Source organism: Primulina eburnea, chromosome 3, assembly GCF_022965805.1.
Source record: "Primulina eburnea isolate SZY01 chromosome 3, ASM2296580v1, whole genome shotgun sequence".
NCBI classification, from domain to species: domain Eukaryota; kingdom Viridiplantae; phylum Streptophyta; class Magnoliopsida; order Lamiales; family Gesneriaceae; genus Primulina; species Primulina eburnea.
The window spans coordinates 9,136,123-9,208,211 of record NC_133103.1 but is presented as its reverse complement, the minus strand read 5'-3'; the positions used below and the strand labels follow the sequence as shown (position 1 = coordinate 9,208,211).

The 72,089-nt window shown below is 32.8% G+C and overlaps 5 protein-coding genes, 1 long non-coding RNA gene and 1 pseudogene across 20 annotated transcripts in view; 3 read left to right on the top strand and 4 right to left on the bottom strand.

Moving 5' to 3' along the window:
- The window catches only part of LOC140826099 (BTB/POZ domain-containing protein FBL11), a 20,680-nt gene extending 11,236 nt beyond the window's left edge, over window positions 1-9,444 (top strand). For 4 of the 8 annotated variants that reach the window (XM_073188224.1, XM_073188231.1, XM_073188230.1 and 1 more), the window contains 11 exons: window positions 1,779-1,848; window positions 2,409-2,961; window positions 3,428-3,694; window positions 4,195-4,340; window positions 4,675-5,025; window positions 6,888-7,131; window positions 7,325-7,380; window positions 7,510-7,590; window positions 8,302-8,346; window positions 8,435-8,503; window positions 8,619-9,035. In XM_073188224.1, coding sequence (XP_073044325.1) covers window positions 1,779-1,848; window positions 2,409-2,961; window positions 3,428-3,694; window positions 4,195-4,340; window positions 4,675-5,025; window positions 6,888-7,131; window positions 7,325-7,380; window positions 7,510-7,590; window positions 8,302-8,346; window positions 8,435-8,503; window positions 8,619-8,792 — 2,056 coding nt within the window. In that variant the 3' untranslated portion in view covers window positions 8,793-9,035. Of the gene's footprint in view, window positions 1-1,778; window positions 1,849-2,408; window positions 2,962-3,427; window positions 3,695-4,194; window positions 4,341-4,674; window positions 5,026-6,887; window positions 7,132-7,324; window positions 7,381-7,509; window positions 7,591-8,301; window positions 8,347-8,434; window positions 8,504-8,618 lie in introns of all 8 variants that reach the window. The other 4 variants (XM_073188225.1, XM_073188229.1, XM_073188226.1 and 1 more) reach the window with 4 other exon arrangements.
- Window positions 9,445-12,195: 2,751 nt separating this feature from the next.
- LOC140828177 (uncharacterized) lies at window positions 12,196-17,837 on the bottom strand. The gene is made up of 3 exons (XR_012117140.1): window positions 17,545-17,837; window positions 12,395-12,631; window positions 12,196-12,296 (listed from the first exon to the last, which is right to left on the bottom strand). It is a non-coding gene; the product is annotated as an uncharacterized lncRNA (long non-coding RNA).
- Window positions 17,838-21,319: 3,482 nt separating this feature from the next.
- Window positions 21,320-25,922, bottom strand: LOC140826098 (uncharacterized). Of its 4 annotated transcripts, none has more exons than XR_012116786.1 (3): window positions 25,614-25,922; window positions 22,091-23,718; window positions 21,320-21,671 (listed from the first exon to the last, which is right to left on the bottom strand). XR_012116786.1 is itself a non-coding variant. In XM_073188222.1 (3 exons), exons 1-3 carry the CDS (start codon window positions 25,789-25,791, stop codon window positions 21,631-21,633), a joined length of 696 nt encoding a protein of 231 aa, XP_073044323.1. In that variant the 5' UTR covers window positions 25,792-25,909; the 3' UTR covers window positions 21,326-21,630. The 4 variants fall into 4 exon arrangements, 1 of the variants encoding a protein (XP_073044323.1); XR_012116788.1 differs by having other exon boundaries at window positions 25,721-25,922; XR_012116787.1 differs by having other exon boundaries at window positions 21,326-21,671; window positions 22,091-22,674; window positions 25,614-25,908.
- Window positions 25,923-30,401: 4,479 nt separating this feature from the next.
- Window positions 30,402-44,430, top strand: LOC140826096 (1,4-alpha-glucan-branching enzyme 2-2, chloroplastic/amyloplastic-like). 5 transcript variants are annotated; one of them, XR_012116784.1, is made up of 23 exons: window positions 30,404-30,815; window positions 31,332-31,483; window positions 32,488-32,783; window positions 33,028-33,126; window positions 33,895-33,937; window positions 34,442-34,501; window positions 34,859-34,939; window positions 35,247-35,363; window positions 35,552-35,635; window positions 36,425-36,546; window positions 36,680-36,799; window positions 38,637-38,766; window positions 38,872-38,982; window positions 39,632-39,760; window positions 40,573-40,676; window positions 40,879-41,017; window positions 41,734-41,881; window positions 41,996-42,096; window positions 42,969-43,046; window positions 43,146-43,301; window positions 43,388-43,462; window positions 43,601-43,807; window positions 44,146-44,430. XR_012116784.1 is itself a non-coding variant. In XM_073188220.1 (22 exons), exons 1-22 carry the CDS (start codon window positions 30,680-30,682, stop codon window positions 43,706-43,708), a joined length of 2,559 nt encoding a protein of 852 aa, XP_073044321.1. In that variant the 5' UTR covers window positions 30,402-30,679; the 3' UTR covers window positions 43,709-44,034. The 5 variants fall into 5 exon arrangements, 2 of the variants coding, with proteins under 2 accessions (XP_073044321.1, XP_073044319.1); XR_012116783.1 differs by having other exon boundaries at window positions 44,128-44,430; XR_012116785.1 differs by having other exon boundaries at window positions 44,050-44,430.
- A 106-nt stretch (window positions 44,431-44,536) lies between these two features.
- Window positions 44,537-47,343, bottom strand: LOC140826097 (growth-regulating factor 3). Its single transcript, XM_073188221.1, has 4 exons — window positions 47,032-47,343; window positions 46,607-46,804; window positions 45,959-46,319; window positions 44,537-45,145 (listed from the first exon to the last, which is right to left on the bottom strand). The coding sequence occupies exons 1-4, from the start codon at window positions 47,207-47,209 to the stop codon at window positions 44,728-44,730; spliced, it is 1,155 nt and encodes a 384-aa protein (XP_073044322.1). The 5' UTR covers window positions 47,210-47,343; the 3' UTR covers window positions 44,537-44,727.
- Window positions 47,344-59,171: 11,828 nt separating this feature from the next.
- Window positions 59,172-60,995, top strand: LOC140826095 (uncharacterized; annotated as a pseudogene).
- Window positions 60,996-68,209: 7,214 nt separating this feature from the next.
- Window positions 68,210-69,371, bottom strand: LOC140828176 (ethylene-responsive transcription factor ERF024-like). Its single transcript, XM_073191161.1, has one exon. The coding sequence runs from the start codon at window positions 69,018-69,020 to the stop codon at window positions 68,385-68,387; it is 636 nt and encodes a 211-aa protein (XP_073047262.1). The 5' UTR covers window positions 69,021-69,371; the 3' UTR covers window positions 68,210-68,384.
- Between the last annotated feature and the right edge of the window lie 2,718 nt (window positions 69,372-72,089).

Below are 72,089 nucleotides of genomic sequence, written 5' to 3'. Positions count from 1 at the left end.
GGAAGTTTCGGCCATTGCTTAGTGGAGGGAAGGGAGAATGATTTTTTTTTTTTAATTGCATGTCTTGGTGTTGCAAAAAGCAAAAGTGAAAAGTAGCATGCCATGCCATTATTTTATTCAAAAGTAATCTCCAACCCTTCACCTCCCATGCATGCATACTATATAGTTTTTAATCAAATTAAAAACTTTGGACTAAATTTAAATATCTCAAACACATTTGAGACTATTTAAACATTACTTGAATTTACTCAAGTCCCACTAGTTTAAATAATTATTTTAATTGAGCTCTACAAGACTCAATATTATTTAATTAATCCAACACTTGAATTAATTTAATTATTTGGACTCTACTAGGTCCACTAGTGTCTAATTAATTCAACACTTGAATTAATTTAATTTAGTCCATAATAATGTTTATGAAAATCACAATTTTCAAAAAACATTAGTCACTTGGCCAAATTTTAATCTAGGAACACTTCCATAAATTAAAATTTATATTTCTCTCATAGAAGTCAAACTTCTATTTTTCTTTACACTTATAAACACATTTATAAGCCGTTCAACACTTTGAACTATTTTCTCCTTTATAGAAGTCATACTTCTAATTTTCCTTACGCTTATAAACTCCTTTATAAGCCGTTCAACACATTGAACTATTTTACTTCTCATCGGGATTTACAAAGCTAGTACTTGTGTGGCCCTCAATGGTTCATTGATACAACTAGCCGTGGGTTCACATCTCCATGTGATTCGGACTAAACATGTCCTTATACGAGCATACCCCAATTGCTCCATTCTTATTTATCAACACCTTGATAATAAGAACGTCAGAACTCAAGTCTGATAGTACCCAACCAATCATGTTAAACGCCTAGCAGCATCGCTTACATGATTCCCTAGGTATCAAATGATAGTGCCTGCAAGAACCATTCAATTATGGTTAGCGTACAGTACGGTCCCTTCAACTCATATATCCCGATCGATTCGACAACCATTGGTTTATCGAGAGTTGTCAATGAATCGATACTATGTGTCATGTTGTAGTTGCATCGATGGTGCAATCTATGAAACACCTTTCATAATTACAACCATACTCTGGCCAGAGATTTTAACCTACATACACATGATAACACATAGGATATCCATACCCGAAGGTAAGCGGTGAATCCCCGACTACAATGCATCGACTCCTATGTGTTTCGACAGAACACCCAACCTTGCCACCTGATGACCCCATGAGAGTCGGTAAACAAGTCAAAGTGTAATTCTAGCACATAGAGTCTCAATGTTGTCCCGGGTCATAAGGACTAATTCTGTACAACCATAAACCAGGACTTTTCCACTCGATAAGTGAGAACCACTTGGAAAGTCCTTTTATGGAGGGTTGTTCAGTGCACTCTACAAGGAGCACCTATCTGCATGTTCGGACATCACAATGTCCCCTACCAATGAAACATGGTACTCACATCGCAGATACTAGTCTCTAACTCGAGCGGCCTATATCCTTCTTAGTGGCGGCTGAATCGACTAGGAACCGTTTAGAATATACAGTATTACAAATATGAGTTTCATGATACTCATCATATGAGCATCTCATATTCTTTCTACTATTTGTATATTCAAGGGCTTTATCTATGCAGCTAGCATGGGTATACAGATAAAGATTTGCCAAAGTAATAATTTCAAATATTATTAAAATAAAGACTGCTTATACATAGAGTTTCATTGTGAACACTCGGCCAACACTTGGCTCGACGGGCACCTACTCTAACAAATACAAGGTTGAAAGAAATATTCAAACAAGGTGACTGGAGTCACTTTAAAGTTCGTCTGACAAAATTTACACAGGTTTTTTTACATTTTGCTTTGTTCTTGTGTACTCAGCATTTTGTAGTCTTGATTCCTTAATTTTTTCCTATTAAGTTATCAAAATTTGAGTTAGTCTCGATATTTTTCTCAGTGATTTGGTTTTAGTTGTCAATTTCTTTTAAGTGATATAGAGCTGTCAGTGTAATCATGACTGTAAGAACTATGACCTTTTTTATTATAAGATAAGTTATTAAAATTAGAGTTGTTGATAGGCCAGACTGTGTGGTTGCAAAGATCAACTTGCTGAAAGAATATCCATCTTTCTTTTTTCTCATATATCCATATAATAGTTCAAACCGAGACTGTTGGTTCACTCATTGGTTTTGACATGCGAGCGTCATGGATTATTTTGTGCATTTTGTTTGTGTATGTCAAGAATCTCTTTAAAACCTCTCGATAGCTGGTCTGTCAATTATTATGTTTATTGGAAGATTATCTTGCCAAGAGTCAATCTCAATGTTAATTCCTCTTAAATTGTGCTTTATGTGTATAGTCTGCTGCAATTATTAAATACTTACTTTTCCCATGCAATTCTACAGAAAGTGGATCTTTCTGGTTGCCCACAGATTACACCGGGATTATTCCTGCTTTCCATTCTTCCTTCTGGCAGTGCAGATTCGATGTTCAGAAAAATCATTGAGAAGTCTCCCATGAATTTTGCAAATGTTGGTTTGGACGGTTCTCTGATTTCACAGGCAACGGAACAGATGTTGAGTTTTGAGGCGGTGCAAGAAGTGGACATTTCAAACTGTCCATCACTTACTCTTGGATCGGCCTTTGAATATTTTTGCAAGTCATTTCCATCTTTAAGAACATTGAAGGCAGCTTATTTTTTGAACTTCAAGACCCCAAAGTTGTGTCATTTCCTGCGAAAATTCCCTCTACTCACCAGTATTGACCTAACTCTGGACATTAGTCCTGTTATACCTGCCCGAGTATCTATTGTGTCTTCCTCACAGATTCCAACACCACAAAAATCAATGCCGTTAGACGGATATGATTATCATTCTGCTGCCTCATTGTCTTTCTTGTCCTGGCCATTTCTGTCAAATATAACTAAACTCACTTTGGACGGTCGAACGGACATAAATGGTAAGTTTCTCTCTCTCCATCTATCCCAGAGACATTATTAAATTTACTCAATAAATTTAAATAGTAAAAGAAGTGCTTTAAAAAGTCCATTGAATGGGTATCTGTTTATTGCCTGTATTGGCTAGAAATTCTGGTAACAGAATCTGGATGTAGGGTCTGAATTACCATATTTGAATAGCACACAGTAATTACAAATTTATTGAGTTATTTGTAAAAATAGTGTGGTATTTCTAAATGAGACCATTCTAAGTTACTAGTTTCGACTAAATTTTTCTTTGAAAATACTAAACAACTGTATCCATCATTTCAAGCCTAAGAAAAGAAAAATTATTTATTAAAAATTTATAGTGATATAAGAAAATGGTTCACCAGTTTAACAATTTATTTTTGCTTGATTTTCTAGGTGTAAATAACTTTTACTTGGCAAACCTTTAATTGTTGAATTATCATTTCATTGTTTGAGCAGATTCTGATCTCTATAACATATCAGAAGTCTGTGAATCCTTGAATATTGTTAACATGAGAGGGTGCACATCTGTTACGGATTGTGGTTTGTCAGTGATGATTCTGAAATGCAAAAAGCTACATTCTATGGTGGCTTGTGATACTTCTTTTGGGAATAACTCCGCTCTAGCTCTTTGCTCCAGTATCTCCAGTAAAACTCAACAAAGTGAAAAATATTCTCAGTCGATGCCTCGTAAGCTTCAAACTCTACACATTGGTGGCTGTAATGGTATGTGATGGTTTACATTTCAACTCTTCGTCCTAATCACTTTAACATTCACTGGATAAGTGATACTATTCTTTCTCCCTCGCATATGTTACATAGCAATGTGGGATGATATTCTTCTATAAAGTCGTGTCCAAATAAAGTGTCTTATTCTATGAATTTGCTATTGCTCTTCACCCATTTGCATGGCATAACACAAAATCAGGAGAGATTTCAAGAAATGACAATGCAACTCGAGGATGAATTATCCTTTACCTGGTTAGTTCTAAATGTTTAGTTTGATGAGAAGTTAAACTTCATAAGCATAACAATTTAGATATTAAATGTTTTTATCAACTCTGGTATCAAGAGACTAACACCACAGTCAACATAGAGAAAGAAATCCTCCATTTCATCTTACACATTGTTGAACTCTGGAAGAGACATTGGTACAAATATGTTTATACATGAAAGCACGGCATAAATTTCCTCAACAGTTCTCCTTTATTCAATCTTTTTGCCAGGGATAGATGGAACGATTCTATCCGAGCTTATGTTTGGAGCAGGTCATTTAAGAAGTCTCTGCCTCAGGGAAATTCAACTTGTCGATGATGCCCTTTACAGGTTTCAGGGATCCTCCTTGCAGATGCTTGATGTTTCAGAAACCAAGGTGTGAAGGATGTCATAAAGTAGCATTACTCTTTTCTCTTATATGATAAATCTCTTTTCGCCACTCATATTGTTTCATGGGATTTAGATGAGTTGTGGTAGTTGTTTTAGGAATTTGGACGAATAAGACACTTTGCATTTGTTAATTTCCTTGATTAGCTTCGACTTGTCAAACAGAAACTAAATGACTTCTCTAAAGCTTCTCTAAGTAAAACAACTAACTAAAATTATCTGCAATATGTACTTTATTAACTATCCACTTTTTAATATAAAACTTGAGTTGAACTCAAGAGCATCCCCATCTAATCTTTAACTTTGTGCTTTAACTATTCCAGGTTTCTTGCAATGCTTTGTCTCATGTTATTTGCCGAAATCTTGATCTAAAATTTTTGAAAACAAGAGGCTGCACACAACTTGTACAAGAGCAAATTGGAACCGAAGAGACAAAATTGTGTATGTCATCATTTACTCCAAAGGAGTTGTTCTCAGACCTTGGCAAGTCCTGCCAATTGGAGGAGATTGAACTTGGATGGGGATTTTCGTTTCTGTCATTTGGAGCCCTAAAACCAGCAATCAGGACTTTACGAACTCTAACTATTGGTTTAGGTGCATCCTTGGGTCTTGAAGGCTTGAAGCTCATACCCGCCACCTGTCCATTGCTTGAGATGGTGGTTCTTTATTTTCAGGTAATTGAAAATTTTTTAATTACAAATTCACAAGTTTGACTAAATAGCACGAATTAACTGCAGACATATGGTGTCAAGTTTTTATGTAGTGATGGACAAAAAGGGTTGTCGTTCTAGTGGACTAACTAAATAAAAACTTGATGGAGAAAAGGGTTGTCGTTCTACCAGACTAACTAGCAAGTGCCAAATAAAGTTATTTAAACTATATTTAATATATGATATTGGATTTAATAATTTAAATAAAATAAAAATAACTCAAATTCTAAACTAAACAACTGTAGATCGCAAGGGCAAAGTCGATGGGTAATTATTATCAATATTTCGGTTCACTTATTGTAATCTCTTATAATTCTTTTATTATTTTCTATTGAATTTTCATTTTTTCTGTGGTGACGGGTTTCTTGATTTATTTGATATAGTCTCTCAAACTATATCAGATTAAATATTAATTCGTAACAATTAAATCTCTTTTAGAAGTTTTATTAGTATTTTAAGTACCTTAGAATTGTTGGTATTTCAAGGGCATTGGGACTAGTATTTTAGTTATATTAGAATTATTGATATCCTACTTGGTCTAGAATTAGAATTAGTACTGTATATGAGTCTATTACTTGTATTCAAACATAAAATTCAACGTTAATAATATTCCAGTTTTATATTGTTCTCTCAGTTGAGCTGAGTTTAATGGTTCCGTTAGAAACACTTCTTCCGCTGCACCAAACATGCACTCTGAAATTTCAGGAATTCAATCAAATAACAATTAAATCATAGATTTAAAACAAAGGATCATATAATCTTGATAAAATAATTAGTTTATAATATGAATAAATTGGATCTGCAACCTTAGAAAACAATTTCAACTCAAATATAAGATGAGTAGGAATTAGGAACAAGAAACAAATCTGAATTTGTTCCGTCGTTGACCTATTGCTTTTCCCTTTGTTTTCTTCCCCGTTTCCTTCCACCTTGAATTTCTCGGGACCTTCTGTTTTTTTCCCCTGAAAATAGCCGTCTTTTCTCCTTCTCTTCGGTTCTCTTGCTTGCTGTCTTTTTATAACAAAAAATATTGTTCCTCCGTTCTTTTCCTTGCTTGAAAGAGCACAACATGTTAAATTCCTTCTCAGCAAAGTTCAACCTTCATCCATTGCTGCTACATCTTTCTTTTCAGTCACCATCTTTTCTCATAACCTATTCATGCTTTGTCTTCTTTTAAAGTTCTTTCTTTTTGTTGACCAAATTTGCACCACACGGTCCAACCAGAAAGAGTCGTGTCTCATTTTCTTTTAAACTATCCAACCATGCACGCAACATTGACATGGGTGCCGTCTTACTTTTGTGTTTTTTCTTGTTTCTTTCTTGAATTTTGGGGCTGCAGACTTCCTTTGATACTTATAAATTATATATGTGGTCTTGAGATCTCGTTTTTGAAGGTCATCTCATTAACTTATATCAGTTGTAGTTGTGATAACTTAGGAGTAAATATAGAGCTTAGAAGTTGAGTTTGTCTTCAAATGTCTTATTTTGTATCCCAATTGACAGTTGACTCACAAAAGATTTATTGAATGATTTGATGGGGTGGAAAGGCTTTTATAGTAGCTATATGAAGTCTAACTTCTCTTATAATTCTTCTTTTCTTGAGAGCCAAAAACAACTTTTAGTAAAGTGGCCATCAGTAGAAATCGTTGCGCGACTTTTATCCTTCTGTATTGCTGCAATATTCGAATTCTGTTATAAAAGCCATTGTATTTTTGCGCTTACCATTAGTCCATACATCTATTTTTTCGAATCCTGTTTCTTTTCATTGTTATAACTTCTACAAGCCAGTAATTTCCATTAAATATATTCTTACTTCTTGTTCATAGGTGATATCAGATTCTGCAATAACCAAACTTATAAAAACACTTCCGCACTTGAGATCCTTGTCTTTGTGCTATTGTTTTGGTGGCATATCCTCATTAAGCTTCAGATTCAAGATGCCAAATTTAATGAAGTTGAAACTTGAAAGAGTAACACCATGGATGACCAATGAAGATTTGATGATTATGGCTGATAATTGTACAAATTTAAATACTCTTTCATTGAAAGGATGCACATTGCTTAATTCAGGTGAATGTCTTGTCTAAAAATCTTAATAAGCATGGATTAGCTCAATGTTTGTAAATGCAAAATTTTCTTTGAGTTTTTTTTCTTACTCTATTTGCTTATTATTGTGTGAGAGGTGGCTCAGAAGCAAAAAGTTATATTCATTGCCACATAATAAAATGAAAGTTTGTTCCTTGCTTTGCCTTATCTTTCCCAGAATCACAAAATATTATTTCAAGAAGTTGGCCCGGGTTGACATCTCTACATCTTGAGGTGTGTTGCCAACATTCTCTGGGTTCCTTTCATTACTATGTGTGGGCAGATCTTTGTAGTTCTTTTGCATAGTAGGCTGCTTTAGTTATTTTCACATCATTGGCACTTTGTCATGTCCACTGCTTTCAGGAATGTGGAGAAATTACAGCCGATGGTATCAAACCCCTTTTCAACTGTTGTGCTCTTGAAGATCTTGTGCTACGTCACACTGTGAGCGCTGCCAATCCTTTCTTTTGCAGTTTGCTAGGGTTTTTCTCAAATAATGTATTGCCAGCATTATTCTGTTTTGATGCATGATATTAAGATGGTACATGTCACGGGAATATCTTATTTTTTAAAAATCGAAATATGATATCCAGTCTCAATTTGGTATTTGCATCACCTGAGTTGCAAGAGATTCTATTGATAACATACCAAGTTGATATTTCAACTTGTGTTGGGATTCCACGTAGGGAGCAAAACAATCACGCATTTTCAGTCCCTATTGGCTTGAAGATTAGGCCTCCTGCCACCATTTAATTGTTGATTTCTCTTTTGTGCCAAACTTATTTAACCCACTATAATTTTCCGATTACTATTTTGCATTTAGATTCGTACACAACTGCAAAAGACAATGTGGGGCGCCTTTTTCAAGGATGAGATTGTTTGTTCTACAATGATATAAAGGTCCCTGGTGGTGTATTTCTTAGATGAGTCACTCAGTAATTAGTGTTTGATTCAAAATTAAAAATAGCCATAAAACAAGTACCCACTGTGTAATTGTGTTGCATGTTTTAGCAGGGAGCCCATCTGTGAGTTTTGTTCACATTAGGCATGATGTTTTTGATTCTTAATATATGGGCAATTGCGATATCCTTCAATTCAGCCTCACAAGCTTATTTGCTTGTTTTAAACAATCTCTGATGTTCATCGAAACTATAGGGCCCTGGAATTCCTAGAAACTTCATAATTGATGCTGCTTCCAAGGTACGCATAGCTATTCTGGTGATTGTTGCTTAGTAGACATTGAACAGTCTCAATGCGTACCAAAATTGTGCCTCTATTACGACTGCAGTTGCCAATGCTTCGTAAAATATCACTTGACATATGTGATGCTACCGATGGCGATTATGACCTTCCAAGTGTAAGTTGGACTGGATCATCAATTTCTCATATCCCCTCCCCAGCCCATTTTCCCACTCATAATTGAAGCCTGCCACCTTTTGCAAGCTATCATGTCTTACACGTGCATGATTCAGTTTCACGACAGATATTTCCTCGGTATTGTTAAAATCGCAAGATGCAAGCTTAAAAGATGCACTTTAGATCTTCACAACTTGGAGGCTCAAAGAATTCCCGTGCATATGGAGACGTTGGCCCTCGTGTGGAACAGCGAAACACTTACAAGAACTGTGGTGAAGGAAAGATTATAGCGTTCAAACAAGAAGCCAAGTCTTTGATGTGGTATAAATCATTTCTGTTTATTTTTTAACAAAACATAAATCATTTCTGTTTATTTTTTTAACAAAACAGACTAGCACACAGCAACATGTATAATATCCACTGGAGACTATATTTATTTTCTTCTATGTAAAAATTTAGAATTCATTTTACTTGATCGGGTGATTGGTATCGATTTGCTTGCATGGCAGTGGAGATTAGGCGATGCACTACGGGATTGGATTTGAAGTTCTTGAAATATTCAAAACTTAAGTGAAGGTTGGACTCAAAGTGGCCTATGATTGATTGGCTGGATCATTGTATTTTCTCACTGAAATATAGAGTTGACAGAAAGGTTGAGATCAGTCGGACTAGTCTGCCCCACCACATAAAATAGATGGGTGAGGTTGCATTTTCTCAGACCCATCAAAATGACGGTCCAACCCATCTAGCATGACTCAAAACTGGCTAGCATGGCAGGCTAACTTGTCCTGCCACATAAAACTCCTTCTCCACCTTGTATAAAAAAAAGACCTGCTACTCCTTAAAACTTTGAAACCTTCAACTTCATAAGCTTCTCTTTCAATATTTATGTTGTTTTCGCACAATTGAAGCAACGATGGATGATAATTTTAGATCGTTTGGGATTTATATATGTATTTCTGTGTTATCAACCATCGTATGTGGGTATTGTTGTCTAGATCAATCTCATCCAGATAGAAAGACATGTATTGTGTTCTCTTTTCCAGCCCTTTTAGTAAGTGAGGTATTGTTTTTCTATGGAGTAAGTCTCTTGTGAGACGGTCTCATTTATCCGTGAAACGGGTTAATCTTACCGATATTTATAATAAAAAGTAAAATTTTTAGAATAAAAAGTAATATTTTTCATGGATGATCCAAATAAAAGATATGTCTCACAAAATACGACGTGTGAGATCGTCTCACACAAGTTTTGTCTCACAAAATATAACATATGAGATCGTTTCACGTAAATTTTTGTCTTTTTCACGAAAGATTCTCTGTGCCCATCCTTCAGAAAATTCTGTTACTTTGAAATCAACTCTCTATACTATTGTACTTCTTTTACGATAGCCCAAGTTACCTAATTTTGGATGACGCTTCAAACTCTTAATTGTAAAGATTAATTATTAGACCGGGAAGGACATGTATTATTGGGTCCAGCTTTGCGAATATGTTTTACGCCTCTACTAACGATAAAAAAGTAACTTCAGTATTTAAATCATACAACTGCACAAACAAATATTTTAATATATTCAATTATTACACCTAATCAGACATTAAGTTATTTATGATTCTTTATCTTATTATTGCAAATGAATCTATGATATTAGTAAGAATATATTTGTTTGGTACAGTTTATAAATTGACAAAAAGTTGTGTTAGACGGTTTCACGAGTCATATTTTGTGAGACGGATCTCTTATTTGGGTCATCTATGGAAAAATATTATTTTTTATGCTAAAAATATTACTTTTTATTATGAATATCGATAGGGTTGACTCGTCTTACATATAAATATTCGTGAAACCGTATGACAAGAAATCTACTCTTATAAATTATAAGCTCTCAAATTTTGTTTGATATTTTTTTAATAAATAAAAAAAAGATCTTACAAGCAATCAAAATAGATTTTTGACACCCTACTTGATATCTTATAAGTCGACTCAAATTTTTTTTAAAAAAATGTCTTATTTACTTTTCTAAAATATCATTGTATTATTTTCTTAAATTACCACTAAGTCCTCCAAAATTTTTTGATAGATTTTTAACTTAACAAATTTACTTGAAAAAAGTAAATATACTATTATATATTTATTTTTCCAAAAATATCCATTTTTATAAATTATAAATATTAAATTCTTTTATCTTTTAAATATGGATTTAACATTTATATAAAATTTAAAACTATTTTCACACACACGGATATAAATACTTACGATATCTTCATAATATTATATAATTTTGGTGATCTTAACAATAAAAAAATCTTATAATAATAAATATGTCAATATCTTTAAGTTGTTTAAAATAAGTTCATCTAAATATATTAACAATTTATTTTCATAATAAGATTATTAGATCAATAAAACAATTTATGCCAAACACCTATACTCCTCTTTATTCTGTTGTTCTAGAAAGGCCCTCCTCCACCCAAGAAAAAGAAAATTATGTTTTTGCCGCGTCAGTTTCGGCTTCATCGTCTGTTTAAGCGTATGTTTCAAATTCAGTCTCTTCGGATGCGTCTTCTTACGCTCACGAAATCAAAACTTCATTTCTTCTATACTCGGATCAACATCGTTACTTAGGACAAGATAAGATCCAGACGGGCTTACTAATTTTTCAACATATAAGAATAGCCTGCGGCTTTGTGCGGCCATGTTAAATTGAAACACAAATCAATTATTTTAAACTGTGATAATGTGTTGTACATATAGTATGCGCCATTTTTTTGGCTGTCTTTTTTGCTGAAAAACAGTCATTAGTATATAAATTAAATTAAATAACTAAAATAATAAAAATAAACAACTGAATATTTTGGGCGCCCCCTTAATTAAAGACGGACACAACGAACATTTTGCAAATCCGTTGTTAGTCGTTAATTGTAAAATGTTCCTTATTGTAATGAGCAACAGACTTGTAAAATGTTGTTGTCGTAAAATAGCAACCGAATTTGCGAATTGGATGTTAATTAAGGCGCCAAAAAATTCTGTTATTTTTCTTTAATGACGGATTTGCAAAATCGGTCGCTAATCAATTAACAATAAAAGAGTCGCATTTAATTTTTGGATGCCAAAAACAATAAGTATACACAAGTAAGTCTGGCAATGTCTCATAAAAAAAATCAATACTTTCTACTAAACTGATTACATAAGTAAGTCTGACAATGTCTCATAAAAAGAATATTTTTCATGGATGATCCAAATAAAAAAATTGTCTCACAAAACTCTTAAGACCGTTTTACACGAGTTTTTGGGATCACAGGATGGTGATACCGAGCATATTACAAAATGTAACTGGAAATCAAACCGGTATAGACCATTCTTTACTGCACTGTAGTGGTATTAACTTCAGCATATTGTTTTTATCATAACATGCATATCAAGGCCCTTGAGTTGCTGTATGTGGGTGGTGGTTGGATTGAAGTAGCTATATATATTCTCAAGGCATGGCAATGCATTTGAGAAAGCCTGAATGACAAGACATATTGGGTCCAAATGGGATGAAAAATATGATCCATCGGAGGCTATCAGAGACAAGTCCATGCCACACTAAAATGCGTCAGCAGGTTTGTTAAAACGGGAATAAGTTTTTTATTTTATATGGAGAGCTTTGTGAAGGATCGTTTGGTGATTTGTAATTGTAATTGGAAGTCGAACAATATGGAAGAAAGATGAAGAATTGGATGGACCGATGTCAAAGAAGTGGTTGGCCTCACCAGCTAAACCACCCCACGTTTCTGTCTCTTCATCCTGGAAACTGTTTCAATGAAAAAAGTTACTCTCTTCATTTGACTGGAATCTCAATCTAAAATCAATCAAGAACAAAGAACAACAAAAAGGAAAAGGAGATTATACCCAAACTTTAGCATGGCGACGTCCCATGCCGGATTTGTTTGGTTACCTAAAACAAAATCATTTTTTTTAGAAAAATTACACATAAAATTTATTTTACTTGTGCGGCAGGTTATTCTGCCAGCCTCCACATCCACCACAGCGGCAGCAGCACTGCGGCAACCATTCCCCGGAGAACAGCGTCTCTTTTCTGCCGGAAAGGCAGAATGGCCGCTGGAAACGCCGCTTTTCTTGCTCTCTCTGTTGCAATTAAACATAAATTGTTGTTGGTGTGAGTTTCTAACCACAGAATGATATATTTATAGGAAGCAAATAGGGTTCACGAGTCTGTGACAAGATTTATAATTTGGATAATCTAATTATCTCCTTTTTCGATAGGATCAACAAAATAAGATATAATATTACCCATATATTGCTATTATTTAATTAAAAAATCTTATGGAATATTATTCAACTCTTGGTATATTGTGTAAACATTCCATGTATTTGTAATTATATATTTTCGATTGTTTTTCAATGAATGAATTTGTTTTTTCCACAATTAAGAACACAGTTGTCTATGTTTGAATAGAGGTAAATTCAAAATCATTAAAATTAAATTTATTCAAACAAATTAAATGAATTTAGAATCATGAATTTTGTATATCATAATTTTGAATTAATTTATCAATCCAAACACAATCTTTTAATAATGATGATGTGAATTGATGATGATGATTTTAAAATATCCCATAGACTATAATGTATCTTAAAATTTTATTCATGTTATTGAGGTCATTAACTAGAATAATTATTATATAGAATAAAACCAACAACAACAAAAAAACAAAAACATTTTCTAAAAATTAAAACATACATATCAATAGCAAATCTAATATTTTTTCATTTCTAACAATTGCAATCTATATATTCTTTTTATTTCATGATCGTGTTGGTATTTAATTCCATTTTCCTTTTATTTATTGGTCAAATTTAATTCAATTTTTTCTTGTCATTCATCTTGTAAAAAGGTCTTCTGGCTCATGGGATGAGATAAGCAAGCATTGACAAAGTACGGATGACAAGCTATCATTTACAAATGGAAATATTGTAAGATGAACCAGATGATAAAAAAAATTGAAGATTCATAAATATAAAATTTGAATCAAACTGATTCTAATCTAAAAATACAAACCAACTGAATAAAAAAAATTCAAATTTGGGTTTAAAAAAATGAAATTACCTTTAATCAAAAAAAGGATGAGGTATGGCAGCAATGTGTGCAGCGGCAGATCTGTAATATAAACAAAAATAAATACACAAAATAGACAGAAAAATAAAAAAATAACAGTAGTTGATGGAGGTGGCGGAGAGTTGGGGGGACGACGACGAGTGTGGATGGTGGTGCGGATGACGGCGACGAACACGTGAAATTGAGATTTCTAGGTCTTGAGCGAGAGGATGTTAAAAGAGACATCACGCTTATATATCAGTCTCAAATTATAGACCGGCCAAATGGTAATTTCAGGTTCTAATTAGCGACCGGTGTTTGAAAATTGGTCGCAAAATATAAAATATATAATTTTTTAAAATGAGTAAATGGTTTAAGATATAATTTAATAACTTCGGTTTCAAATAATTATAGACCGGTTTTTTATCGGTCTAGACCGATAAATGAATAACATATTGATTTATGACTATAATCTTGTGTAGAACTTGATTCAATTATGAGACAAAACAATTATGAATAATCAATTAATGTCTTTTTCTCTGCACCAAGCGATTTATACTATAAAATAATTTATGTGATTTATAATATAAACTAAACCAAAATATTGATGGATTTATACACATTCCTCTCTCTTTTTTTTGTGTTTTTTGTCCGAATGAAATTGACTCATCAATGGAAAAAAAATTTGTTTATAATTCTAAATCGAATATGTCATACTTTAAAATCGACCAACTCATATATAAATACGAACAGTTAACAACAAATACTAGGCATATATATTATAACAGTGTGGTGCGTAAGGGTTTTAGTATTTGTCCCAACGGGTTGGCTGATATATTGATTTTATTATATTCTTGTAGAAAATTAACTTTTAGAAAAGTTACACTGTAAAATTTATTTTCTGCATAGTTGAAGAAATTGCATCATCATTGGCGGCGGCAATGTTGCATACGTTAATATATACCCCAGCTTTACATATACAAATGACCACAAATAATTCATCCATCTTCGGCGTCCCATATCAAATTCATTGAAAAAGGTTGAAAAGTTCCGTCGAATTCTGCCACCATTGAGAAGCTTCTGCGAAACTTTGGTTTGGCTGTAAACTTCAATTTTTGCATGGAAAGTATAATCGATCTCTTCCCCGGATTCCTTGTTTTACGTGCCAAGCAAACGAATTATTAGAAATCATATTATAACAATTGGAAAGTGAACATGATCTATTGCAATACAAGATTGACACAAATTCATTGATGAGACTCATGGTGCCTCATGCATGGTTTATTGGTTACCTGGGAACGGGAAGGACGAAAATCCAATGTTTATAAAAAATACATATAAAATTTATTTGTCTATGCTTCCATCCTCTTGGTGTAAGGAATCAAGTGGAGTGGAGTAGGGTGAAGCAGAGACACCCTCCTTCGCATCCACCACGGCGGCAGTGGCACTGAAGCTTTCATTCCCTTAAACAACAGTGTATCCTTGTCGAGGGAATGGCCGCCGGAATCTCCGCCTTGCTTCCTTGGTTCTGTGTTGCAACTGAACATAGATATTTACGAGAATTTCCAACTACAATAACGACATAAGGATATAGCAAGTAAATTCCTGAAAATGTTAGGGTTTCCTATCACTGTGTGGCGGTTATAAACGGATTTATAATTCGGGATATGTAATTCTCTTTTTTTTATCAAGGTTAAGAAAAATAGATATGTTATTACTTATATATTTAATAATTGGTTGTATAATTATAGTAGGTCTATTGTAAGACAATCTCACGAATATTTATTTGTGAGACGAGTCAATTTATCGTAAAATGTTCCTTATTATTGTAAAGAGCAGCAGACTTGTAAAATGTTGTTGTCGTAAAATAGCAACCAAATTTACGAATAGGATGTTAATTAAGGCGCCAAAAATTCTGTTAATTTTCTTTAATGACGGATTTTGCAAAATCGGTTGCTGTCAATTAACAGTAAAAGAGTCGCAATTAATTTTTGGATGCCAACAACAATAAGCATATACCTGAAAACAATCAATATTTCCACTAAACTGATTACACAAGTAAGTCTGACACTGTCTCATAAAAAGAATATTTTTTATGGGTGATCCAAATTGAATCATAAGACTGTTTCACAAAAGTTTTTGTGATTACAGGATGGCGCTACCGAGTATATTACAAATTGTACTGAAAATCGAACTGGTATAGACCGTTCTTTACTGCACTGTAGTGGTATTAACTTCAGCATATTGTTTTTATCATACCAAGCATATCAAGGCCCTTGAGTTGCTGTATGTGGGTGGTGGTTGGATTGAAGTAGCTATATATATTCTCAAGGCATGGCAATGCATTTGAGAAAGCCGGAATGACAAGATATTGGGTCCAAAGGGGATGAAAAAGATGATGCATCGGATCGGAGGCTATCAGCGACAAGTCCATGCCACACTAAAATGCGTCAGCAGGTTTGTTAAAACGGGAATAAGTTTTTTATTTTATATGGAGAGCTTTGTGAAGGATCGTTTGGTGATTTGTAATTGTAATTGGAAGTCGAACAATTTTGAAGAAAGATGAAGAATTGGATGGACCGATGTCAAAGAAGTGGTTGGCCTCACCAGCTAAACCACCCCACGTTTCTGTCTCTTCATCCTGGAAACTGTTTCAATGAAAAAAGTTACTCTCTTCATTTGGCTGGAATCTCAATCTAAAATTAATCAAGACCAAAGAACAACAAAAAGGAAAAGGAGATTATACCCAAACTTTAGCATGGCGACGTCGCGTGCCGGATTTGTTTGGTTGCCACAAACAAAATCACTTTTTTTAGAAAAATTACACATAAAATTTATTTTATTTGTGCGGCAGATTATTCTGCCAGCCTCCACATCCACCACAGCGGCAGCGGCACTGCGGCAACCATTCCCCGGAGAACAGCGTCTCTTTTCTGCCGGAAAGGCAGAATGGCCGCTGGAAACGCCGCTTTTCTTGCTCTCTTTGTTGCAATCAAACATAAATTGCTGTCGGTGTGAATTTCTTACCACAGAATGATTTATTTATAGGGAGCAAATTAGGGTTTCACGCGTCTGTGACAATATTTATAATTTGGGTAATCTAATTATCTCCTTTTTCGATAAGATTAACAAAATAAGATATAATATTACCCATATATTACTATTATTTAATTAAAAATCTTGTGGAATATTATTCAACTCTTAATTAGTATATTGCGTAAACATTCCATGTATTTGTGATTATATATTTTCGATTGTTTTTTAATGGATGAATTTGATTTTTCCACAATTAAGAACACAATCGTCTACGTTTGAATAGAGGTAAATTCAAAATCACTAAAATTAAATTTATTCAAACTAACTAAATGAATTTAGAATCATGAATTTTGTATATCATAATTTTGAATTAATTTATCAATCCAAAAAAATCTTTTAATAATGATGATGATTTTAAAATATCCCATATACTATAATGTATCTTAAAATTTTATTCATGTTATTGAGGTCATTAACTAGAATAATTATTGTATAGTAAATATCAACAAAAAAAACAAAAACATTTTCTAAAAATTAAAGCATACATATCAATAGCAAATCTAATATTTTTTCAATTTAACAATTGCAATCTATATATTCTTTTTATTTCATGATCGTGTTGGTATTTAATTCCATTTTCATTTTTTTATTCGTCAAATTTAATTCAATTTTTCCTTGTCATTCATCTTGTAAAAAGGTCTTTTGGCTCATGGGATGAGATAAGCAAGCATTGACAAAATACGAATGACAAGCTATCATTTACAAATGGAAATATTGTAAGATGAAGCAGATGTAAAAAGATAGAAGATTCATAAACATAAAATTTGAATCAAACTGATTCTAATCTAAAAATACAAACCAACTAAATAAAAAATTCAAATTTGGGTTAAAAAAAAATGAAAATTACCTATAATCAGAGAAGGGATGAGGTATGGCAGCTATGTGTGCAGCGGCAGATCTGTAATACAAACAAATATAAATACATACCCAAATGAAGAAAAAAATAGATAGAAAAAAAAATAACAGTAGTTGATGGAGGTGGCGGAGAGTTGGGAAGACGGTGACGAGTGTGGATGGTGGGGCGGATGACGGCGACGAACACGTGAAATTAAGATTTCTAGGTCTTGAGCGAGTGGGCATTAAAAGAGACACCACGCTTATATATCGGTATCAAATTAGAGACCAAATGCTAATTTCGGGTTCTAATTGGCGACCGGCATTTGAAAATTGGTCGCAAATTTTTTAAAAGGCGTAAACGGTTTAAGATATAATTTAATAACTTCGGTTTCAAATAATTATAGACCGGTTATTTATCGGTCTCTAATTCCATTATAAAGTCGTGTTTTTATTGTAGTGACATATAAATGAATAACACGTTGATTTATTACTATAATTTTGTGTAGAACTTGATTCAATTATGAGACAAAACAATTATGAATAATCAATTAATATCTTTTTATACGCACCAAGCGATTTATATTATAAAATAATTTATGTGATTTATAATATAAACTAAACCAAAATATTGATTGATTTATACACATTTCTCTCTCTCTTTTTTTGTGTTTTTTGTTTAAATGAAATTGACTCATCAATGGAAACAAAATTGTTTATAATTTTAAATTGAATATGTCATACTTTAAAATCGACCAACTTACCTAAATACATACAGTTAACAACAAATACTAGGCATATATATTATAAGCTGAAGACTTGATTTTCTGACTTGAGGAGATTGTGGTGCATGCCAACATTGGATTGATCTTCATTTGGATTATTTGCACCATTATATATATATATTTTTTTTGAAAATATTATTTGCACCATTTTTAAGGTAGGAATGAAGACCGGCATGGATTCAAGTCGTCCCATGATCAGGAATCGCCACACATGTTAACATGTATAGAGAAGGTTTGATGGCTCATATATACCTTAATATATACATCATTTGGTTCAGGAGATGGTCATGATAAATTGAAAGATAATGATGGTTTAGTTTCTTTTAACTACAATTGTTGTCAAATTTTAGCAAAATCTGATATGACAAGGATATTGAATCTCATCGTTAATACCAAACAGTGTGGTGCGTAAGGGTTTTAGTATTTGTCCCAACGGAATTAATTTATTATATTCTTGTAGAAAAATATACTTTTAGAAAAGTTACGCCATAAAATTTATTTTCTGCATTGGCGGCGGCAATGTTGCATACATCAATATATACGCCCAGCTTTACATATTCAAACGACCACAAATGATTCATCCATCTTCAAGATCCCATATCAGAATCGTCGAAAAAGGTGGAAAAGTTCCGTCGTCATCTGCCAGACTGCCACCATTGAGAAGCTTCTGTGAAACTTGCATGGAAAGTATAATCGATCTCTTCCCCGGATTCCTTGTTTTCCATGCCGAGTGAACGAATTATTAGAAATTATATTAACACGTTGAAAGTGAACATGATCTATTGCAACACAAGATTGACACAAATTTATTGGTGAGACTCATGGTGGCTCATGCATGGTTTATTGGTTACCTGAGAACGGGAAAGACGAAAATCCAATTTTCAGAAAAAAAATATATAAAATTTATTTTGTCTATGCTTCCATCCTGCTGATGTAAGGAATCAAGTGGAGTGGAGGGTGAAGCCGAGACACCCTCCTTCGCATCCACCACGGCGGCAGTGGCATTGAAGCTTCCATTCCCTTAAACAACAGTGTATCCTTGTCGAGGGAATGGCCGCCGGAAGCTCCGCCTTGCTTCCTTGGTTCTGTGTTGCAACTGAACATAGATATTTATGAGAATTTCCAACTACAAGAACGATATATGGATATAGCGAGTAAATTCCTGAAAATGTTAGAGGGTTTCCTATCACTGTGTGGCGGTTATAAACGGATTTATAATTCGGGATATGTAATTCTCTCTTTTTTTTTTTTATCAAGGTTAAGAAAAATAGATATGTTATTACTTATATATTTAATAATTGGTTGTATAATTATAGCAGGTCTATTGTAAGATAATCCCACGAATATTTATTTGTGAGACGAGCTAATTCTGCTTGTATTTACAATAAAAAGTAACACTTTTGACATAAAAATCATAGTTTTTCAAAGATATACAACTCAAATAAAATATTTGTATCACAAAATTGATCCGTGAGACCGAGTCACGTGAGCTTTTATGATATAATTATTAGTGAATATTTCACACATGTAGTGAATCACAAAATCTTGGGGATTATTCAACTTTTGTTACGCGATTATGTGAACTCTGTGTGTGTATAACTAAAAGGAAAAAAAATTATATCATGAACTTGTCTAGAGGAAGAATTCAATTTGAGAAATAATTTTAACTTTGAATTTTGATAATATACGTACAACTGCGTAATTTGATAAGAAATGAATTTAAATTCCACATAAAAATATTATCCAAATAAATTGAAATGCATTTTAAATCATATATTTAGAATCCACAATTTAAATTTCTCATTTCAAATGCACTCTAGAAACTTATGTTAAAAAAATATCCTCATCACTCAAATTTTTATAAAAATTTAATATTTGTTGTTTTTAAAATTATTTTAAGTTTAATACATGAATACAAATTATTCAAAATTAATGTGAAGTTGGTATACTCAATAAAACAATAACCACCATAAAAACAAATGTCAGTGCTTCGATGAAATATGAATAAAATTGAAGAAGAAACGAAGTAATTGCACTAAGATTTGTTAATTAGATTACCAAAATCAACGTAGGTCAATTTACATGTCCATTTTTGTTAATTTTCAAATAAGTTATAATATTACACATTTTTCTTGTGTAATCATTTATTTTTGAAATTTGGGTATTTAAGATTTCTAAATTATCGCGATTGGACTCAAATATTCTGTATTCATAGCGTATCATATTATTATTGTTAAATATGTTCTAAAACAACATATGGATTTTTAATATTTTAGTAAATGAATTAATGAAATATGCATCTACTTTTGAGTTTATTGTTTAAAAAAAAAAAAACCATTGTTTGATAAAACAATAATTATAGTCAAACATTTTTAAAATCGCATTATAGTCAAAGATTTGAATGTCACAAGAGTATGTCTCATGTGAGACCGTCTCACGGATCTTAATCTATGAGACGGGTCAACCCTACCCATATTCACAATAAAAAGTATTACTCTTAGCATAAAAAATAATAATTTTTCATGGATGACCCAAATAAAAGATCCGTCTCAAAAATATGATCCGTGAGACCATCTCATACAAGTTTTTGCCATGTCACAAATAGTGAAAAAACATCACTATAAAATACATAAAAAAATAAGAATGTATTAAGTTTTACTTTAAATCACGTATTTAAGCCTCAAATCCACCAACAGTACCAAAGGAGAAATACGCCTTTATATTCGGGTTTTTAATTAATTCTTACTGTTTGTTGAATTTAGGATTCCTGCATTCAATTTTATTTTCCTAAAAATCAAATAGGAAAAATATCAAAATCAGTCTTTACTATTTTTCTTCGTCTTGACGATATTAAAGAAATGTCTACGATCTCCAAAACAATATTTACAATCTCTAAAAAAATTCACAAATCGATTATTCAAATTATATCCTTGCACGCCACTCTCGCATTTTAAGGCGTGGCCTTGATTCGAGCTAAATGAAAACGTGAACAAATATACCAACTTCCATTCTTTTCTTCATTGAGAACGATTTCTTTTCTTGAAACAACCAAGTCCTAAACGTTACATTAGCAGATACCACACACTTGAGCTAAAAATATTCATTCAGGCTAAACGAGAAAATCCCACATCATTAGAAATTCGAATTACATTTTTAAAAATTTCAAACTTCAGCTTTTCATAGCAGCAAACTTTGTGTGCGCTTTCAACTTCAATATTTGGGGGACGAATCAAAACACTGGCGTGGATGTAAATCGTCCCATTCGGGGATCGGCACAACTGACAGGAAATTGTCTAGAAATCTGGACAGTTCATCTATAAAATTGATGCCGGACCCGATGCCATGTCTCTCGTGCCTGAGGGAACAAGTAAAACAATGCATTAAACTAAAATACTGGGGAAAAAAGTGAATATCTATTGCAAAACAAGACTGACTAAAATCCATTCATGAATCAAGTGACACAGTCGGCCATAAATGTTCGATGCCATTGACATCTAACAGCAAGAACCCCAAAGGGATGATACTTACCACCAAACAAGACCCAATGCGTAATGGTGCTACAGGAAAAGTATGCTTAGTAAAAGAAAATGAAAAAAAAATACATCCAAATGGCTAAAAAAGGTCACTTTGTCGTGAATTGCAAAACCAAAAACTAAATCTCAATTAGCACAACCAATTCCCACAACTTGAATTGTACCAAAATCCTTCCTAGATTGCCTATCAACAATTTCCCGGTAATAAATAAAGATTACTATCAGTAAATCATTGTTTTACCTTGCAGAAATTCTGATTCCATCGCCTCTAAATCCCCAGCAGCATTGTTTGGGGTGGCAATCACATGATCACTAGGAAAAGGTTTAAGAGTTGATGTGACCATTTTTGGTGATTGCGTGCATGGAAGGCCTAAAACTACCTCGTTTGGGCATGGATTGAAGCCAAAATGAAGATAATTTTCTTGAACTGGTACCACAGGCAAACATGAATTTGGTAAGATCTGTTTGACAGAAGGCATTGTAACCGAAGTGGGTGAAGAAAGTAATTCGTTTGAGGCCATCAATGACAAGGCCATACCACCATTGTTATCTCGAGCAAACGTCAGATCATTAGCGGAGTAAGATTTATCAAGCATGTTCGGTAAAGGATCATTTGGTGATGGTGACACGACCGAATTGGAGAAGCATAAAAAATTTGGATCTTGGGGTTGAAGTGAAGCAAAAAGTGATGAAAATGTTGGCAATGGTGAAGAAGTTAGGGGCTGATTTATTTGACACGTTTGCTGAGGGTGGTGAATCTCCAAACCCGCACGTCGGCATTTCTTCATTCTTATATTCCAGTAATTCTTGACCTCGTTGTCCGTTCTACCAGGAATCACGCATCAGAGAAGACATACACGAAAATACAAAGAGGAGAGAACGAGAGACAAGATTTGTGAGCAAAAGAAGCATAGTACGAAAACGAAAAATGCAACTTCCGGAGACGGAGATCATGTTCGACTTCAATTTCATCATTCTCTTCTTCTCAAATTCTTAGTTTAATGCTGGGATTGAAAAACATTATTTGTTTTAATTACTTATTCATTATATTGTCTAGAGAAACGACGTAGTTTGACTTAAAATTATGGTTTTGATCTTTTTTATTTATATATTTGAATTCTTCTTATAGTTTATTGGTGTTTTCTGAATTGTTTGCATTCAATTAACAGATCACTAATTGAATCGTTATATTTATTTGAAGTTTATCCCTCAAGAGAGGAGATTTTAGAATAGGACCGTAAGAAAATATATCATTGGTGTTTATAGAGTTCGAAAGACCTATAGCTCAATTGAAGTCATCAAAAGAATTATCTTGTCGGTTATACTATTTGATGATTGATTTTTAATAGAAATATTGTAATCAATTTTTGATAATAAATTTTTATGTATTACTTAGGAAATGGATGAGGAAAGATTAAGAATTCTAAGCTAATAAATTAGAAGAATTTATGATATAGACATTGATAAAAATTAAAAATAGTAGATAGTTAACTGAAATCGAACCTCTAGCATTTATCTCCCATTTATTTTTCTCATTACTAATCTTTTTTTTCCGTTGATCAATTTTGCAATCTTATTATATAGTATAAATCTCACAGCTGATTTTCTAGATAAAGTTAAAATTCTTTTAATTACAATACTTAATGTAAGATTAAATTACTCATTCTCTGTTTGACGATATTCGTACTCAATCAAATACTAAAACTTGACGCAGTGGCCTTGGAGCAAGAAATAATGCATCAAAGGAAAAGGCATCATGACTTACTAGAAGATCCAACAACTACTATTCAATTCAGCGGCGGCGTAAGAAATTTTATCCATTTTGTCACACCGATAGTGAATTAAAATTTGCCGCACTTTCATCCTTACCTTGGAAAGAAAACTAAAACAAGTTGCTAGTGAAATCCATTTTACTGATAGGAACACTTCTACATACCTCGGGCAAAATATTGTGAAACTCTGTAATATATAAATCAGACCACATATCCAACTAGAATGGCTAAGACGACTTGGAATCATGATAAAAAAAAAATACTCTTGAAAGTGAAGAGGAAGTGACAAAGGTTTTATAATCATGGCAACTTAAAATTTAAAACACGACATGCATTTCGTACGTAGATGTGTGATAACAGCACAGCATTAGACATCCCCAGGGCCGTACCTACTGTGAGGCGAGAGAGGCCATCGCCTCAGGCCCAGCCCTCACAGGGGCCCAAAACAAAATCATTGGTCTCATGTTGTTGAGGCATGCACCCAAATAATATGTACATTGGACATTTAAAAAAAATTAGACATTGACCTATTGAAAATATGATTAAATATGATGATTGTGTTCATTAGGACTTAATCAAATTATGTAGAGCCGAAACAATAACGTTACACGGCACATTAATTAATTTTTAAAAAATTTTGTATGCATAAAATAGTAATGTTTGTCCAATATATTTATTATTTTATCTTGTGTCAATTCATGTGTTAAATTTTTATACTTACTTGTCGATTATTTGGTTTCTTTTCTTGAATTTATGTATTTAAGCCCATTACAAAAAATAAAACAAAAAAATTTGTGATAGTTACCTATTTTACATATTTTTATTTTCTATTTTCTTGAATAAAATATTATATTTATTATTTAAAAAAAACATATATTTTTACAATATTGATTCATTTATATTTATCATTTTGTTATTTTGATAGTTTATGTTAATAAATTTCAATTTTAGCAACATATCTTACAATTTTTGTCAATTTCAATCTTTTTCCAATATAATTGTTCATATTACATTGCATTACGTTAGAGCCATGTTGATGTTGTGGCGCACGAAGAAAAAAATCGTAAAAAGATAAGTATATAAGTCGTAAATTATATTTTCCTTATATATTTTGTTTGGTTATTTTTAATTTACAAAGTGAGATTTACGGTTATTTATCACAACAAGATTTTTTTTTACATATCGTCTCAGGCCCTGTGAATCACAGGTACGGCTCTGGACATCCCATACCCAAAAAACGGATCATAGGTTGTGCATGTACTCGGGTGATAATGACACGACATACAATTCAACTCTTGTCAATGCAATTTTAAGTGGAATTATTTATTCCTCTGAACTACGATTAATTTATTATGTCAAAATTTATATATGTTTAAGATTTCCATCTGTTTGCATGTTCAATAACATATTTAATATCAAGATATCAATTAAATATAATAAGGGACTATGCGGGGTTCACCAATTCATATGTGAGGTCCACCAAATTCTTTAAAATCAACGGTCCAGATCCTGTGATGCAATACCCCAACAGGTAGCATCGAGTTATCCCGAGAGTAGAATACATATTTCAACCCAATCATTTTAGTATTACCAAAAAATGTCCATCCATTCTTGTTCCCGAGATTGGTTTTATCCACCACCATAAACGACTTACTTTCATGAAAGATCAGGCTATACATTTCAGATGTACAGTCACAAAACTTTCGAGCTCCAGTTTTCAAAGAAGCACACCTTTTTTAGAAACGGTGCTTTAAGAAAATCATAAAAGCCCGAAGAGAATGACAGCCTGGTTTCGGTAATCCAATTGGAAAGAAATAGGTCGGGACAAAAACATCCCAAAACAAAAGAACATCACCCAAGTATAAACTAAATCTCTAAAAACCAGCTTAATCCATTTCTTTTAAGCAAATTGTTTCAAATTCGATTCCAAGCTCGAGAATAGACAGAATGCATAGCACAAATGTAATAGCAAAAGGGTAAAAGAGACGGTACCTCAACTTTCACCAGAGATTCACATGGGGGACTTAGAACCCATACCTAAGGTTTGGTTTGTAATTCAATTTTAGAAAAATTAATACACATAAAATTTCATTCCTTACGGGTGCATACAGCGCCGCCAGCCACCTGGAGAGAGGAGTCCAGTAATGCCTTGTGGTACCAAACTCCACATCCCTGCTTCCGACGCTCACTTTCCCAAAGGACACCCAATCGGTCCAAATGGAGTGGCGATGACGCCGCGAGCTCCACAAAGTTCGCCCCCCTCACTGCGGCAGCCGAACATAAAAAACCGGTGTCATGGTCTTTTGCTTTTTTAATTTAATTATTTTTTAACAAAAATATCTTAAACCAAATTATTAATTACAAAAAATATATTTCCATGAGACTGATAAATATAAAGATTAATATATATAAACGAGGAATCATAATTTAGATATTATATATTTTTTGTTCATAAAAATCCTGATTTAAAATTAAAGTAAATATAATATGAAATGTAATAATGTTATATTTATATAGGAAGCTCTTGGCACAGCCTTCCATATTTAAATTTGATTGTTAAAGTATCTGGGAATTTTTATTTGTTAAAAAAAATATCTCTGAATTTAAAGAAAATCCACAACTAGTTATATTCATCATTTAATTTTTTTATACATCCTTTACAAAAAAATTACATATTCATGTGGAAATCATTTTATATGTTGCATGAACATGACCGGTTTTAATTTCTTTTAAAATGGGAAATATACCAAGTGATTTCTCTTGAGTAGGTTACCTGACTTATTATACCATTTTGAAGTTTTGTTGACGTGTTAAAGTTGATTTGGTAATGCTATATAAATAGGAAATCACAAAAGATCTGAAATATCAAATGAAATTAGATTTAACATCCAAAACTATCGTTTCAATATAGCAAAATGTCATTATATGAAATAAGATAATCATGGTATATGTGATACAATCGATGTATTGCTATCAGAGTCAAATATTTGAAATATAAATTCGTGGTGAAAGACTTGAAAAAAATAAAATTATGTCTAGAATTATGTGTTGAATATTTCTTACAATGTCCATAAGTTATAGTCGATTGGTTGTAGTTCGACCATTTGATGCTCCAAATACCATTTTCACCGACTTGAAGATGGAAAATTAAGTATGTGGCCTTGAAGTACCATATGTAGCATAATTTATGCATCATATTTCACAAATTGCACATGTGAGACACGACTCTTTTCCAAATCGAAGATATCGACAACCACTAAAACATATGTTCAGTTTCCTTTGTAATCTCAAATTGCTCATGGATTTACATAAAGAGATGAACAACAACTAAAAATAATGTGCTCGGGTCTTTTTATGAAGTCATCATCTACATCAACTTTTGACAAACAATTGTATAATAATGGAATTGTGACAGCTTAACAATTTCAAGTGATACTTATAACAAGGGAAAATGTCAAAATTGTTTTTTTTTCCTTGTTTGTAGTTTTTACTGCTCGTTTTTTCATAACAAAGTTTAAAGTTAGACAATTAACAAGTATCGAGAGATGTCGTACTCTTTTTCTTTAACTAGATTTTTATCTCATTGAGTTTTTCTTAATAAAATTTTAACGAGATGCATGCATCGTCAGGAAGATATTCAAATAAAGTATTTATTATTGTAAACCACTATTGCTCAAGTTTTCCCAACAAAGTTTTACTGTCAATATTTTAACGAGACAACACTCGAGTCCCGATGAATTTCCAATCACCTATTATACCAAATTAATATTTTAATGAATCGGTTGTCGTGCAAACAATTATCTAATGGGTGTTATAAATAATTTATTGGTGTAGATGATATTCTTATCAAATAGGATTTGAAATATTTGTGATTACGATAAATATACCAAGATAATATATTTAAATATTTGTATTTTGTTATTTTCTCTATAAAATATAGGTGGTCGAGTTCGATGAAAATGGAACGAGCTCTTATTAATTATATATTTTCTTTTGTGGGTGATCGATGTTCCGTTTGAACAAATATTTTAAAATGTTTTTAATATTTTATTAGTGAAAAAACCGAAAGTATGTATTTGAATCAGCATGTAAAATCCAAGATTTCGATTTTATCGGGATAGTATTTGTAATTTTAGATTAGATAATTATATCGTGTACAATATTTTTAAACTCAAGAATTGAAAATAATATCGTGTATATTTTCGAACTTTGAGCAGATAAGGATCTAAGATTTCGAGATGATATTGAGATACCGAGATAAAAATCAACCCAAGGATAATGCAACCCCTAGAATTCGAATTCAATGGTGTATTTATTAGATAATTTCGAAATTTGTTTGAGATGAAAGATTTAGAATATCACCCGTTATCACGATTCTCGATAAAATTTTGATTCAAATTCAAACGCGATATCACTCGATCACGATAGCAGTCAACCCCTATAAATAAGAGGGTCTGGTGTCTCAAAAATTACACCATATTTCCCTCTCAAATTTCGAGACCCTCATCTAGTGCCCTTAGGATTTTCGAATACCGCGAAGCGCTGTCGCCGTCGAGCCGTCGGAACAGGAATTTCGAGATTTCCAATGCAGGAAGCCCTCTCCTTTTTCACATTTTTCTCTAGAATTTAAGGTAAGTGGGCTTGTTTTAAATTATTGAATTTCGGTGCATACATTTTCGGTTTTTGTCAAAAATTCGGTCGAGTACAATTCTTCTTCTACACTTTCTGGTTACGATGTTTTTGGCATGAGTATAAGTTTTGACACTGTGAGAATTCAACTCGATATGGGTAAGAATCCCAACCATACGTACCCTGACGCGGTGGGGGAGATAACCGCTATACGGCATCGTCCCCTTAGAGGAATAAAAATTAGGGACTAATATCAGTAAACCATTGAAAGTAGATGAATCACAGTGTCGGGTTAATGATGCGCACGTGATAAGAATTTTGTTGCATGGTATGTATATTTCGAAATTGCATGTTGTTTTTTTTGTTATACTCGAACGGGCCTCACTTGCTGAGTATTTCCCAAAGTACTCACCCCTTATAACATTCCCAGATAAATCCGAAGAACAAGTTGAAGAAGAAGAATCCGATCAATTTTGGGGCTGGTGAATTGTTTTAAATTTCGAGATTTGCTAGTAAAGAGTTCGAATTTTTGGTACTCAAGTTTTATGTAAAAACGTTTCCGCATTTATTTCATTTTATTTCAGTTGTAAAGACTTGGTTTTGAGAATTATGATTAATAAACTGGTTATCGGTTTATACTATGCTACGAGGCTGGTTGTTTTCAATTGTGTGATTGTTAAACAACGCCGGTGTCAAATCCCGAGTTTCGGAGCGTGACATTTTAGTGGTATCAGAGCTGGTCACCAGCATGGAACACCGGGAAATAAGTGCTACGTGGGGCAAAGTGCTACGTGCATGGGAGCCACCTCTTGAACCTGTAGGAGCCACCTCTAGATTCTCGGTGTTGGTGGATCGAGGGGTCAGGCCGCGACGAGGACGTCGCGTTCTGAAGGAGGGGTGATTGTGATACCCTTGTCCCACACCGAAAATATCAAATATTTAAAATGAGTTTATAATGGCTTATAATGGATTTCTATAGCAATTTGGGTCAATCATTTTCGTAAAGCAAGGACGGATACGAAGTAATTGCTATAGGGGGCCATTGTACAGTCACACAGCCGTGGGACCGGGCTCGGGGCGTGACACAGCGTCTTAAAAGGCACCTTATAGGAGTGCTTATGCGGCGCTTAGGTGTTGTGCAGTCGCTCACTATCCCCATTTTTAGAAGCCGTTTAGGCGGCCGCCTAATGCAATATATATGATTCTTTTATTTTAAATTTTGTTAAAAAATATTCTTTTACATGATTTTCAATTAATCTATATTGTATAAGAATGTGTCTCATGTGAGACCGTCTCACGGATCTTAATCTGTGAAATGAGTTAACTATACTCATATTCACAATAAAAAGTAATACTCTTAGCATGAAAAATAATACTTTTTCATGGATAAACCAAATAAGAGACATGTCTCACAAATACGACCCTTGAGACCGTCTCACACAAGTTTTTGCTATTGTATAAAAAAGAATAATATGTTATTGATTTTGATTTTGAATCATATATATAGATGAATTATTGGAAAAGCACAGAGACAAAAAAATAAAAATTATATATTTAGGTAAAAATAATCATTTAGGTGCCCGCCTATGCACCTCGATGACAGATGATGGGTGATCGTCCATCTACTGTCTATCGCTTTTTAAAACACTGGTTGAACATGATTTTTGTGAAAAATGTATGAATATTTTTTTAAAAAAATGTTCTCTAAATATAGTTTTAAAAGAATAGTCGATAGATGTTTTTTTCTACGTCTTTTAAAATAGTAGATAAAGATGTTCAAACACATTTAACTGTAAAAACGTTTTTATATGATAGTTGTCCAAAGATATATTTATTTTTAAAACCACATTTAATTTTTTTTAATAATTTTGTAAAAACATTTGTTCAAACATATAATGTGTTTCTGTATGATTTATAACATGAAAAGTGTTGCATAGTAAATATGTCACTAGTAAAAATTATCAATTAAAATTCAATACCTAAATCTTCCAAACAATGTAGTTACAACTGAGCTAAACAATCAAGAAAACAGTGCAAGTATATTCCATTCATGATTCTCTATCATCATTTCTTTGACCCAACTGGAGAACCTCACCCACACGTAGAAATATTTATTTTGCAATAGGAATTAAAAATTTAATTTGCGATAGGAATTAAAATGGGCGATGCAGGTAGGAGGACATGGTGGTATCTGTAGTCCCCACGCACCCATGAGATGATGTTAGCCCCTCTTGACACGTAGCATATTGGCCGCACATTTCTAGTACACTAGCTGTCACTACTATTTCTGTATTATATTCTGTGTAAATTTGTCAAATATCCTGGCGGATTTTTTGGGCACCTTGAACTCGGTGCAGATTTTTTATGGTTACTCCTTATTAGCTTTTTGGTGGAAAGAGGGTTGGCGGGGAAAATCTTGGGGGAAGAAAATGGTGTATACGTTGTACGGCGTGAGGTGGCCTACTGTGCCGTTGGTGGGCAGGCTGGGATGCCGTGGATCGAGGTTTCTTTCTCATAGGAGGAACGCCCACTTCTCATTTTGCCTCAGAAATCAATCTCATTCCTGTAATTTCTTCTCCTTTTCTTCTTTAGTGTAAAGATTTGTTTTTTTTTTATGTTGGATGATTGTTTAGAAGTCGGAATTTGTCACAATTGTATCGGTCTTGTTTTAGATGATTTTCTTTTGCAGTTTTTTCACTTAGATGTCAAGAAAGAAATTTTCTTGTCATGAAAGAGTTTTTGCGAATGCGCGATAGGTCTGAGATGGAGTTAGCTTCTGTTTAGGACTGTAATTTAGATGGAATACTATTATAATCCAGTCAGGCTTTGTGTTTAATTGGATCCTTCAGGTGTTTTGTGTGATTATCTTATTCTTTTTTGGTTCTTAATCTTGTAGCAAGTGTTAATTTTGTTCATATTTTTGGTTTTTGGGTCTTTATCCTTGAATTTACATTGGCTGAATCTGGAATCTCATTTGCCTAATCTAGGATTTTCGCTGTATGTCACTTCCATTTTGCAATTTCAAATTTGATACAGCTGACGTCTATTCTAAAGTTAAGCTAGTTTGGCATTTGTTTGTAGGGAAAATTTTGGCTGGAAAGTCATTGGAGTCTGGATCCCAGTCGTCTATAGCGACTTCATCAGAGAAGGTCCTTGTTCCAGGCACTGAGATTGATGACTCGTCGTCGAGAGAGGAGTTAAAGGTTCCTGAGATACTTTCAGATGATTCCCAGGCATGTCGGGAATAAAATGTGCCACCGGCATTCATCAAAAGATTCAAAACAATGCAACCCGACCCCAAATTATGTGAATAAATGAAAGAAAAATGAAAATCTTTTGAAGAGTAGAAATATCGTAATTGAAAAGAGGAGGAAAAAATGCTGATCATAGTCAAAGTTCCTTATTCGTTAGCCACATTACCCCATATTTGAAACTTTTGAGATACAAGTGAATAATTTATCGTTCCGTCTCACACAAATATTAACATGGTCTCAATTTTATGTTTGATTCGACTTCTAAACTTGGTCACATTTTCATCTCCCTTTTGTTAATTCGCTGATCTCTTAACAGCAAGCATGTTTTATCCCATTGTCTTAATTTAAATGTGGAACTTCTGTTTGAATGTATAGGCAAATTATCCAATGGCATCATACGATACTTTTGTCATGATAAAGCCACAATCTTAAGATATGAATCTCTACATTGTCAAACCGGGTATATTTTGTAGGATTGAATCATGCTGTAGGTAACTTCTTATAGTTGTGACATAGTGAATCAGAGGAGATCTAATATTGTGCACTAATTATTTTAAATTATTATTATTATTATTATTATAAGCATGAATACAAGAACTTTATGCTTGAAACTGATGGAGAAACCCACATTTATGTTTAAATATTGAGTACAAACAAGCTCAAAGCAGGCATAATCTGTGGAACTCATCTTATATTATTTTAAGTGGGTCTGTGACCTTTTACTGCCAAGTCTTTTGTCGTCCTGCATTTAGACCGTAGTTGAGGCATGAAGAGCATTGGTATCTTAGAATCTAGGTGTGTGGTGCGAACCAGACAAAGAAGCATTGAATTTTTTGCTTTATTAGGTTTTCCTTGTGTGTTTATAAACTAAATTATCTGTTTGGTGACTGCTAATATCTTTACGGACTGTCTAAGAGCAATATGTGATATGGAAATATCAACCTCTTTGTTGATTTGGTTCACTATATGATTCTTTTTCCTAGATATCAGATGATGTGGGAAGTTTAGCGGTGGAAAATGAAATCAAAACTGAAGAAGAAATTTTGATTAGGCTAAGTAGTTCTAGCGAAGCCACTGGAGGGGAAGACTCTGCTTCTGTACAGCTGCCAGATGGATACGGTGAAACGGAAGAAGAAGGAACATCAGATGCATCATTTAAAACAATAAGAAACGAATTTGCTATCATCAGAGAGAGTGTTGTCCCTCCACCTGGAATTGGTCAGAGAATATATGAGATAGATCCATTTTTAAATAATCATCGTGGCCATCTTGATTATCGGTGAGATCTTGTGAACATTTTTTTTGAGAGGATTTGTTGGATAGATATAAAAATAGACGTGAATGAAAGCTTAAACTTTCCCTACTGTATTCTTTATGTGCATGTTAAAGCAATTCACAATTTTCAAATTTTCAGTAAAAGCTTTCAACAGAGTTAACCATAGGCCAAAGCTTGTGGTAAACCCTGAAATCCGCATTCAGAAAGTAATAGATTGTTTTTAAACTAAATTTTATGTTTTTTACAGGTATGATCAATATAAAAGATTGCGTGAAGCAATTGACAAGTACGAGGGTGGCTTGGAAAAGTTTTCTCGCGGTTATGAGAAATTTGGATTTACGCGTAGGTAAACTGTTAATTCTTTGAACATTATTGGTTCACTCTCTGAATACAATATAAAATCTGTTATTGAGATCAACCTGGTTCGACTGATACATGCATCTTATATTTGAAAATTGTGTGAATCTTTGGTACTTGCATGTTACTAGGATAACTGCTGTTGAAAAGGGCTTCCATGCAAATTGATGATTTTAATTGCTTCTCATTGTTGACACCAAATCATACAAATGGAAGGAATGTGTCTGTTTTGGTGATATGACTAACGGAATAAGTGAAAGATGTTCTTCCTATTGCAGTAATACTGTAATACGACTGTTTAGAAGGCATACCTGCTAGATATTAAGGTTCTTCCTGGACATTGTCCTAGCAACATGAGAGAACTGCAGCAATCCAAATAAATATAATTTTTTTCCTATTGTTTCCCTTTTTTTATTTATTTCTGGAGAGGAAAGTGCATGCCATGTGCTTGGAGGGATTTTAAGTGCACAAAGTACTTCATCCATGGGATGATTGGTTTGGGCTTATGGTCAGCTCAAGCTATCTTTCGGTAATTTCCTATGTCTAGGAAGAAGAATGTTGATTCTTTGAAGAACCGAGGCCTTCATGAAATTATAAAATGTGTTTACTTTTTTTGTGTTGTTATATTGAACTATGAGAAGTGGTAGTTCCTCAAGAAATTTATCAACTCCTGGCCACGTAGTGATCATGTTTTATGAAAAATTTGTATATTTGTCTGATTTAAAAACTCATTATTTCGTATATTATCTTTGACCAGTGAGAACGGCATCACTTACAGGGAGTGGGCTCCTGGGGCCAAGGTTAGCATTGATCGATTTTTATATGTCAGCTGTCAGCACATATTTTATTCTTCACTTTATCAGCTTCTTTCAAACCAGTGCTCTCTTCAGGCTTTTATCTTTTGATGGTAGTTTCTCCAATTCAGACTGTATTCTACTTGAGTTTCTGCCAGCCATTTAGCATTTGAAAATTTCTAATGAAATAATTTATCTGGTTTTTTAGCACAGAATACTTGCCAAAGATGTGAATCTGCATTTGATATGTGGTGAATGAGCTTGTCGCTTAAAAAAGTAGCAATTACTGAAACAAGTTGGCATCTTGTTGGTTCAGTTACTGGCTACTTATATTAACGACCTCATTTGCCTCAATAACTAATTTTCTTGACCATTGAACTGAATGGGCTGTTAGAATTGACCGATCTATGACAATATTTTTGAACTATCGATGTTTGCAGTGGAGATCTTATTTAGTGTCAGAAAAGTCGATTTTGTTGTGTGTCAACTTACTCTTCAATGCACTTGCAGTGGGCAACACTTATTGGAGATTTCAACAATTGGAACCCAAATGCTGATACTATGACTCGGGTAAGCATTCTTTCATTTTTACGAATTTCACGACTCTTGCATGTCATAACTTCCGTTTGGCTTGTTGATGAAAAGTGGGGTTTTCTCGCACCTCTTCAATGTGATTTTCCAGGTTTGAGATGTATATGTAACCACATCCTTTTTTTTTAAAGTTTCCTGGCTGAGCTTCGCTAGAGTGGTGAACTATAGTTTGGTTCATGTTATTTAGTTTTTGTTATTTCTTGCTGTTATGTATACTTGGGAACCAGCTGTATTCTCTCCTGGTATTTACATGTCTGTGCATTTTTCATATAATCTTCATGTTTCATAGTGATCTCTACTACCCATTTGCTTTAAACTTATGGAAAGTTTTAACAGAATGAATTTGGTGTTTGGGAGGTCTTTTTGCCAAACAACGCAGATGGTTCTCCAGCTACTCCCCATGGTTCCAAAATAAAGGTAATTGGCGTTGGTGCTCATGTATAAATTTTGGGTCGTAAACACTCCTGTAAAATGATATGAGGTTAGACATGAAAAGGTTAGAAAAAAACTTGTTCTATTCATTATTACTTCAGAATGATTGTGCTTGAGGAACTTAGAAGAATCATAAGACAAGAGGGATTTTTTTACAGCTTGTTTATAAAGAACTTGGACTCTTTAATTTTCAATATTTTCACGTTAGTAATTGGTTATTGACTTAATAAGTATTTATAAAAGTCATTTTTGCTTTGCTTCTGATAATGATTTCCGTTCATTTCAAATGAAGATTCGTATGGAGACTCCATCTGGCATCAAGGATTCTATTCCTGCCTGGATCAAATTCTCTGTTCAGGATCCAGGGAAAATTCCATATAACGGAATATACTATGATCCACCAGAAGAGGTATTCATAGTTTTCAATGTATTGTATATCTGCATCAGCATCGTTGACTTTGCATTAAAATGTTATCTAATTCTGGTGCAAGGGACACAATTCACATGATAATTCCACATGTTGACTGTGCATCTGTAAATTTAGGAAGTAAAGAGTAAATTTTGCAGTCAATGAATCTCGTTTTGCTGATTTTGCAGGAGAAGTATGTTTTCAAGCATCCTCGACCAAATAAACCAAAATCACTCAGAATATACGAGTCTCATGTTGGAATGAGTAGTCCGGTGTGCTTCTCTTCTCTCAAGTAATTTTTAATTCATTGTTTCTAGTCACCTGTATTCTCCTTACTGAAAGCATTTCTTTGTCTGACTTTTGACTAAGTTAAATCTCCTTCGACACCTAAAAAGTAAAAGGCGTGATTGAAAAAATAGATAATTATATCCAATTTAGTTTAGGAGAATGAAGAATAAAAAATGGATAAATTATAGTTATTCTTTTGGCTTTGTGGACTGACATTAAGGCATTGGGGTTCCAAATGTTCTTTATTACAGAAACAAACTTTGAGTCTGGAAGAATGTAGCTACAGTAATAGGGCTTATAGTGCGCAAGAAAATGTAAATCGTGAAGGTTACTTATAAATCACCTTTGTGGATTTGCATGATCATGGGTCTTGTCTTATTTTGTTGAGTGTTTAGAAATGATACCATATGGTATTATAGTTTGTGCTTTTCTAAAGAGAAGATGGTTTCGGCTGTTACATCCTGCAAATGGTGATACTTCTTTACTCCTGAGAGCAATGGAAGAAAGGATGTTTTTCTCATAAGCCATTGCCTGGTAGAATTTGCAATCAACAACCTGAAATGAATGCAACTTATGGTGCCTAATTAAGATTGGCTCTTGCTTTTGAGTAAACATGCATCTCTGGAGTTTCTTTATGGTTTTATGTTTTATGATATCTCTGAGGCACGTGGACCGTTCTTTTGTTAAGGATAATGTGAGAAGCTGATAGTTCTTGATTCTATACAGTTATTCAGAGGCTTCAAAATTCATTTGCATCTTGACCTTTATTGCAGGAGCCCATTATCAATACATATGCCGGCTTCAGAGATGATGTGTTACCCCGCATTAAGAAACTTGGTTATAATGCAGTTCAGATAATGGCAATTCAAGAGCATTCATATTATGCCAGTTTTGGGTGCTTTGCTAAACCTTAATTTATATGTTGCCATCTCATAAAAGCATTCTGTGCTTGTAAACTTTTTGTGAACTTCACTTTTATTTCTCCTTTTGGCTTCTGACAAGTTTTAATAATGATTCTTCTGCCTCAGCTACCACGTAACAAATTTCTTTGCACCAAGTAGCCGTTTTGGGACCCCAGAGGAACTCAAGTCCCTGATAGATAAAGCTCATGAGTTGGGATTGCTTGTCCTCATGGATATTGTGCACAGGTATGACATGAAATCTACTTGACACTATATTTGTGGACATTATATTTCCTAGGGTTCTCAGTTCATTAAATGTAAGTGAACAATCTCTTTAATCAAGTTCCTACGAGTGGGGGTGATTGGTAAACATATTTGGGTTGGTTCAATTTTTTATGGAGACTCACTAGACTAACTTAATTGGTTTGTTGAGTAGGAAACCAAACCAAACCAAACCGTTATTAATTAAAAACCATAGAAACCAAACCTAATTTTTGGATCGGTTCGGTTTGATTTGGAATTTTTTTTGAATGATTTTTTTTAATTATTATTTTCAAATATAGTTTAAAATTCCTGGACTAGATATTATAAATAAACAAATATCAGTATACAAAATATATATTAAAGCAGTTAACAATATAACGCATGAAAATTGTATTACCAATTTTGCATAACAAGATACAAAACCTCAAAATAAATAAATTTGTGTTTGAAAAAAAACTCCACAATCATTCGATATCATCTGTATCAACAAATATCTCGTAAAAAATAGTAAAGAAAAATAAATATTTTTTAGAAGAAATAAAATCAATTACAACAACTGAGTTTCTATAACTGAAAAAACATAGTAAATTAAGTTTTTTAAAAAGTTTATGATATAATTATTTTATTTACAAAACCAGTTTGCTTCGGTTTGTTTTGGATTTTTTTAATCTAAAATTTGAACCAAACCAATTATTTATGTTTGGTTGACTTTAGAACCGATCCAAACTTTACTAAAGTTATCACACAAACTGTGTAGTTTGATTCAGTTTGTGGTCACCCTTACTTACGATTGCAAACTTCCATGCTACAGTTTATTAGTTTTGCATGTGATCAAGATGTTTGTTCTATTTTAATTATGTAAAATTATTCTCGGAAGCTGCGACTGATGAATGGTGAGCATTTTTTCATTTTTTCTCGAATCCTGCTCCCACCCCTCTACTTGTGTAGACTGAATATTGTTTTTGAAATAATGTGTTATTTGGTTACTTGTAACTAAAATAACAGCTTTTCCTGATGTTCAAGTTTTTGGAGTTGTTAAATACCCAAGGTACAGTGACCAGCATTGGCGTCATAAGTACGAGTGAAAATGAGTCCGGTCAAGCTCGAGTATCATACTACTCGAATTCAACCCCATTTAAATTTTTTAGGATCGAGCTTGACTCGAACTCGATCGAATACTAAATTTCAATCTTGAGTTCGAATTGTAAAAATATTGAGTTACTCGAGCTCGTGCTCGAAAAACGTGAGTATTTGTAGCATAACAGAACTATGAGAACTTGAAAATATTTAGTTTTTTATTTTATTTTAAAGTTTAAATTTTATATTTAGATTGACAAAAATAGATTTAAATTATATATCTTCTAAGAAAACATAGTACATAGTTACTTGCGTAGCTCGCGTAAAAATGATTCAAACTCGAGCTCTGTCAAGTAAAGTTCAAGTCAAGTTTTCATTTAGCCGCTCATTAGCTAACCACGAGTAGCTTGACTTACTTGCACTCTTAGTCATAGGCCTTTGGTGTAGGCTAGGCATGAACCTTGTCATAGCTAGGCACCTATATGTTGCAATTAACTTCCATACAGTTATTTTCAAGAGTCTCAATTTATGATTTCTGTGGCTATTAATTACTGTTTTGATTTGTACTATTTTTTTGTTAAAAATAATTGTGTTTCTTTGATATTTCTTCTTTTTTGGTTTTTTCTTCCTTCTTTGGTAAGTATTTATGATTCTTTTACTTTAATTTCTATGTATTGACCTCAATTTCAAAATTATTTCTTCTTTCCTTTCTGATTTCACTGAAAATTTTCAATCCATGCAGTCATGCATCCAACAACACTTTGGATGGGTTGAACATGTTTGACGGCACTGATGCTTGTTACTTTCACTCTGGAGCACGAGGTTATCACTGGATCTGGGATTCTCGACTTTTTAATTATGGACACTGGGAAGTATGTATGGTCTTGGAATTCGGAATTTATCGAATATGTGAATTTTTTTTACCTTTTTCTCAAATAGTATGGCAGTGAAGGTGTCAATTACGACTTTAATTGTAGGTTTTAAGGTTTCTTCTATCTAATGCAAGATGGTGGTTGGATGAGTACAAGTTTGATGGTTTCAGATTTGATGGTGTGACATCAATGATGTATACACACCATGGTTTGGAGGTAAAGTATCTAATGTTTCCAGTAAGACCTTGCTAGTCCTAGTTAATTGGACTAATGAACCTGATGACATGATCAATATTTCATGATAATACATATGCAAGTTCTTATATTTGAACTAAAGCAATTACACAAAACCTTGAAATATATTGTTGCTCTACTATGTTTCATCAGTTTGACCATAATCACAACATGTAAAAGAACAGTTCAAATTCAAATTTTTTTTTTGTTAAATTATACTTTCATTTTTCCAAAAATAAGATTACTAGTTAACGTGTTAGTTTTTCCTTTGTTTAGAGTCCTTTCATATTCATTTGAACCATGATTAACTATCTGTTAAATTATTTCATATTCAAATTTAAATTGCTATCTTAGTCTGATAGCTGTTTTTCTTAGATCAATTTATAAAATAATTTGTCTCTTGAATGATAGGAGGCCACAGTGAGTTCTACATAAACGAAGCATAAAAAAGGCGATTATGATGTGAACTTAATTAGAAAAAAAAAGCATCTATCTAAAATTGGGCTGATTTTGACATCATGGTGATTTAACATCCAATCAGACATCCATGCATAATACATTTGTTCAAGTCTTCTACTTCATTCCATCTTATTCATCAGATGTCTTTATTAATAAAATTGGTTTCTGATAGGTGGCATTTACTGGCAATTATAATGAGTACTTCGGAGTTGCTACAGATGTTGATGCGGTGGCTTATTTGATGCTCGTTAACGATCTCATTCATGGACTTTTTCCTAATGCCATAACCATTGGTGAAGACGTATGCCTCTATTATCATCTAAAACATTGAATCCTGGATCCCATATATTCTGATCTTAAATTTTATCTTTTCCTCATATCCACCAACAGTGAGTGGCTATAAAGCAGTGAAGAAAAGTTACTTTACCCATAGGCCCTAATATCTCTAAATTTTTGGTATTATCAGATTATTTCTAACTTTACACATTAGCTAATTAATGAAACTTTGTTTTTTGTATAAGTTTCCACCTTTGGATTATTTAACTTGTTACTCTAGACTAGTCAGGATATCCAGAAGTTTCACCATTTAGAAAATAAGAACTTTGGAGGGTACCTTGTGCTCCAAAGTTGGTATATTACTATATTTGTAATCATATATACTTGTGCATCAACCTACCAATAGTAAGTACTTTTGGTTATTTCAAGTTCATGGTAAAAAAAAAAAATTCTCCATTCAATAATATTTAACAAGAAAAATATTTTTTAGTAAATTTATGTGATATGTGTAACTACATGTCCCTTCTACTCGTCACATTCCCAAATTCTCAAATATCACGCTTTATTTCTTTATCCTTATCTAAACTTTTAAATTTATAAAAATATAAAATGTATAGTTTGAATTTAATCACGATTAGTAATTATAAAAATAATTAATTATAATGAAAAAATCTATGTGTGCATGTGATCACATGATCTAAATATGTAGTGAACCTTTTATATTTATCTTGTAGATTTTGACTGTGTTAATCTATATTTGCTGGAACTGTTGATGCCTCTGAAGAATGCATGAAACAACTACTTCCCAGCTCATGAAAATATTTCTTGTAATGGCAGGTCAGTGGCATGCCAACTTTCTGTATTCCCGTACACGATGGTGGTGTTGGTTTTGACTATCGTCTTCATATGGCAGTTGCTGATAAATGGGTTGAGATTCTCAAGTATGTATTCCTTTAATTCACGTTCTTTATTGTTTTCCCTTCCATTGTTATGCTTCTGTTTTCTGGCGGTGTTGGTGATGTGTATGTGCATTTGTGCATGGATGTTGGAAAATGATGAAGTTAGAGTAGCATTAAAAAGAATAAAATATTGAACAGCTAGCCTTTTTCTGTTGATTACCAAGTTTCACTTTCTATATATTAGGGACGAGCATTGGAAAATGGGGGATATAGTGCACTCTCTTACAAACCGAAGGTGGTTGGAAAAGTGTGTTGTCTATGCAGAAAGTCATGACCAAGCACTGGTTGGCGATAAAACTATTGCTTTCTGGTTGATGGATAAGGTTGTAGATTATTCTTTTCTTGTGCTTGCCTCTCATCTTTATATATCTCTGCTCAGTTACTCTGGAAATGAAAAGCTTGCTGCTGAAAGTCATTAAGATTTATCAATAATTCCCGATGAAAATTTTCTCCTTCTAGAAAAGTAGGTATGCCGTTGACACAGCCTCGAAGAACCGACATAGAATAGACATTTTCTTCGTTTGCATACGACCTTCATCTTTTTGTTATGTGGTCAATTCTTTTTCCCAAAATTCAACGAAGAACTGTGTAATTGCGTGTACTTTTATATTTCATGACACAGTATTCTCTACTTTTGTAAAAGAAGCTCAAGAAAGTTTACATCTGTCACTTTTGAGTCACAGCTATGAAGTTGTGATAAATAAAATTTGCTTCATCAGTTTTTGTTTTAGGCTCGTTATCTGTAGAAAACTCTAATTTCTATGTATTAAGTGATAAGATATATTTCTTGGTTTAATTGATGATATTCATTTTCTAGAATAAAGAAACTGGTATTATCTTATCCAATATCTATGTTGATTGGTTTCTATCTTTCTGTTTTTCTATATTAGTGAGGTTTTTTTTATTTCTCATCTTGTTTCGAGGAAGTGATTAGTCAGTTTCCTCCGTATTTAAACATGAACTTTCAGAAAAGCATGAGATAATAATAAACATTTATTCTGAATTTTCTGTATCATCATATTTTAAATCCACGTCTCAGGATATGTATGACTGCATGGCTTTGGATACTCCATCTACTCCAATTATTGATCGTGGAATAGCATTGCATAAGATGATTAGGCTTGTTACGATGGGATTGGGAGGAGAAGGATACCTGAATTTTATGGGAAACGAATTTGGACATTCAGGTGAGTAAGTGTATATTGTTATGTTCGTTGAATTGTGATTTCTAATTTTTATTTGTTTTTCATTGGCATGCACATCCATGTCATTGACGGTTTTACTTTTTTTTGTTTAATCAGAGTGGATAGATTTTCCTAGAAGCGATCAACTTCTCCCAGATGGTCGATTCATTCCTGGAAACGGCAACAGTTATGACAAGTGCCGGCGCAGATTTGATCTGGTAACTTTTGGTCCAACTTGTAGTAGTGACTACTTTGACACCTGCCTCCTTTTCATGAATATTATGCCAGATATTATTCCTATGATGATATCTATTAGATGAACTCGTAGCTGGAGACTCTATCGTGGTAAACTGATGCGTGAAATTCTGGGATGGCTTGGATTGTCTTGTGTGTGAACCATTAGAGGTAGGGAAATGCCCATGCCCTGTAAGAAGACTTGAAGTAGGCGGATTCAATTCATGCACATACAGGGGAATGCTTTCTAGTGGGAAGAAATGCTGAGAAGATAAAAATCAAATCTTTGTGTCACTTAGAATGAACACGACACGATTTGATTTTTTACCCACGGTTATCCTTTTGAATTGTAATTCTCCTTTAAAAAAATTTGCCTCGATAAGAATTGTGATGAATAAGGAATGCATGATTGGTGACAGAGCGGTCATTGGGAATAATAACTTTTATAAAAACAACCCAAGAAGCATTTTTCACCATGAAAACTTTTTAGTATGTCTGAAGTTAAACAGGTTGTCAACACTTTGATGTGCTGGAGTGGCATGCAGAATCATTAAGTTTTTTACCTTGGAGAATAAAAATATAATCTTTCTATCCTGTTAATTTTCCAGCGACTTTTGCTTTTCTCAATCAAGTGAAATTAAAGATTACATCCTATAAATTTAGACCCTTGTGCATTTGGTGCTTTAAACAATGTATAAGAATAACTATTTCTTCGTCGATATTCTTTCGACCAAAGATATATTTTTGAATGCTACTGTATATTATTTTCTTCGTATAAACCTTTCACTGATATAAAATGATAATTTGATTTTCTGAAGTTAATGGTGGATATTCTGACTTGACTTTGATTGACCAGGCGGATGCAGATTATTTGAGATATAATGGGTTGCAGGAGTTTGACCGTGCTATGCAGCATCTTGAAGAAAAACACGGTGTAAGCATTCGTTGCACTGAATAAATTGAATTCCGAAAAGATAATATGGTGTAATCCACTGATTTATTTACCTTTATGTATAATATGTTTGTTTTACAGTTCATGACTTCGGAACATCAATACATATCAAGGAAACATGAAGGAGATAAGGTGATTGTATTCGAAAGGGGGGAGATGATCTTCGTCTTCAATTTTCATTGGACTAATAGTTATTCAGATTATCGGGTAGGATGCTTAAATCCAGGAAAATATAAGGTATGTTATAAAAATAGCACTTTTTATGTTGGAAGCTGGTGGAATGCTTATGTTATTCTGTACTTCAATCATGCTACATTTCGCAGGTAGTTCTGGACTCTGACGATCCACTATTTGGAGGCTTTGGTAGGATCAGTCGTACGGCCGAGTATTTTACCTCTGTAAGATTGCCTGATACTGTATCTTGATCTTTTAAATTAGTTTGAAAGACCAACGCTTGATCAAAATTTGAGATTTAATATTAGTAGTTGTTACCAGTAAACATCAACAATTTTTTCTCTTCGAATTGATCATAATAGGAATGGGGGCATGATGACCGACCTCGTTCGTTCTTGATCTACGCACCATCTAGAACAGCAGTGGTTTACGCCTTAGAAAGAAATGAAGTGGAAGCTGTTGATATATGAACTTGTATTCAAATTCAGTTTGTGAGCTATGGGTTGAGTCACAGACGCATATGGATTTCAATAATCCGCAAATAAGTATATTGACAACATGGAGGGCAGGTATGTAAAATCCTCAAGTTGATGGATCTGAGAGATGTGATAACTAAAGTTATTTTGCATCGATACGAGTTTGAAAACTCTAAATCATTTAACTGTATACCAGTGCAAGATTTGATCTTGCTTCAAGTTCTGTCATCATCTAGATCTGGAAAGGAGATTATGCATCTAGTTATCTTATTATGTAATGAACCGAATTATGGAAATCCGATCCGAGTCTTTATTCCTCTGTATATTATTTCCAGTTGGCAATGAAATTTCTGAGTTATTACTGACGTGAAATGTGCTTATGCTTTGCGGATTGATTACACTCTTTCAAGCAGAGCATAATCTGCGTGCAGCATGTGTGCTAGCAGTTTAAACGACATCGAGTTACCATATCTTGAATCCGCACGAATACTATACAAGGGATGGTTCTTAGTCCCCATAGCATGAACAAGGAAAACTTGTTTCTGCAGATACGGTTGTAGAGTCTCGTCGATCACTCGTACAGTCGCTTGCAGTAAATTTGGGGGCCGCAACTGACTTAAAAGTGATGACTTTACAGATCAACATCGAACTGTTATCCTTCGTGCAATTATGTGGCACCTGACCTTCTCCCCCACCCTTGTTATACCTGATGGGTTCTACAGTTAAATGTGTCTACTCTCTCCATTAAAAACTTTTCCGCATCTAGCATTTTCTTATGGTTTAAATTTGGACCTTCACGATGCATTGGCGTCACAAAATTTGTATAAATTATTGGGTCTGTTTTAGTTACTTATATTGCTACAAAGTATCAATCAAAGTCATTGCAGAATCAAGCTTCACACCATTTACACATCACACAATTACATGTTCTCAAAAAATCATTCAGAAACGTTCGAAAAAAAGGACCAAGAACACAGTAGAAAACTGGAAAGCAATGTGAAAGGAAAAGCCATTCAGGTGCTAACATAGCTGGCCTTGGGAGCTGGGCCCCGTGGTGGTAATCGATGTAGCACACTAGTTGGAAATGAATTGGACGTAGCAGATCTCAATGCTTCTGCTAATGGTCCACCCATAGGCGCCACTGGATTCGCCTCCCACGTTCCACCCCAGCTCAGTTGAAGCCTATCCCTGTCAAGACTTGCAACATGACCACCTGATTCATCACTGCTCGTTCCAAGCTTTAGCGAGAAATCAGAAGACGGGTTTCCGGGCATCGAAATGGACAAGTTGGTGGCCGAAGCCACCGAATTAGCAGCGTTGGTCGTCTCATCAAGTGACCTAGACCAGCCATCGAAGAAATGCCGTAGTGTTGGTCCGCCATCGTTTTGGTTTTCAAACGAACACTTGTTCTCGATCATCGACTCCGAAGGCCTACAAACAATATCTTGTGGTTCTAACTTGCCCAAAAAATTTATGTAGTAATTTCAAGAAAAACACAAAGGTTGGTGAAAATTGATTCAAGAAGCTTTAAATATGGGTCGTAGCTAGAACATGTGGTTGGGGGTGACTGAGTATCATCAAATGCCCTTTACGTTGGCACTACTCCAAAAATATCAAAACAAAGGACCCACCAGAAAACACAAGTGGGTCAAATGCGCATATATAGGCTCCTTAATAATCCAAAGTGAATTGAATTCTAACGACCCCTCAACAAGGAAAAGTTGTTTGAGAATATCAAACCAGATGATGGCTTGGATCATTGTTTATCAGGTTTTGGCGCACTTTCTTCCTTTTGGGGAACAACAAGTCTCCATTAGCAGCATGGATGAATAATTAAAAATAACGTTAAAAAAACGACCTTAATTGTGGCATAAATGACGTGAAATTCTTACAAGAATTAATCTTATTGCTGACCCTAGCTCGTTCAAGAACTAAGTTGCATCAAACCTTGTATCAGGTTAATGAATTAGATTCCAACCGATCTATCGTATAGAATTCCTTCAAAAGCGGAGATAATCTTGAAATCTAACATTCAAACAATTTTTTTAAAAAAATTTATTAGTTTTCTCAAGTAAAAAAAATATATGTATAAATAGTTTGAAGAGTGCCACCCACAATTGATAAAATAATATATGTTATGTCACGTATATTTAGATGATAATTTAGGGGGGGATATTAATTACGTGGGGGAAGAAATAATAAATTACTTTTTTTTTTACAAGTGAAAATAATAAATTAGTTTACCTTTGGTTAAGGTGGAGAAGATCCAAGGAAGGAGAAGGCCCTGAGAGAGTAAAGCGAGGGGTGCCGCCTCCGCTAGCAACCATTCCTTGAGAAGTAATGCTATTGTTAGTTTTCAGGACTTCACCACCACCGCCATTGTTACCAGATTTTCCGCCGTAGGGGGTGGCGGCTGTGGTGGTGGTGGATGTGGGGACTTCCACAGGCTTTCTTGAACGGTTTCGGCCACGATGGACATGGCGCTCGCAGTATTTCTGCCCCGCCACCACATCCCTTGAGCACCGCCATTTCTTCCCGTCAGTCCTCCGGCATCTTCCTGGCTCTGGATCCATCGCCGCTCTCCCCCAATACCCTGATTGCAGCACTGATCAACCGTAAAAATACACACGTTAAAGTAAGCTAGTGGAAATGTTTAAGTTTATGCTAAGAGAAACTGTTGCAAGAACCCCATTCCATGAAAAAATCCATCATTCTTCAACTAAACGACACTTTTACAGTTAAAAAAAATGACCAAACAGCAGAATGTAAAAATCAGCATATCCATCATTCAGGAAATCAGAAGCCATAATCCTGAAAATTTCACATTCTGGAAGTGAAAATAATCAATAACTGTGGTATTTATCATCTTGAGAAGGAGATGTGAGAACTTACGAGCTGGCTGGTAATGTGGATAGTACTGATGCAGCGAGTTGGCGAGGTAATATGAAGAAGGAGGAGAAGCGATGAGGCTTTTCTTAACAAGATGGAGTAGTTCTTGCGGAACAGCAGCGCCAGCAATCATATGTCTGAAAATCAAAGCCTGTAGTTCAAGTTCCTGCCATTGTGTCAAGCTGAAATAGCTCCCCATTCCTGCAAGAAACCATGGCCAAATATAAAAGATCCATCCAACCATAAAGCTAAGTAAACACACACTGACAAAAGCTACAAACTTGTGAAACTTGTAAGCTAAAAAAAGCCCAGAAAACTTTCGAACACAGCAAGCGAAAGAACTTCAAGAAAACATGCTTTAAACTGTCAGCACCAGCAATGGGTCATGTAAAATCTGTGCGTGATAGAGAAAAGAGAGAGGAAAATACTGTTAAATTTGGTGGGTGAGTATGCTGACAGGTTGCTGCTGATGGGTTCAGGTACAAACAAAGTGAGTGCAGAGGGATTGCAATCAGCGTGGTGGTGTTGAAGGAGAAGTTTCGGTAGCTTTGCAGAAGGGTTTGTTTCCAGGTCATTTTCATCTTGTTGCTTCAGATCCAAGTCCATTGAAGAGGCGAAAGAAATGGTCAGAGAGAATTGGGATTTTTGTAGTTTCGGTTCTTGGTTGGTTGGTGACTTCTTTGTGCTGTGTTTAAGTAAGAGAGTTTGTATAAGGCTTTTGCAGGGACTTTACTTGTGTATGCTACGGACACTGCTGCTGCTTTTACTGTAATATTTTTGGTTTTTTGTTTCTTTATTATTCGCTTGCTGTTAATTTTTTGGGTCACGTGACTTCATTGAATTCGGATCATGGCAAATCTTTTCAATTATTATATTTTTTTTTTTATTTTAATCTATTTTTTTATAATAAATTTGATTTTTATTATAAAATAGAAATTTGTGAATTTTTCTTTGGTGAGAAGTATAATAATAATAATTTTATTTTTTTTATAGTTTGGTGATTCAAATAAAGATTCGTAGCTTAATATATACTTCTACATTAATTATCGAATACAAAATTTATGTAAGTGCCTTGTATTATATTTCCTCCATGTAATTTTTTAGACATTTTATAAGAGTGGTAAATACAATTTGTCTCTATAATTTTTTTTTGTTTTAGGAGAAATCAGATATTATGCATTAATTAAATCCACAGTAGCTATATCCATCAATCACGATGGATAAAAACCGTCCATCCAACATGAACGAGTAAGATGAGATAAAGCAAAATACGCTAAACAGTACGCTAACTTGTCCCTGTAATGTTAATGTGTGGCATACATGGGAGAAGATTTAATGGATTAATATAAAAACTTGTTTACAAAATTAATTATCGTCGGTTGAAACGAGGCATGTAAAATGAAGTGTCGTGTCATGTAATGTGTTTTAGGCCTGTGCAGTCACTTTAGAAAAGACAGTTGATACAATAAAATATTGATCAATAATTAATAATTTTATTTTATATGATTATTAAATTAATTGCAGGAGAAAAGACAGTTGATATAAACATTTAAAGAAAATATTAATTAAAACGAATTATATATATTTTTTATTTTACATTATGAAATTAAATGCAAAAGAAGGTTGGAGGTGGAGGTTTACATTAAATGCAGGAGAACCTAGGCGTGGCAGATGTCATTTCAATTTTCTCAATATTTTAATGTTAATCATATTTTATATCATATAAATTTTTTTAAAAAAACCACTGTTTAATTTTCGATTTTATAATATACTTGACTTTTCAAGTTCTTTTTTTCACAAAAAAAAAAATTGAAAGTGGACTTTACAAGTTGTTATGTATGGTTTATATTGTTAGTAATGAAAATAAACTTGTTTTTTTCAGATTACAGTAAAATGTCGGCCAAATTGATTTTATATTAGCAATGTGACATTCTGCTAAGAATTATGCAAAGCATTACATACAAACTCATTTTATAGTTTTTCGATTACTTTTCTTGAAGTCAAATTTTGATGTGAGATAATGAAAGTTATTATTGCACATCAAAGCCCAACAAATTAAGCGAGCTCACGAACCGACTCGTGAGCTTATGAGCCGAATTTTTTTAAGCTCGAGATCGGCTGACAAATTGTCGAGCTCGAACTTGCCCAGAGCTTAACTAACTATTCGAACAGATTTTTACCAAGTCGAACTCCGAATAGCTCGCGAGCAGCTTGATCATTCACATCTTTATGTAGAGAATATTGATTACAGATTTTTTAAATGATTAATTACGCTTCATTATGTTAGCACTCTAATTATTTTAATTTAAATTTGATGAGTTTACCCTCACTGTTAATTTTATTTTTTGTGTTTTACCTATTATTTTATTATAATTTTTATCTCCCTAAAAAAATTAAATTGACGTTTATGTTATAAAAAATCATTAATTTAAAAGTTATTTAAATTTTTGATTATCAGTAATATAAATAATCAAATTATACTCAAATAGAAGAGTATAAAAAAATTGGTTATGTTTCTCAACAGATTGATTTTTAAAAAAATTATAAATGTATAATGAGATAAATTAAGGTTTTGTATTTTATATATTCTAAAAAAAATTGTGATTACATTAGTGTAAATCTGTTTTTTTCATAAGAACTCGATTTTTTATGATCGATAAAGTAAGTGGTGAATAAACATTAAATTATTTTTTTATGAATTTTATGCTGATTATTTTCAAAACATATCCTAATTTAGCAAATTTTGGATAGAGTGCACGAAAAGAAGTTATGCACCCAGCGGTCGCTTTCTAGCGTGATGGGTGTTTAAGTTGACTCTATGAATATGAATGTTGTATAAGTTTTTTTATATCAATAGTCATATTGTTGTTATAGTATGGATGTCGTTTGAGACTGACTGCTGAGATCAGAGTATGCTAGTTCGGTTGAGAGTTGACACGATTAGTGAGTTGTATATTGTATAATCAAATTCTTATTGTGAAATCTTGGTAGGATATGAAAACTTAAGAGATTGATCCTCGCAATTCAAAAACATTATGCGCTCATTCATCTATTTTTTATGCAATCAATATAATTCTGACACATTCACATATTTTATCAGGTTTATTATCTGTTTGATCAAAATATTTATTGCATTAGATCGAATTGTTTTTACATTTTATATAAAATTTATCGATATATCATTTTAAATTAAGAATAATTACATTTTTTACTGATACAATCTCGAAGCACTGATGAGAAGTCCTAAACTCATCCTAATATGATTTTTTAAACTTATAAAAAGTTACAAGTGTCATCAATTATAAAAACAAGAATGAAACATCACTTAGTCTAAAATTTTAGAAACAATACATATATTAAGATCAAACAAAAATAGCAATTAGTTTAGTTTTTAACTGTTAATTTTTTTCATTTGTGTTTTATTTTTTATATATATGGGTATTGAAAAAATTAATTAAAATTTCTGGATAACTATAACTTTTGGTAATCTAGTTTAGGAATTGAAAATTAGTAACAAACTTACTAAATAAAAGAAACAATTAACTAAATGTTATTATTAACTCCTATAATAAAAAATAAAAAATGTACTACATTTATCATGAAATAACTATATTTTGAAATAGTTTGTTTTTAAATCATTATAAAATATTAGATCAAACATGAAAACATATATACATCACCATGCATTTTATTTAACCTTCTCTGTTTAATTTTTTCCAACAACAAAAGAGATTTTAAAATGTACATCGATATACATACCACATTTTGATTAGCCTCTCACCATGAATAATTATTGTTTTCTAACAATCATCATTCAAATTATCACACTATATGTGATGATTCAATACATGAAATCGATTCTGATATAAAAAATATAACAAAAACATATACTTGATAGTATCATTTAACAGTACAAACTCGAATACTTCAAATCAATAACTCAAAAATTATCTATTTTAAATCAGCATCTCAAATAAAATATCTCACCATAACTATCCAAATTATCATATTTACAATCATTATTATTACTTTAATGTAATTTCCAATCCCAATTGAAAATAAGTTTCTTGAGCTCCTCAACATATACATGAACCAACGTTGCTCAGTCTCATGCACTTATTCGAGCTCAGTTTTTGGTCGTGGACTTGATTTACTGAGTAATTTATCATTCACTCAAAATCGGTTTTCGGATAAATAAATATCAAAATATACCAAACCAAACTTTACAAACCAAGTTCTTACTTTAATCGTCTCATATAGTACACTTTTAACTATTAATTATGACATCTTCATTTAAAAAAATAAATAAAAAGATTAACCAATATAATCCAAATCAATAAATTTGAACAAAACCATCATATCCAAGTTCCGACAAACTGGGTCATGTCTACACATTTAAGAGCTCTTTAAAGTAGAATATTTGTTTGATAGTAAGCGTCCCAGTAATCACCTTTTCAAGTAATTAATTTCTCCATTAATAAAAAAAATTAATTATATTTTACAATTACCAAAGTATTTTTGTCTAACAAACTATATATTAAAAAATAATTTGGTTCTCTAGGTGTTATTATCAGAGATTCAAGCTCATCTCCAGTTGCATTGGGTTACGTAAATTAAGAGTTTTTAGTGCCCACATGCTATGACATTGCAATGATGATAATTGCAAGGTTTCCAGTACTTTTCACGGTCAAATGTGCTAATCCTTAGGTATTAGGGGGTAATTAATAGTAGGTTTAGGGTTGATTTAGTTAACCAACTGCTGGTTAATTAAATTAGACCGGAGATATGGTTTTTGCATAGAATGGAAAATTAGAGCTAAAGTTCTTGAACTCGGAAAACATAGGAGGGTCTAATTAGAAAAAAATAATACCATTTAAATATACGATATGTAAAATATATTCATGTTCTTATTTAAAGTTCTTATTTCAAGGAACTGAAATCGAACCTTGTTCGTATTTCTACTTTAGAACCAAATTCAAAAAATAGTTATGTTCTAATTTTCTAGATATAGTTTCTGTTTTAGTTCATGGTTCTGAGTTAAAATTTTGAATTAAAACCTCAATTTATAATATAGCTTAGTATGATTGAATATTTTTCAAAATTCAAAACCGATATATGAAAATAATCACTTAACATTACATATATTAACAAGAATCAAATTATTTTTAAGGCTCTAATTAATCAAAATTAAGTGTTGGTACAAAAACACATTGTTCTAATAAGCGGTAAGCGGACGGCCATCCACCGTCTAACGTCTAGATATATTGGATTCTAACTCAAAATTAATGGTATATTATGTATATTTATGTAATACAAATTGATTGAAACAAATATGACGAACATTTTTTTAAACAAAATTTATATATTACGTTGTCGGCATCTTAAGCGATAATTTTTTTAAAACATATAAAGATATATTTTTCTAAAAATTAAGCCGATGAGCAACCATCCAGCAGTTAACATCGCGGCTTTTAGAACATTGAAAAACATATCTTGTTTTGTCTTTTTAGTTATTCCGATCTGACACGAGAGATTCTAACATATCCTCACATCATATCTAATATTGTTAACATGTATATTGATTTATCGTATTGTCAATATTTTGATGAAAATATTAAAATAAAATTGTAAAAAAATTAAAGTTATCATATTAAGATTTAATTTTAATTCATCAAGTGACCAAAATTATCCTACTAAAATTCCATTTTTTCTTCTGGAGAAGAAATTAGAAAAATAATAATTAGAGAGGTCAATGTTAATAATTTTATCTCATATTTTTCTAGTTGTGAGATGATATTGAACAGAAGATGTTGAAATATTAATATTTGATTTCATTAAATATATTTTTTAAAAAATATAATAAAATTAAATATAAATATATTAAAATCTCAAATTTACACATAGTTCGAAAGTTGATTACACATAGTGGCAATGAATGCGGATCCAAAGCAGGTAGACCCAAACCCGATATTGAGTGATGACTTGGACTCCATTGATGTGACCAACTACCATTTTTCCCATGACGTGACTACTCGTTCCTCTCATTTTTATAGTGTCTATTCAACTTTTTGACCTTTTTTAAACCTATTATTAATAATAATATTATTATTATTATTTTAAATGTCATTATGTATGATAAATATTTATGTAAAATACATAAATATTTTTTTATCTAATTTGTTTAAATATTATGTTTTTGAGATAGAGTTTTTTTGAATTGATAGGGCAGGGCATCTTTGTAAAAATCAAATTAGTAAATTTGTATTTTTAATTTTTTTGAATAAATTCTTTCTTATTTTTGTTAGAGTCGTGTGATTTAATAGTGATGTATTTGTAGTTTCTTTTTTTAAGAGATTTTTTTAGTAAAATAATATGGAAAATAAATTATTTTATATATATAAAAAAATATCGAGATAAAAACAAAATTATAAAGGAGACAGCAACATTCAATAAAAAACGATTTTCTTTTATGTCAGAGATATTTTTCAGAGATTGTCAGAACTTAGTTCACGTGGGACCCTCGTGACCTCCTGTTTTTTTTCACATAATATACTTTAAATTGAGAGAATTTTATTTAATTTATGGAACAAAGATATTGGCACGCCAGCACGCGACTAACCCTCACGTGTCCTCACATGATTTATTTATTCGAGGTTTATATATATATATTTACTGATATATATATATATATATATATATATATATATATATATATATATATATATATATATATATATATATATATATCATGAAGAATTTAATACTCTGGTCTTATGTTCAAATCCAACTACAATTTTGTCTTCTTGTTCCATTAACTCTAAATTAATTATGTATCTAATATCGTGACCTAAAATAAGTTATTTAAATTTGATCGAACATTCAACCTTCCTAAAATAAAACTCCATCATCTTTTGAAATAAACATAAAAAAAATTTGTGTGATCATCTCACGAGTCAATTTTATGAGACACATATCTTATTTTGATCGCTCATGAAATTTTTTTTAATTATAAATATGGAAAAAGTCAACCCGTCTCACAGAACAACTGTAAAATAAAACAGACTGAAACAAATTGTTTCCTTCAATACTACAAATTCAATACTTGTATCATAAAAAATGCTAAACCTTGGCTAAGCGCGTTGCAAGAAAAACTTTGCGCAACAAAAAATTCATTAAAACTAGGCAATCCATATTCCATAATATCATACGTGTAATACTTAAATAACAGCACATCATGAATATCGCATCCTTTTTTTTTAATTGAATTGTAATACTAGAAATATAAATATAGTGTGGCATGCACAATTCTTGAGACAACACAAGCTTAAAACAAACCGTAACGTGATTTTTCTCTACAAGTACTCCACACTCATCTTACAGAGGAATTGGAGGGTTTGATTGTTGATTAAGTGCAGTTCAATTTAGATTTAGTGAAGATCAACGTAGATTGAATATATATCTCTATTTTTTGTGTGTGATTATATGACCAATTTCTATATAATACGCAAAAATAGCAAAGTCCTGACAACGAGACATATGATTTATGGAAAATCGTTTTATAATTCAAGGCAAAAACTTGTGTGAGACGGTCTCACGGGTCGTATCTGTGAGACGGATCTCTTATTTGGGTCACCCATGCAAAAGTATTACTTTTTATGCTAAAAGTATTATTTTTTATTGTGAATATGGGTAGGGTTGACCCGTCTCACAGATTATGATCCGTGAGACGGACTCACATAAGACCTACTCATAATTCAATTAGGTTATAATTCTAAGATTTTTTAACAGTGATATCAGAACCTGTTTTTAGGAGTGATTACGTATTTCGAATTGATTTATGCATTTGTTGGTTTAAAACAGTGTTAGGAATATGTGTATGCTGTGGTTGAATAATTTAATGTTTTGATTTTTGAATAATTTACGGGCCTAGAACTTTCATGGAAAAATTGTTGCATTAGTGTTTTGTACACAGAATGACCGAAGGATGATAATACGCTACTGTTTCAAAATTGGAGGGCTGAAATGAAATTTCGTACGGAAGGTCCAGAGGGCCATGCTCCATCTTTTTATTAAGTCCAGGGGCTTTGGAGCAATAACCCGAACCCACATTTGACTTAACAATCCAGACTGCAGGAACCAACCACGGTGTCGCACGACCATAGCCGCAGCGGAGTTTAGAGCGCGCAACAATGGTGGTTGCACGTTGCTCACGCGTGCTATCTCTGGCCCCCGTGGTGGTTTACGGGCGAGTGGTGGCGGTGCTGAACCAGTGCCGCAGCTAGGGTTAGAGGAGAGAACCGGGTCTGGGGTTACGGGTGTCGCTCATGAACGAGATGAACCGGGTCGTGATTCATGGGCTTCAATTTTAGCCCTGGGGTCACGGGCAGTTGGAGTTTGGGCCAGAAGTTTCTCGGTCATGGATCTCTTCTGTCCGGATGGGTAAAATTGGGTCAGTAGCTTGGATCTGGATCTGGACCTGATGGCTTGTAGCAGAAATCTGATGGGCCATAAATGGTAGAGTAGATGCTACCTGTGGGGGCAGTGCTCTCACAGGATCTCAGCCATCGATTTTACATGGTGATTAAATCTGGGTCTTTGATCACTTCATGAGGTGTATGTTTGTTTAAATCTGGACATTTGATCACCTCATGGGGCAGTGCCTCACAAGGTAGGGTGAAATAAACCCCATAAATCTAGTATAAGTTATTACTTTAATAATTTTTTTTTTAACATTAAGAATCTTTTCCAACTATCATATTTTTCTTTCTAACGTGTATATGACTCTTGGAAATTATATACGCAACATCTTGAAGATCAAATACAAATTTTTGAAAGATATTTAAAACATAAACAACTTACACGAAAAAATTAATTAAAATAAAAGCAAACCCAAGAAAGAAAATCTAAATAAATATATTAGCTCAGAGAAAGCATTTCTCTTGTGTGTGAAAATATATTTGAGAGTATGTACATTGAAATAGAATCATTTTCTCACAAACACAATCATTCACATATACAAGATATACGAACTTCAAAGTTTAAGTGAGTGATTCTTCACACAAAAACATTAATAAGTATGTTTGTAGTATTGACATAAAAGACATTATACACTATGCATATTATGATGTTGTTAGTTTACGAATCGAGAGTGTGACTAAGAGTTTGATTAGGTAAATGATAAGTCTTAAGTCAAAGTATGTTTGACAAATGAAAATTAAAGCAAAGTCTTCTAGTGAATTTGCCGAAAGAAGAAAAAGGTGACACATAAGTTGTTAATCTTTGAACTTACATATAAAACAAATCGTCATATTTTATTATCGCATTACTTACTTTGCTACTGTTTTGGTAAACATACTTGTGAGCATTTATATTTCTTAAATACCAAAATATTGGATATAAATAGTTTGATAATACTTCAACCAAACCGTTATTATTATTATTATTGTTATTCATTATTTTTTAAACTACTCCATATTTTTAAAATGTTTTTCAAAATATTTATTCTATTTTAGAAGGATTATTTTGACTTTTCTTCCCGTTTAATTTTAAACTAAACTCGATCTAATATCTAGGTGCTCGGTTCATTGTTCTCGGTTCATTTTTGACATCTAAAAACGAGCTGTTGTAGTTCTTTTAATCACACAATATTTTAAAATGTTCATTCACATCCCTCTTTACTCTAACCCAATCCTAACCCTAGCTTTGGGTGGTTGATACATCAAAATACATTGTTTCCCCTAACTTATTCGCATGTCGTGATTAGCAGCTTCAAGAAGGCAGGAAGAAGGCCTTTCAAAAATATATTATCCACTATTTAAGCCTTAGACGCTTTACGATTGACAATTGAATTATATAACTTATGTCAATATATTTGAGTTTTATTATTTTATACGAAATTAATTTAATGAGATTTTGTAGTTATATGATTATTCAAAACAACACAGTAATGATTTTTTTTTTTAAAAAAATACGTAGTCAGATTTTTAATTACTCCTAGATTTAACTAAAAAAAAAACACACGTAGTCATATTTTTAGTTACTCCTAGATTTAACTGACAACAACGAAAGACAACCTAAAATTTTTTGGTTTTCTCGATAAATGATAAAATTGCTCTTAAAAATAGTTGAAAACTAAGAGTGGGTCTCATGTGAGACCGTCTCACAGATATTAATCTGTGAGATGGGTCAACCTTACCCATATTCATAATAAAAAGTAATACTATTAGCATAAAAAATTATATTTTTTCATGGATGACCCAAATAAGAGACATGTCTCACAAATTCGACCTGTGAGATCGTCTCACACAATTTTTGCCGAAAACTGAAACCATGTTTGAACGAATCAATTTGATTTAGAGAAAGATAATTGACTTAGATAAGGATTCAGACGATTAAATTCAAATGATACTAGCTCATATTGATATATTTGGAATCAACAACAATTATTATCGAAATTATATGACTTTGTATGAAATGGATTTTATTTGAAATATACTTCCAAACAAGTAAATAATTTGAATTCATTATTTAATGATTGAGTCTCATGTGAGATCATCTCACGGATCCTAATATGTGAGACGGATCAACCTTATCCATATTCACAATAAAAAGTAGTACTCTTAGCATAAAAAATAATACTTTTTCATGGATGACCCAAATAAGAGATCTGTATCACAAATATTTGTGTGAGACCGTCTCACACAAGTATTTGCCTTATTCAATACAAACACAACATGAGATTTAACAGTATTATGTGAAAGGTTGCAATGTGCAAACGACACAAAGTTTTGGAAATCCGTATCCGCTCTAATAAAATAATATTATGGTGTGTTTTAAAAGGAAGCAGGTTGCCAAAAACTCAACAATTTTTTTAATTTTATTACGAGAGCGATGATATGATGTAAACAATTTTGTTTTGATATCTAATTATATAGGGATGGAGATTTTGGTTGTTGAAAATTATTTTAAATCATACACAATAATTAGAGCAAAGTGGTTATAATAGGATAGTCTAAGGTGGATATTTCATTGAATAAATATTATTATATTTCAGCACACATTACGTGTATTTCTAATATACTTTTTTTTTTATAGCAAATAGTTCTGTAAATAAATATATGTTTAAATTGGAATTTATTTTTATTTAATTTGATTTAATGTTTTTTGTTATTTTAATTGTCAATAAATTATATTATTTGTTAAGATTTCTGATTTTTTTTTTTAAATTTTACTAGAATAATTATGTAAAAAATGAGAGGTGAAATGAAACCTCTAGGAGTAGGTCTCATGTGAGACCGTCTCACGGATCTCAATCTGTGAGACGGGTCAACCCTACCCATATTCACAATAAAAAGTAGTACTCTTAGCATAAAAAACAATATTATTTCATGGATTACCCAAATAAAGATCCGTCTCACAAAATTTGACCCGTGAGACCGTCTCACACAAGTTTTTACCAACCTCTAGATATCTCATCTTTAATAAATACTGTTTCGTTTATGCATTGTTGCATACATGAACAATCAATTTTTTTAAATTTTAATAGTTTTGAGTTAACCCACTTATTGATAAATTATTTTAAATAAAGAATTTTTACATATTTTTTATATATAAAACTATGTACCATAAATTAAAAGGACCTCTTTGAATAATTTAGTTTAGTTATTTATATGTTATAGTTAAACTATTACGAGTAAATAACTGTTTTGGGTATATTTTTAGTTTATATTACCGTTATTCCTATGAATCTCGACACCCGTCACTTTTCATGTCGTGATGGCAATTGGTAGCCTATTGATACAGTTGTTTTCTTCACTTCAATTATATGGGAGGGAGCTTTTCCATATGGTTATCAACTTGTAACTAAGGATGGCTATGAAATAATACGATCTCGATCTTAATACAGATTCGTGAAACGTCATTTTTTTTTATTCTAGGCGGATAATTACAAGGTTAACTGTAAAAAAAAATTAAAAATTGGAACACCAAAATCAGTTGAATCTATATCCTCTCGATCTTTATAAGAAGAATAATATATAGAGTGAACGAATAGAAGAATATCTTCTAATGATAAAAAACTCAATGTAATTTCTTTGGTATTTCCTTTTTTTAGTAGTTGGGTCGTAAAGTTAATAAGGTTGGCTGGCCGGATTAGTGTTTACTTTAAAAAATGCAGGCCATCCATACTTTTTTTTTCACCACTAGGGATTTGAAATGGCTATTATTTATCTGAGTAGATATCTTGTGAGACGGTCTCAAGAATATTTATCTACCTTACCGATATTCACAATAAGAAGTAATATTTTTAGCATAAAAAATAATACTTTTTTATGGATGACCCAAATAAGATATCCGTTTCACAAAATACGACCCGTGAGATTGTCTCACGTAAGCTTTGTCTATCTAACATGTATTGAATAAAATTTTAAAATAACATAATAATTTATAAATTATGTTAGTAAAATAAATTGAAATCTTACACTCATTCAAGAAAATATTAATTAAAAAAAAAATCGAAATCTTGAATATTAATTAAAAAAATATTTGTTCTGATGGGTAGGCGACCCACACACACTTTGTTCATGTACAAGCACCACCTTCAAACATTGAAATAAAGGTAAACCACATCGCTCTTAATCATTCCAAAGGCAAAAGCAAAAGGGAAAAAAAGGGGGGGAACACAGAAAACAACTCCAAGAGGAAAAGGCAGCAGTAGAGAAATCAAAGGGGAGGATTCAGCAGGAGAGAAAGGGTTTCCAGTGCGAGAAGCAATGATGCAGACTCAGAAGACACTAGAGAGTCAGCAGTCTCTGATGCAATCTGGGCAGATTTCTGGGAGCTTGAGTTTTAACGGGGTTTTGAGTAAAGAAGACGAAGAGATGTCCAAATCCGCGCTCTCTACTTTCAGGGCTAAGGAAGAGGAGATTGAGAAGAAGAAAATGGAGGTTAAAGAGAAGGTTCAGGCGCAGATGGGCCGGATTGAGGAGGAAACTAAGCGCTTGGCCACAATTCGTGAGGTAGGAATTTTGGGTTTGCCGATTTCTTCAAGGAAGTTTCCAATTTTTGTGAACAGAATTGTGTTATTCGTATCTGTTTGTGGGCAAAAGGGTTTCTTTCTATTTTTGTGATTTCATATGTTCTTGTGGAGGAAAGCTTGTCTTTTTACTGTCATGCGCTAAACTTTGTTACCCGATTCTTGAATTTCTTGTCGCATTTTTGTTTGTTTAAATTCGAAAATGGATTTCAAGACTGGGTTAGGTAGCTATTGTTATTTGTGAAGCTGGTTATTAGCAGACAGATTAGTAGTATAATACACCAAAATTCTTGAAATTGCAATTAGTACTTGATTCATGTAATTTAGTATTTTATCTCTACCTGATTCCCAAAGATTCCCAACAGGGAACTTTGAGCCTGGTATTATTCTGATGAGTGGATTAAGTTTCTTGTCGAAGTCTGTTCAAAATACAGTCTCTAGTTTGGAGATTGTCAAGAATTCTGAATTATTATGTGTCAATTGACCTCTGTTTAACCGAATAAATTATTAGGAATTAGATGCGTTAGCGGATCCGATGAAGAAGGAAGTCTCGGTGGTTCGTAAGAAAATCGATTCAGGTAAACAAGGAGTTGAAGCCACTCGGGCTGTCTTGCCAGAAAAAGGTGAAGATATGATATCCAGTTTCTTGAATTTCAGCTTGTTGATCTAATTATCTTCTCCTGTAAATACGAAGATTCTTGAATTTTGATCTGTCTTCACAGGAAAAAGAATACAAAGAAGCTCTTGAATCTTTCAACGAGAAGAACAAAGAGAAAGTACAGCTTATCACAAGATTGATGGAGGTAAGAACGAAAAACCATGTTACTGGTTTGTTCCGGATTCGGATGACCGATCTTCAAACAAAAAAATTACTCCATTTTGAGTTTGAACTAATGTTGACATTTAAATTTGTTGATAAATCTTGCAGTTGGTGAGTGAAAGCGAGAGATTGAGGTTGAAGAAATTGGAGGAACTTAGCAAGAACATCGAAACATTACGCTTAACCTAACGACAACGACGACCACGGCACTCGATTAGGACCGATAAATGTTGAATGTGTGATGTATTTAATTAAGAAGTTATCCCTATTCATATATGTTTTGTGTTTTGATTGTATTTGTATGATTTTTACATGTTGGTTGGACTAGCTTTGAATGTAAGGCTTTCTAATTTTAGGAAGGGGGATTGGTTTCCTTAAAACAGGTTTGTAAGTAAAATTGGTCTCAAACTAAGAATACTTCTGATTGTTTTGTTTTTAGTATTTTTTTTTATTCTGTGTATTTATGTGGTCTTCAGTGTCTGAATTTATGCCAGTGGTGGCATTGGATTCCAGTGATATTTTACTCATTTCTTTTTTAACTTTACCGTTGTGCGAACTGGCATCCTATCTTCTATTATTTCTTCACTGTCTGATCTTTGGAAGTATGTTATTTTAAGGTTAACAAGATGCTATGTTCTTTATAACACTGTCCACTCGTTTTTACATTTATCTATATATGTGGAGTTCATTGATATCATATTGGGTTAAATATACATGCGTTGCGTGGATAAACCTATATTTTGAATTCCATCTAGGACAATTATTAAAAATACGAGAGAATCACTCGATCAGGTGCGAGGAAGAAAAAAATTATGTATGGCTTTTTCTATAGTTATGATTTGCCTATAAAATTTATTGAATCTGCCCAGAAGCTAGAAAATTTATGTTACGTGTTTAAAAACAGAAATGGGGGATCTTAGAGCATGTTTGCCCACATTTATTTTACGAGCTTATAGGGTAAACGTTTATATTTTAAAGATAAAAAGCTCTTTAAAAAGTGAGAGAGTAACCCCAATTTTATTTTCTTATTTTAGCATATTACAAAAACGAAATGGTAATATAGGCTACAAGAGGAAGCTTTAGATTTTCAAAATATGATACGATTTCTCACGAAATACGAGAGATATTCACATGATTCATAAACTTCAAGATTATCAAATATTTGTTAAGATTATAACATGAACCTAAATCAACCCCAAAAGCTAGCTCAAGGGGTGAGGATTGTCCAAGCTCATATATACAACTCTCAGGTTAATCATCCAACCGATGTGGGACATTTAACACACCTCTCTCACGCCCAGGAATGAACATCTGGAGCGTGGAGTTTACAAATGACCCAATTATGGGCAGAACGGGTGGTCCAACACATAACGGTGGAACCCGAGCTCTGATACCATGTTAAGATTGGATCGGTTGGATAAATAACCTTTGAGTGATATATATGGGATTGGACAATCCTCCCCCCTAGAGCTAGCTTTTGGGGTTGAGTTAGGTCCAAGTCCAATCTTAACAATATTTAATTTCACCCCTGCATAATAACACAAAAGTTTTTGTGAGATAATCTTATTTATTATTATAAATATGAGTAAGATTGATCCATCTCATAAAAGACCTACTAAGATAGTAATTGTTTTAAAAAATACTCGAAAATGATAGAAAGTAGAGATAACAATTTTCCCCAGGTTTTGGATACCATGGGGAAAACCTGAAATGGAGATGAGGTAGATGATGAAGATTTGATCCCTGTAATCTCCCCAAACCCAAAACCTGTGATCAAGATGAGTATGAGGGTAGGGATGAAATTCGAAAATGATGATGTGGATGAGAAACCCGCTCGATAGAAAGTAGGGATAACAATTTTTCCCACGATTTCGGATACCCATGGAGAAAACCCAAAATGGAGATGATAGAGATGATGAAAATTAGATCTGCAATTTTCCCAAACCCAAAAAACGGGGATCAAGATGGGTTAGAGAGTAAGGATGAAATTCGAAGATGATGATGAGGATGACAAACCTGCTCCGCCCGTTCCGTTGCCAGCCTTAATAGAAAGTTAAGGTTGAACCTACCTACACCTTGAATGATTTAGGGGTCTAGCTTCGTTGTGAGAATGGATAATATTATAATTAAACTAGGGTCAAATTTTTATTACTATATCTTTTCGAAGAAAATTAAGAATAATATCTGATTTGTTGTTTAATTAGTGTTTGGCCTGAAAATAATTTATCAACTACTTTGGTTGGGACCAATTTAATTAATTAGTCAGATTATTAAATGGGGTAGTGGTTTTGGGCAGTTGAAATTTGGATGTTGGGTCAAAAGAATTGTACACAAAACTTGTAATCCCATGTTCAAGGTAGTTGAGATATCAGGTAGAGTAACCAAGGTTTAAAATTAAGGAAACAATGCAGATAAAAGACAATACTTAATTTTAGTTCGATATTTCCGGATTTTATTTGCTAGCATCTATTTTAGTTCCTTTAGCTTTCAAATTTAATTTTCGACTTTATTTTCTTGAAAAAATGTTTTTAATTCTCAGTGACATAATATTTTATTTATGACATTCGAAAATTTTATTTATCTGTTATTTCAATACAATTGCAGGGATCCGACGGTAGTAACTGAAATCTTGCTTATGTAATTGTTGTAGTCAGTGTGCGGCGTATAAGAGTGCAATGATTCCATGTAGTGTCAAAATGAAGCAAATTCAGGTAATCACGTGTTTCTGATCGAACAAGACAACCTCCATTAATTATTCGTCCTGCATTTTGTACGGCAAATTTATGTTCTTTTGTCTGAAAAAAATTAATGTGTTTTTTTTAATTATTTATTTTCAATAATCTAGAATTTATTATATAGACCGATAAAATTATCGTCCCAACATAATATTTCTTGAAACATGGTTACGAAGTATATTTAATTTTGAATTATCATTCTCAATAAAATTCTTGTGATTTCCATAGCCAACACATTACTAGCGAGATTGCAATGGGTTTATTTCCCCCGCATTAATCCTAACCCTACGTTTGCCTCGATTAAAATTCAATATTAAAATGATTTAACCCATTATATTGTTGATAAATTTTTTTTTCATATATATTTGTGGGAGTGCAGAACTTCGTATTAAGTAATAGGTGGACATAAAAAGTTGTACATAGTTGAGTTTCAACTAATCAAGTCGTGTAGACCTATGAGTCCAGAAGGATAGCGGGTCTTACATCACATTACAAATATTTGTTTTATGCTTTTTGTTATTGAAGCTGTCTCCATCAGATATCAATCTTACTCATATCTTATGACGTCCTTCTTTTACGAGTTATTCAAGCAACCATATTTTATAATAGTGTCAAAAGTTTGATGTATGAGAACTCTCAAAAAGTCACTCATCCCAATATTTCTCTCAATCAAGCAGTCTTAACACAACAATCATCTTTTTTATACTTCTTGAAAGATCGAACCCATGATCTTACTATGATACCAAATGTTACGATAAAATACTTACCATTAGGTTAAAGTTGTAGTTGTTAGCAAACATACTACTTTATTTTCTTATATTTGTGTTAGCGTAGAGCCTCATACTGAGCATCAGATAAACATGAGAGTTGCACATGCTTGAGTTCTAATGAGTCGGGTTGTTACACCCATGAGTATAGAAAGGAGATACATGTGTTACTATTAGTATTTTCTTATATTTTACATTACATAGACCAGTCTTATCATTTCTTGTTGTTGGCGTTGTCTTAATCAGAGATCGGTTTTATTTATTAAGATCCGATGTCCGTATTTTACAGCTAACCCAAGCAACCAGATCATATAAAAGTATCAGAAACTTGATACACAATAATTCTCATAACTCATATCAGTACTTATCTCACTCAAATAAGCTTAACCGAACAATATCCACACTCTTGAATAAATACCTATAAATTATCAAAAATATTTTATGTAAAGTTCATTCAATGATACAACTTAATATAATGTCATAAAAGTATAAGAGCTTATTCACAATTTTGCATCATTCCAAAACCAATGACAATCCCATATCAATGTCCTCAGACTTAAAAAGTTGGTCTGGGTCGGGATTTATAAAATTCATTACGTGATCTAAATTCTAATATTATTTTTTATTCTAAATATAAATTATGTCAACTCGTCTCACATATATAAATTTATGAGAGTGTCTCACAAAAAACTTATTCAAAATCAACATATGATATTTGTTTCATACCCATTTTAATTTATCCAAATACGGCGAATTAAATTCGGGTTTATGACATCTTCTTCCCCCAATTAAGAGAGAGCGTTTCCATCACTAATGTTAAAAGGAGTTGGTTAAATTTTGTGTTTCGAGTCAATTAATGATGTCGGTTTTAGTAGTTTGCAATCAACATCATCCTTTCGTGTCAAAGTTAGATAATTATATGATTAAATACCCCAACTAATTTAATCACTACAACTACCATTTCCCCCCTGCTTATGAATTTTAATACCTACCATATCGAGTTCAAATTTTTTAAAATATATAATCGCTTGTGTACCAATATTTAAATACGGGCACTATCGTCTATTTAGGTCGATAATGTGATACTCTTATCTCACTTCTTAAAATTAAATATTTAAAATTAGTTTATAATTGTTAACAATGGATTTATATAGCAAATTTGGTCAATGATTTTCGCAAAGCGATGACGAATACGAAGTAGTTGCTATAGGAGCTCATTGTACAGTCATGCAAGTGCAGGCTCGGGCTCAGGACGTGACAGATAACATGATGAATGATTATTTATTAAATAATAAATTATTTGATTTTATAGGATAAGAAATTAAATTAAATAATTAACCATTCAATGACCAAATGTAGGGTGAACATATATTAGAAATCAGGTTTTTTTTTTTTTGCATTCATATTATATAAATTTAATGAATTTGACACTTGTTTCTCTTGCATTATATAATTTTAATTTGCATTTGGTAAGAGGATTAAGCACTAAATGCAATAAATACAGAGAAAGTGAATATAAAAATATCTTTAGAAATCTATGTTTATTTAATTTGCATTTGATATATAACTTCGACTGATTTTTTTCTTATTTATGATTATTTTTCAAACATATATTAAAATTTATATTTCGATTAAACAAAAAATAAATTTAAACGTTTCAGTCTCACAACTAAACTTAACTCTAAGGGGGTGTTTGGTTGGGGTGATAAGGTGGATTTATTTTTTCTAACCCACCTTATCCATTGTTTGGTATGCGCGATTATTTAACCAAGTCAATCTTACTATGAATGATTGGATTATATTAGGTAGGTTAAAATAAACCTTCTCACTCCCTAGGATTATTTATCCTACTCTTAATCCATCATATTTTTTCAATTTTACTCTTCTCCTAAATTCAAACTCACCACCACTTCCCTCCACCGACCGTCCACCGGCCATCGCCGACCGCAGCGATTCCGGCCGGTCACCTCCGGCAGCCGCTTCCGGCCGACCTCCTCCGGCCGTCGCCGGATGCCGCCAGTCGTCGGAGCACCTCCGTTGTCGGAGTAAAGAAAAAAATTATGAAAAAGGACAATTTCGTCATTTCATCAAAAAATTCAAAATTATCACATACTTAAAAATCATACCAAACATAATACTATTTTACATCATATATTATATTTCTATTACAATCATTTTTTTATCATTTACATACTAATCATTAGTTTATTCTATCTTTTCAACCAAACGTAACCCTAAATAGCCTACATATAGCGTATGTGCCGTACGTGATATTCGACTTTATTTACTTTAAAACTTGGCAACCCCGTATTGACCGGAAACAAAGTGCCAAATTTTTTATATTGAAAAAAATTAATTTACTTAGTCAAAAATAATTTAAAAACAACATATTTAATTCGGTTTTGTAGAATCATCAATTTAAATTATTAACCTCCATCAAACAATTCACAATTTTTTCCCCGGCAACAGAAAACAAGAAAAAACATTAGAAAAACAAAAATAACACAAAAATTTAAACGACGACTTCCCCGGCAAGTGGTAACAACACCAAAATTCGGCAATGATTAGTCGTGTCACGTCCAAATTAACCTTCATTCAACAAAATTAACAAAAATGTAGGATGAGGAGGTGTGAATTTATTTGTCCTAAAAACAAATTAAAAACACAATAAAATCAAACAAGTGGTGTTTCCTTCAATTAAATCATAAGAAAATACAAATTTGAACTCTAACAAATAAACGTATTAATATGAAATGAAATTAAAATGATTAAACTCAAATAAAACTAACCTTGAAACAGTCGACTCCATTAAAATTTATTAACTTCAACATCGATGCAATATATAACATCAATTTATATATGAATATTTTCCATTGGAAAACAGAAAACAAGAAAAACATTAGAAAAACAAAAATATAATTCAATAAAAAATATATAGAGTGGGTCTCATGTAAGACTGTCTCACGGATACTAATATGTGAGATGGGTCAAGTCTTACTCATATTCACAATAAAAAGTAATACTCTTAGCATAAAAAATTATACTTTTGCATGGATAACCCAAATAAGATATCCGTCTCACAAATTCGATCTGTGAGACTGTCTCACATAAGTGTTTGCCAAATATATATGCACAGAAACCTCAAATCGCACAAGCAATTGCTTTGATTTTCAAAGAGCCACATGATTCTAGTCCCACATGCATAAAGCACAACACCATGCACACTTCTTCGATTCGTTTCTCCTAGCTTTCTTCAACGGCCACTACACAATTCACGCAAAGAAGGTTGTATAGTTTTGGGCTTCTTGCTTTCCTTCATTCCATGCAGCCTTGTGCCGGCATGTTAAATCCATGCGTGCGAGTTCATATATTTTTCTGTTGTTTTCACCTGATTTCCTCACTTTTACCAATATACAATAAAAAACTATGATTAGGAAATATAAAATCAATTTAAATAATTAAAATTCATCTGATCACATGTAATTAATTCAATATATATGCTAAAATATAATCTCATCAATATTAATATACACATGAGTTTATATATAGGTTTAATTGCATATACTACCCTTATGAAATATCAAAATTGCTGAAAGCCACATTGAAAAAAAAACGATATATCATATTTTCAAATCTTGAACACATGTATCTCCATGTTTCCAATCTCGATCATACACACCATTGTCCGTACGTGCTTTCATAGGTACGCGTGCTCAAGATTTGAAAACATGAGGATTTAATAATAGTCGTTGTGGATGGTTTTGAGCAATCTTGAGATTTCACAGTACTAGAGTATGTAATTAACCCAAAAAAAAAATCATACGATAAATTAAGTAAAACGATAGTCTAAAACGCAGTTCAATCCACATAATAACCCGATAAATTAAATGAAATTTTGATGTTAATATATTAAGCACAGTTTTAATGCTCATGATCAACTGCACATAAAGTGATCTGGCCCGAAGCCATGTAGAATCTTTGGCCTCAGCATTCTATCCATTTCCCACAAAATCAATGTAACAGTGCACCAAAACCCTAAAAATTTCAAATACGAAATTATTACTCTTCACAAAAACGTCAACCTGAAAACGTTTCTTCACCAAACCCTTTCTTTTCATCTCCTCTATTTTTAATATGTAAGATAAGATCAATAAATCTTCTTCATAATCATCATAATTAAAGACAACTTTATTATATATAATATTTTGCATTGCATAATATTTGAATACAAAGTTTAGGATCAAGTGTAATACCTATTACAAGCCACGCACATAGCATAAATAAGTAAGTTGAATGCCACACAGTATAATAGTATTGATTAGCCACACAAAAACTACAAGATCCTCGTAAAATCTATATATTTTTACGGGAAAATCTTGAACTAGAACGTGGCTTTAATTTAACTAACAATCCTCAACAACATTAATTAAGGAAAATTCCATAGGGTTTCATCTTTAATATTTTCATCAGAAACACCATCTTCATCTGCGAAGCTAATGCGTGGAGGACTTATCAGCATCCCTTCAGCCATATTAGCCAGAACATTGGGCATATCGAAGATCAAATCCTCGTCAACAAAATGTTCGAACGCAGCCGAGTTTTCAAGCAGCCCTACGATCTTTTCAGGCTCTGCCACCAGCTTTTCTTGGAGCGGTACTGGAATTTCTGACAGTGGGGCGGTGTTTTCAGACGTTCCAACATTAGTCTTGCCACTGCAAAGAGCAGCCGCAGCTCTGGCTGCAGCCACCTGAATGTCACGTGGTGAGGTGGACACGGGAACAGGCAGAGAAGAAGTCGCGTATGGAAAGTTGAGCTCCGCTTCTTTACCCTTAAGAGCAAGCGCTGCCACATCATAGGCCACAGCCGCCATTTCCGGGGTGGGAAATGTACCCAGCCATATTCTGTTCGGTGACCTAGGCTCCCTTATTTCAGAAACCCATTTCCCGCTACTCTTCCTCTGTCTCACTCCCCGGAAAACCTGGTGTCTTCCTGGGCACACCATTGCCCCACCCTGAGGCAGCGGTGAAGCATTATTGCCACCCCCATCCTTAGACTCCGACATTTAAATTCAATACTTTGTCTTGCATGTGCATGAAAAACTACTCGCTCAGACACAACATCCTCCATTTTATATCCCAAATCTTGTCACAAACACAAATATTTTTAAGTCGCAGAGGGAAGGGAGACGAAAAGGAGAGCTTCAAAGTGCAAACCAGTTGTTAAGGTGTGAGGATATGGGGTGTCAGGCACGTATGGTGATGGATTCCTGGTTTTTCAGGCGCGGTTTGAAGAATTTAACGCGTCTAGTTACGTATGGAACATAGGTGAAAACATAGTCAAGGATTATTTTATTACATTACGAAACAATAAATTTTCCTAGTGATTTCATTTGAATGACGGGGGAGCTTTCTGTATGTTCTTTGCATTCGCTGGAATGTTCAGTGAGACGTTGATATTAAGCCTAGTCAATGCCAAAAGTTTCGCTTCTATGCGATGTCTAATCAAGCTGCACTGAAATGCTATCAGCTATGGCAATTGTTATTAACATACTATTATTTTATATAAGCTAAACTTCAACAAATATTTTGACAAAATGTGAATTAAAACATGAATAACTCATGTAATATGGCTACTTCAATATTGGACCTCGATCGAATATTTATTTGGTTTTTAACCAACCTTGGTTCTTTTCTTAATTTGTGGTCACGTATAATTCTAAATTCAGAACAATTTGTAAAACTTAAGAGGTAATGAAAATACATAATTCTTTTCTTAATTATTTTATAACCTATTACGATCGTTTCTTATTCCAAGTATTAGTATTAATATGGAACTTTTGTCTCTATATCCACGTTTATGCATGGATAAAGACCTTGAGAACCTTAGCCGTCCAAAATTGTTTCAAACCAGTGGACTCGAGGGTTCAAATATTTTAATGATGGCAGCATCCTCAGCTTGAGGACAGAGTCGAAGTCAACTTGAAGGGCATTGATGGTGTAGGAAAACATTTGCAATAAGAACAAGAAGATTTGATAGTCTGGAAATTTTGGAGAGTTAGAATATTTTTGCAATGGAACAGCGTAGGGCAACAACCCGATGAGTTAGAGGCGGTCAAAATGTAGGGGTATCTGTACAGTCGTGTAGAGATAAATATGTCAAGCCATGTGTTTGCATGTTTGTGGAGAATTTGAAATTTTAAAATTTTTCTTTACGTTTTGTCTGTTGAGAACTGCGTCCTTAATTAATTTCAATGCACGGAAATATTTGAAAATTCAAAAAGTTTAAAATTTATGTTTTTTCATAAATGATCAATGAATTTAAGAGATGTATGTGGTCATAGCATATGAGATAAAGATCAATAAAATCCCAAAGTTATTGCATATATTAAAAATAATATTTTAAGATAAATTGACCAACCCTAAAATATTTCTAAAATAAAAAAATTATCCTCTTGTTGAGGTTTGGTATGTTGGTTTGTAGAGATATTTTCCAGCCATATATCTTTCTTCATAACATGATCTCAGATAAAATGATGTCATCATGACAATATTTTGAGTGAGTCTCATGTGAGACCGTCTCACGGATCTTAATCTGTGAGACGGGTCAACTCTACCCATATTCACAATAAAACGTAATATTCTTAGCATAAAAAATAATACTTTTTCGTGGATGACCCAAATAAGAGATCTGTCTCACAACTACGACCTGTGAAACCGTCTCACACAAGTTTTTGCCCCATATTTTTGGCCCGAGAGTGCAACACTAGATTTTATGCAATTACAATAGTGCTTCTGCTGTTACACAATATAGGTGACTCAGCTGTATGGATACCATCATCTCTCAATTGTAGTTGAACCCAGAAAAGCCAGGGACAACAACTACCAGCAGTTAGATACTCAGTTTCAAAATTTGATGTGACAATAGACAGAGGCGGATCTACCATAGGGCCCATGAGTGCCATGGCCCCCCCAAATTTTTTAAATTTTTTTAGTAATATATTTATATATATATATATATATATATATATATATATATATATATATATATATATATATATATATATATATATATTCTATTTTATTAAGGTTGAGCATATGATAGTAACTATTTAAGAGGAGACCAAATTTTTTTTTTAATTTTACCCTTATATGATACTAATATTACACTTTTGTTCTTTGTTATTTTTTTTAAATTTCAACACAATTTTTTTTTATTTCAACAATTCAAATATCAATTCGGCCACTCCATATATTGTCAAATTACACTTTCCATCAATAATGATAAAAAAAATTTGTACACACACGCATTGCGTGTGCATAGTAACTAGTATATATAAATGACCCACCACAATAAATTAAAGAGCATGTTTCTCCTTGGCAAGACAAGAGTTTCTGTAAGTGTAAACCCAAGTTCGAATCTTAGATTTTTTTATTTTTTAATTAACAATTGATTTACTTTTAATTTTTAATACTTTATTATTTTTAAATTTATCATTTATGAAAAAATTTTTCTACTATCAGGTGATGAGTCTGCTGACTCTTTCAGTTTTTATCGTTACTACAGAACGGTCATTCTCAACTATTAATATCATCAAAACTAGGATTCAGAGCAAAATGAATAATGATTTTCTTTCGAATATATTGATGCTATTTATTTAAAGAGAAACTGCTTAAAATATTTGTATAGATGTTATTATTGAAGAGTTTGAAAATTTTAAGGATTGTCGAATTCGTTTTAGTTAGATTTTTTTTTAAAAAAAAACGTATTGTTTATGTTTAATTGAATATAACCGATGTAATTTTTGTCTTTCCGCTTTTAACATTTTGTCTATATTTTATAAGCGGTCCTCATAGAGTCGAAATTCTAGATCCACCCCTGACAATAGATGTTTTCTTCTTACTGAACCATGATATGAGTTGGTCTCCAATAAACTTGAAAGATCCGCATATGTTCTTCCTATAAATCTAGCATCCTATATAGATGAACAAATAATCAGGCATGAGTACTCAACTTCTAGATCCCCTCAGCAGAATGTTGTTGCCGAGAAAAGAAATAGAACCCTGAAAGAAGCAGTCATAGAACTATGCTAGCTAAGGCAATTTAAAACTGTTGTAACTGAGGGTGCTATTTA

What these genes read in the sequence shown, in the direction of transcription:
- LOC140826098 (XM_073188222.1), bottom strand. Translation starts at nt 25,791, where the DNA reads ATGTGGAGTTTGGTACCACAAGGCATTACTGGACTCCTCTCTCCAGGT. An exon ending in TGGCGGCGCTGTATGCACCC is followed by an intron (nt 22,675 to 25,720) that starts GTAAGGAATGAA and finishes GATTCCTGGTAG; the next exon opens with AACGGACAACGAGGTCAAGA. An exon ending in GGAATCAGAATTTCTGCAAG is followed by an intron (nt 21,672 to 22,090) that starts GTAAAACAATGA and finishes TTGTTCCCTCAG; the next exon opens with GCACGAGAGACATGGCATCG.
- LOC140826096 (XM_073188218.1), top strand. Translation starts at nt 30,680, where the DNA reads ATGGTGTATACGTTGTACGGCGTGAGGTGGCCTACTGTGCCGTTGGTG. An exon ending in AAATTTGGATTTACGCGTAG is followed by an intron (nt 33,127 to 33,894) that starts GTAAACTGTTAA and finishes ATCTTTGACCAG; the next exon opens with TGAGAACGGCATCACTTACA. An exon ending in CGGCCGAGTATTTTACCTCT is followed by an intron (nt 43,463 to 43,600) that starts GTAAGATTGCCT and finishes TGATCATAATAG; the next exon opens with GAATGGGGGCATGATGACCG.
- LOC140826097 (XM_073188221.1), bottom strand. Translation starts at nt 47,209, where the DNA reads ATGGACTTGGATCTGAAGCAACAAGATGAAAATGACCTGGAAACAAAC. An exon ending in CTCACCCACCAAATTTAACA is followed by an intron (nt 46,805 to 47,031) that starts GTATTTTCCTCT and finishes GGTTTCTTGCAG; the next exon opens with GAATGGGGAGCTATTTCAGC. An exon ending in CTTCTCCACCTTAACCAAAG is followed by an intron (nt 45,146 to 45,958) that starts GTAAACTAATTT and finishes TATTGTTTGTAG; the next exon opens with GCCTTCGGAGTCGATGATCG.
- LOC140828176 (XM_073191161.1), bottom strand. Translation starts at nt 69,020, where the DNA reads ATGTCGGAGTCTAAGGATGGGGGTGGCAATAATGCTTCACCGCTGCCT.